We start from the raw sequence: 72089 nt of genomic DNA on the forward strand, positions 1-72089 counted from the left end.
AGGCAAGCATTTTAAACTTTGTAATTTTACTCGCTTCAAACTGAAGTTTGTATCGTCAGATTTTTGAGCTCACATAAAGAAAATGATCTCTAATTTACATATCTTGTATCATCAATTTGCTTGTACAACAGGATTTCTTTACTAGTGCGTTTACTATTTCAGAGTGGTGGCAGTGTTCTTGAGACAAGCAGTAGAAAAACTAGCTAAGCACAAGCATCACGTGGACCTACTATTACCACCCACCACCACTGCAGACAGTGGTGGTGGTGCTGGGAGCTAGTAAATGCTTTCAGTATTAATAGTCATGACTGACTGCAACAGTTCTGTGTCTGCTATTTACTGCTACTACAACAATATTTTGCTTAGATTCGATGAATGTTGTTATAGTTAGTGGATCCATACTAATTTGGTACTTGGTGTGTTGACTGTACTGTACCACTCTTATCTGTTGCCACCACAACCCTGAAGTGATCATGAATGATCTTCAAATCCAAGACCATGCTGTTACATACAACTTATAATTTTGGTATGATTAAGGCAAAGCATTTACAGTATGAGCAAGAGTGAGAGATCTTCATTTGCCTGTTGACTGTCAATGTGGAAGCAATGTGAGACATATACAGCCGACATCAAGTAAGGCTGGATTCACTATAGTCAAAAAACATCCAGTGGTTGTAGTTGTAGTTGTGGTGGTGGTGGTGGTGGTGGTGCTCCATCTTTTATGCCTATCTACTACTAGTCCATTACTAACAACTACTATTTTTTTTACTGTTGAATATAGAAATTATTGTTACTGTTGTTATTATTATTTTCTACTATCATTATTATGACTGATTCAGATTATACATTAAAAATATAAATGTTTTAATTATCCTTTGTGTGTGTGAGAAAGTATGTTAGCAAAACATACAAAAGCAAAAGGGAGAAGAAACAAATTTTAACATATAATGTTAATCAACAGACAGAAAGAGATGAAAGCCTTACAGATAGTAGTAGTAGTAGTAGTAGTAGTAGTAGTAGTAGTACATACTACCTACTATTACTACTACTACTGTTGTTGTTGTTAAAAATGAGTAATAGGTAAATAAGAAAACTGAATAATACACAGAAAGGTATGTAAAAAAAAAAAAAAAAAAAAATTATATGCATTATATCAATGCATATAATGAGGAAAGGAAGAAAATGTATCATGAAGATGAAGATTAAAATTGATTTAGCCACAGTTACACATACTGTTGAGTGGCAAGATACTAATGTCCATCTTCCCTTACAAAGACTTACATTAATACAGATATTAGTAATGTAGACACTAGGTTAAGATAAAGATGAGGATCAGTCCAATCTCAGCATAACAACAGTACTTATTATGCTGTTGTTGAGTTGACTGAGGAAGTTGTGTACCAGAGGAGAAAAATTACAATACAGAGAAAGAGCTGCCTCCTGCCTCCCCATGAGGAAAGTCATGTACCTACAGAAGATTGCCAATCCAAGTCAGAAATATTCTATGGTCAAATGCACTTCATGGCATGGTTTAGACATTACAGGACATTCAAATATGAATATGCTAGAAGTTGGTGAGGGGAAGGAAGGGCTGCAATGGTGGGCATTGCCATCTTGAGAATGTTATTCCTTATTCATTCTTTGGTATCTATTTCTCTGGGATGTTGATGCAATTACAAATCAAGATTTTCATAAATAACAATAAAATTAAATTAAAGAATGCAGTCAAACAATGTAACAATTAATAGCTACAACATAAAGAACTCCAAATGGCAATAGCTGGATGCTGTGGGACAGGAGTGTAACCACTTACCAATCATAATTAAATGTCCTGTAACTTCTAAATTATGGCATTAAATCTATTTGGCCATAGAATACTTCTGACTTAATACAACTTGATCTTTAATTCCTGTGAATGTGACTTTTCTCACAGGACACTGCATAACAATTATAACAATTATTTATCTCTCAAGGTCACATATCTTGCAAAACACAGTGTCTTGGTTCACAACAATCATGCTAACAATAAGGATTACTAGAAGTAAGAAAAATGAAATAAATCTATCTATATGCAATTCCACTTAAGGTGGCCCACACAAAGTGCCACAGCACCACACACACACACACACACACACACACTCAGCCCCATCAGCCCAAGGTGGAAAGGGACAGTTTTGTGGACCATCATACTACACCCCAGGAGTACAGATACAGCACAGCTGGCCACATGTACCACTTACATCCATAGCAAGGCCCAACAGTACACTGGTTTATCAATGCTGCTTCATAATGAGACTGTTTCCTATAGTACTGAGAATTACTGTCTTCCAAGCAATTGACCTCAGTTCAATTCCCAGTCAGAGCAACATCACAGGTCTAATGAAATTAATAAATAAAAATTGTGGTAAAAAAATCTTTGAATAGGAACACAATAATGAATAAAGCTCTCATGAGAGGCAGAAAAGACTTATGAGCCACAAATAGCCAAGATTTCAGGAAAAAACAATACATAGGGACCGGAAATGAAGCAAAAAATTGTCATTCAAAATCCCTCACACAACTCGCCACACCACAGGTGTGTTTGGATATGTCTGGCACAAAGCTTTGATTTCCACATTACCATCCTACAGTAACCTCTTCTCAAGTTTCCTTTCTGACAGTTTCATTGCTGTTGTAGTAGTTGGTCACTGTTTACCTCCTAGGTCTATTAACATTGGTGCTCTTCAGAATTCTGTCCTGTCATCAATGATCTTTTAAACTAAACTTCTTGTCCTATCCACTCCTACATTGATAATACCACACTGCACTTTTCCACGTCTTTTTATAGACATCCAACCATTTAGAAATTAAACAGCTCGTGAAGAGAAGCCAGAAAACACTTGACTTACGATCTCTCTAAAATTTTTTAATGGGGCTGAACAAACTTAATATTGCTCAATGCCTATTCCTCTATTTATCAGCTTGACACAATCTTCCAGATAACTATACCCTCTTCTTCAATGACAAAACTGTTCACCTCTTCTATGCTGAAACATTCTCAGTCTATCTTTTATTATACTGGAAATTTCAAAACTCATCTCTAGCTAAGAGCTTTGAAGTCAGGCATTCCAAGTCATCTCTGCCAGTTTTCTTCTGCTGCTAACTTTGTACAGGGGCCTTATCCATCCATGTGTTGAGTACACTTCACATGTATGGGGGCGTTCCACTCTTACTGCTCTTCTAGACAGGTTTGAATTAAAAGCACTTTGTCTTATCACCTCTGCTCTAACCAACTGTCTTCAGCCTCTTATCACCACAATGCTGCATCTCTTGCTATCTCCTACCACTATTTTCATGTTAATTGCTCTTCTGATTTTGCTAACTGCATGCCTTCCCTCCTCTAGCAGCCTTGCTGCACAACGCTTTCTACTTTCTCTCACTAGGATTTCGTCCACCTCTCTAATGCAAGAGTTAACCAGTATTCTCAGTCATTCATCCCTTTTTCTGATAATCTCTGCCTGCTTCTGTATCAATTTCCTATGACTTGAACTCTTTCTGGAAGGAGATTTCAAGACTTATCCTCCAATTTTTTATGATAATTTTTTACCTGTCTAGGGAATGGTGCCCCAGTGGGTCTTTTTTATTATTATTTTTTGTTGCCCTTGGCCACCAATACCCCTCTTACATAAAAAAAAAAAGAAAAAAGAAATAAAGAAATTCTTGGCAGTGAAACACTTCCCACTTACACCTTTCTATTTTTTTCTTCATTTTCCTGATCTTCACAAAGTGCATTGTGCTCCAATTGTGCTCCAAACCTGGGGCCTGTAGATACATCCTAAATCTTGACTGGTGCTGTTTGTACCTGATGGGCACTTGGGCAACCAGGGATTGCTTCAGGTTTTTCTTCATTAGTCCTGTCACCCCGCCACCAATGGTATTACATCTGTATCTTATGTTGACCATATTTGTAGGTCATTTTTCAGATCTTGATATTTTATGACTTTTCCCTTTCAGTTCTATTGAGGATATTGTCTTTGGGAACTGCAAATCTCTGATCTTGGCTTTCTTCTCTTGTTTGTCCCTGGTAACAATATCAGGTGTTATTACCCTGCCTTCAATATATTTCTCTGCAGAATCTCTTTATCATAAACAAAAATTACTTTTTCATTTGAGACAACTGGTGTTGGTTCATGTTCCTAGATGTTTTCTCACCAATATGGGTGAGGATGTGTCTGATAAGAACCTCTTTTCCCACACTCTAGGCACTGAAATTTTTTGTTTTCTTAATTTTCTTAATTTTGGCTGAGTGTAATGGTCCCCAAACCTGGGGTCTACAGGTACACCATATGCACTGTATTCAAGAGCTCTTTTCAGGATGGTGACCATTCCCTTGATTGCAGCTATTTGTACCTCATAAGCACTTGAATGACCAGAGATTGGTTCTAAGTAGCTCCTCAGGTTTTCTTTATTAGCCTGTTGTCTCCACCACCAGTGGTATTATATCTGTCTTTCCATGACCATGTTTTGTGTCATTTTTTAGGTCTTGAAGTTTAATAATATTCTCCCTTTCAGTTCTATTGAGGTTAATGTCATTAGGGACTGCAGCTCTATGATTTTGGCTGTTTTCTCTTGTTTGTTCCAGATAACAAGCTGGAATCTCTATATTGTTGAAGTTGATTACTTTACTGTTTGAGACAGCTGGTGCTGCTTCATGTTCAGATAATAATAATAATAATAATAATAATAATAATAATATTTATTGGTCACGTAACATACATGAAATTTGTCTTGTGTGTTTTCATAAAAGATTGAATCATTCATACAAGGTCTAAAACTAACAGGTCTTATTAATCTAAAGATTAATCTAAAGATTAATCTAAAAGAATAAAATAATAAAAAATGGAGTACATAAAAAGATAACTGGTAACTGGTTCCCAAGCCTTAGTATAGTTAGCTATGATATGTTTAGAGGGCCACTATTTAAAAATCTGATACTTGCCGGCACAAAGGATTTACACAATCTGGCTGTTCTACATTTTGATGATCTCAGCCTTTTCCCTGAGGGTAACTTTTGGTAATGGCCGTTCAGTGGATGTGTTACGTCATTGATAATTACTTCGAATCTTTGTAGAGAGAACTTTCTGTATATATCCATCAATGAATTGATATTTTTTACACCTAATTTTGCACAGTTTTTGATTAATCGGGTTAGTTTATTTTTAGAATCAGAGCTACAATTACCATACCAACATGTGATGGAAAATGAAATGACTGACTGCACTACTGCTGTATAGAATAACTCCATAATTTTAGTGTCAATCTTAATTTTCTTAAGTTTCCTCATGAAATACATTCTAGAATTAACTTTTTTATATATTGCCTCGACATTACTATTAAAACTGAACCCATTATCTATTACTGTGCCGAGGTATTTGTATTCCTTAACTGTGTCAACGAGTTCTCCGTTTATGTACAGCGGCTGTTGGGCAACTGGCAAAGTGCTGAAATCTATTACCATTTCCTTTGTTTTCTTAACATTAAGTTCAAGGTAGTTTTCCTTACACCACTTGTGAAAACATTCCACTTCCCTCCGATACACATTGTCATCGTTGATACAAAGGCTGACAAGAGCAGTGTCGTCTGCATATTTAAAAAGCTGGCAATCATTGGTCTGACATCGACAGATGTTATCCTTTACATCTATTTCTAGTTCTCTGCATGTTTTCCAGTGCAAGTACTTGCAGGCTTTGTTGTGGCAGTATGTGTAGTATCTATCTGCTAAGAGTCCAGCAGCCTGAGACTAGATTTGCATTTGTTATCTTGTGAAATTCTGGCTATTTTTTTTTTTTTTTTTTTACTGTTAGTTAAAAGGCTGCAGTCTTGTACCTCTACTATAGTTCTCTCCCCATCAAATCCCAGCTCTTCATTCTTTCCCTGTATGAGGCCAGCACATCTTACATCCCATATCCTGGTCACCAAAAAATGAAATTTTCATTTTTGTTCCAATATAATTCACTGTTCCCAAATACGGAAAAAAAAAAAAAAAATTTATTTGAAATTCAAAATCACCATTTCTAAATGTCCCACTAAGGTTCTGAACTTGCCTTGCTCAGTGATCCTGCCAGATATACGATTTCAAGTCATGCAACTTTATTTATTTATTTTTATTTTATTTTTTTTATTTATTTATTTTTTTTTTTTGCATCATTTTCTGCTCATTCATCTAGATAATAGTCTACAGTATAAATGTTCATACTAACTGCCTATTCATAAAGATTGAGGCTTGTTTTCATGAATAAATAATTCTTTTTTCAACAGTTGACCAATTTTCTTTTTCAGACCTTCCTGTACAAATTTGACTGCTGGCATTTGTTGTTAATTTCTATTTTTCTTTTTGATGGTTTCTGTCCATGGGGTCCCCTCATGTTCTCTGGGCTCTTCACACAGCATCCCTCAGCTGCTTTTTTCTCAGCTGGGTGGGTCTTGTGTTTCAATGAGGTCTTAACTATTTCTATACACTACCCCTGGGTTTTCTGCAAACTACCTGTTGATCTTTCTGGCATATATTTTCTTCTCTTTATTCCTTATTTGTGCTGCCAAGGCTTTAACTAGGGCTTGATGTCCTGCTAGTTTTCCACCCAAATTGTTGTTGCTTATGCTGTATCTTCTTGTTATTTGCTTTATTTTCTTGAGGAGGTTTCCTGTGTGGTTTTGGTCTTGCATGAAGGTTGTTATTTATGAGATCTCTTAGATGACTGATCTTATACTGCAGTTTCTTTTTCCAATGTGGTACAGTGCATATCCTCCTATTTCTGTTTCCTTCTCTTTTCTTGTACTCTGGGATGATATCAGTGTGTGCCAACCAAGCAGCCCCGTTGTTTGCACAGTTTATTTAGTGTGGCACTTTCTGGGACGAGTCTAGTTAAGCCAATGTTGATCTTTTCTAACAGTGCTTTGAACTTTTTTTTTCCTTAAATCTGATTAATTTAGGGTGTTCTTCCATGTTCATTCTACTTGTTCCCTCAGTCTTGTTAGCCAGTTCTTCTTCCAGGTCCTGCTATTCTGGGTTTATTTCCATCTGCCTTCCATTTGCTGATTGTGGTGGTGTGTGGCTCATGTTCCTGCATAGTCTCTCAGGGCTTTTTGATTGTTCTGAATTAGAATTGGAATGTGATGGTTGGATATTTGGGGGTTCAGCTGAAGCTCTTCCAAATGGTTGTCTCAGGTTTGTATTTGGTGGTGGAGGTCTTGGCAGCTCTGGCACTTCAGCTTTCATTGCTTCTATTTCTTCATTTGTGAAATGCTTTTGAGTGAGAATGTTCTGGTTCAGGATGATAAATTTGCTTCCTGCTATGCCTATTTTGTCTGGACAGTGGAGGTTGAATATCTTCTGCCATTCTCTACATATATTTCTGGTTAGTATATATGGTCTTAGCATATTCAGTTGTCATAATAATATTTTTTTCCTGCATTTTCCATAGACCTCTTCCATATTCTTGTTGTTTTCCATCTTTTATCTCCTTAAAGTCACTTACTGCCTCTCTTTGGGCTTCTTCCTTAATACTTTGTATTTCTTCTGCTAATAGATGCTGTGAGATTTGAGAGGCAATTGATGTTAATTGAACAGTTGTGGTGGCTTCTTTCTTCTCCACTAATAAATCTGCATATCTTATTTTTTCCTCAAATAGTGCTTTCTTTTTTTCTGTCCCCCACTTCTCAAACATTGAGTTGGCAAAGCAGTAAAAGATCTTTTCTCTTCAATGGATTTTACTGTGATGTGTTTTTTGCCAATTTCTCTTGGTTTACTGGTGGTCTAGTTGCAGGGGTCCAAGGCCAAAGCTGTGGTAGCCTGATGGGGTTGTCAACTGAATGCTGGGTGGGAAGGGACTTCTCCCTGTAGCACTGGTGGAGGGTACGCCATCACTCTCCTCACATGTCCTGGTACTGAAATGTGATTTGAGAATCCTTTTATCCTGGGCATCATTCAGCCAGCATATGTTAGCCTTCTGTAACTTTTCCATGTTGAGATTTGTGGACTGTTGGTTGGGATTTGTTTATTGGAAACATCCTCATAGTGTGGGTGAAAATATATCTGTTAGGATTACTTTTTGAAGCAAATGCTTTCCCAAAGAGACCACACCTATGGTTTCTGTCATTAGTGTTGGTAACAATGTTCACTGAGGTTAATGAGGCTACTCCCCCTTCTTGGCCTTGTCTTGTTGGCACAAGAGAGAAGGTATCTTTGTAACAGCTTATTTAGAGGAGCACCCTTTCTTGCAGTAATTACAAGTGCAGATCCTTGCACCTGGAACTACCTGGTGCTTTTGGCTGTTACTGGTGCTGCCTGCCCTCACATCCTCCATTGCAGCACTGCTTGTGGAAGTGGCCAGTCCTGCAGCAACTTCTGGGCCACACTGAGGATGTACAGAGGGAGTCCTGGGGCTGGACACTGACTTAGCACCTGTAACAGTGAAGGCCATCATCATACAAGCGGTGAGGGGTTTCTGCTACAGTTTCAACCTAAGCAGGTCCAGCACAAAATAAAAGATTCTGTTTAGTCCATGACAACCATAAAAATTCTCACAATACAAGTGTACTGTATTATATACAAGGATACACACCTTGCACTGACAACTTTCATTCTAATGTGGAAACTAACACCTTGGCAGCCCTCCACCACTTTCCATATCTCCTGCACAGCTAGAGCTGACAGCTTGTCATCAGGCTAGTACACAAATGGAAATAAAAGTTCTTAAAACAGCAAAAAGGGATAAATAAAATTTGGTGCCATCTAGAGGAATTCGGTGGCTAGAAATGGTGAAGACTTTCAAATTTTTCTTGAAAACAAGAAACTGTATTCATTGTTCTTACTATACTGTTTGCTCTTTAACAAAGTGCTTTATTTTATACTAAAGCAATATGATCATGGATAAACAAGCCATGTGGAAGATAGAGTGCATTATGGTTCTTTCTTCACGTTTAATTCTGCTGTGATCTCTGGCTATACCACATGCGGAAAACTGACCTCACTGACTTCACACACCTAAGTATATATATATATATATATATATATATATATATATATATATATATATATATATATATATATATATATATATATATATATATATATATATATATATATATATAGTGGTACCTTGACTTACAAGTGCCCCAACTTACAAGTTTTTCAAGATACAAGCTGTCACTTGAACAATTTTTTGCTTTAAGCTGCAAGCCAAAATCTGAGATGTAAGCGAGCTTCAGCTACGCTGCTGCTAGTTGGCACACCAAGCACCACAACATCTGCCCAGCATTTCTCATCTTGCTTGTTCACTTCGTGTGTTTTTAGATGTTTGTTATTTATAAATACATTTTCTTACAGTAAACCCTTGATATAATGAACACATATGGGGCAATAAGAAAAGGAAGGAAGGAAGGAAGGAAGGAAGGAAGGAAGGAAGAAATGAAGGAAGGAAGAAATGAAGGAAGGAAGGAAGGAAGGAAGGAAGGAAGGAAGGAAGGAAGAGAGAGAGAGAGAGAGAGAGAGAGAGAGAGAGAGAGAGAGAGAGAGAGAGAGAGAGAGAGAGAGAGAGAGAGAGAGAGAGAGAGAGAGAGAGAGAGAAATTGTGGCTATGTGACAACCAATTAGTGACCCTGACAGTACCCAATGATTTGACACTCATTCCCCCCCCCCTCTCTCTCTCTCTCTCTCTCTCTCTCTCTCTCTCTCTCTCTCTCTCTCTCTCTCTCTCTCTCTCTCTCTCTCTCTCTCTCTCTCTCTCTTTCTCTTTCAGATAATTAACACACACACACACACACACACACACACACACACACACACACACACACACACACACTATGCTACGTCCCAGACTGGAATATGCAGCAGTGGTGTGGTCTCCGCATATGAAGAAAAATATAAAGAAGTTGGAAAGAATTCAGAGGGCAGCTATAAGGATGGTACCAGAGCTGAAAGACCTAACATACGAAGAGAGATTGAAGGAAATGGGATTGCCAGCTTTGCAAGTTAAAAGAGGAAGAGGAGATCTAATGACAATGTATAATATAGTTAACCACATCGAGAAGATAGACAAGCAGGATCTGGTGTTGCTGGAAGGAGATGAAGCTGGACAGATGAGAGGGCACTCAAAGAAAATCAGGAAGAGTCAGTGTTTGTGGGACATCAAGAAGTACTGTTTTCCACATAAAACTGTGGGTATCTGGAATGGTCTAAATGAGGAGGTTGTTACAGCACCAAATGTGCATAAATTTAAGGAAGTTCTGGATAAATACAGATATGGAGACAGGACACTAGGTAAATACACACACACACACACAGCTTGCTGAGAGGAAGAAAAGTACCAAGGGAATGGAAAAGAGCTAACATAGTCCCAATATACAAAGGGGGAAATAAAATGGAACCATTAAATTACAGACCAGTGTCACTAACAAGTATTGTAAGCAAGCTTTGTGAAGTAGTAATTAAAGATAGATGGGTGCAATATTTAAAAGATGAAAAGATAATTACAGAAAAGCAATTTGAATTCAGAAAGAGGGAGATCCTGTGTCACAAATCTACTGAGCTTCTATACAAGAGTAATAGATGGAGTGCAAGAGAGGGTCAGATGGGTTGATGTGATATGCCTGGATCTCAAAAAAGCATCTGATAAAGATCCCCACAAAAGCCTGATGTGGAAGTTAGAGAATGGAAGAGGACTAAAGGGAGCAACACTGAGATGGATGGAGGATTATTTACAAGAGAGGGAAATGAGAACAGTAATCAGAAATGCTAATTCAAGATGGTGTAAAGTAACAAGTAGGATACCACATGGATCTGTGTTGGCACCTATTATGTTCCAAATATATGAGTGGCCATGAATCCAAACCAGGTTAAGCTCCAAATTTAGCAATTTTTATTTTATGCTAAATATCACTATTATAACCTTCTAGTTGTCTCTGGTAGATCTATATGCTTTTCGGCACTAGAAATATAATTAAACTCTCTTAAAGAGAGGTACTATTCTTAACCAAGTGCTCAAACGCGGGAGCACCGTCAGTAAAAACTCCTCATCTTCATTTGCAGATCTGCATACATTGGTTTGCAGGAACCTAACATGAGGGGTTGTTGCACACTAATTAATTAAGCAAATTATCATCTTTGAGCTTTTCTATTTGTAAATTCCACGAAGTTATTGATTTTACGTTATTTTAACTAACAAACCAAACTAACATAGCCATTCTTGAGATAGCTGTTTGCTATACCACTTCCTTTTTGAGTGATATTTAAAATATGCTGGAGAAGTTTTAAGTATCTATCATAATTACAAAGTCAAATGTGGAATCCTTAAAGAGATGGGGACATCATCCAGACAATATATTCTGGTAGCCCCAACATGTTCCCATTCAACAGCATGCCTCTGGAATCGAAGAACCACACACTGGTGCACAGACTCTTGAATACATGAGGTATTTACCTAGTTGTATTTACCTAGTTGTGCTTTATGGAAAAAAGAGCTATGCTTGTGTTGTCCCATCTCCATATCTTTTAATATCCAACTTAGGCTTGAATCCATGTATACTTTCTGCATTTACTATCTCCTCATCCAGACTGTTCCATACATCAATACTTCTATATGGGAAACTATACTTTTTCATGTCTCTTCTACAAGCACTCCTCTTCAGCTTCTTTCCATGTCCTCTAGTGTCCCGTGTATCCCAGACCATTAAGTTGCTCTGGTCCACCTCCTCTACTCCCTCATATGCTTTATATATCACAATCAAGTCTCCCCTTTCTCTCCTCTTTTCCAACATTGGTAGATGTATCCTTGCCAGTCTCTCTTCACATGACAAGTCCCTGATACTTGGTACCATCTTCGTAGCTGCTCTCTGAACTCTCTCCAACTTCCTTATATCCTTTTTCTTATATGGCGACGACACTACTGCTGCATATTCTAGTCTAGGTCTTATCAGCGACACAATCATCTTCCTGACCATCTCTTCATCCATATATGCAAAGGCCTACCTTATTCTTCTCAACAAGTTATAGGTTTCTCCTGTAATTTTGCTAATGTGTCTCTCTGGGGTCAGGTTCCTAGTCACTCTAACACCGAGATCCTTTTCCTCTTCTGCTCCACTCAACCTTACACCATTCAACACATAATTTCCTTTTACTCTTCTTGTACTTTTTCTAAATTCTATTACTTTACACTTCTTTAAATTAAATTCCATTTCCCATCTATAACTCCACTCTGATATCTTGTTCAGGTCTTCTTGTAACATTCCAGTCCTCTGCACTCTCAACTTTCTTCAGCAATTTTGTATCATCCACAAAAAGGCTCATGTAGCTGTTCACACTCTCCATCATATCATTTATATAAACTGCAAACATGATTGGTGCAAGTACTGAGCCTTGGGGTACTCCACTTATGACTTCCCTCCATGATGATTTTTGGTCTTTCACCACCATTCTCATTTCTCTGTTTCCCAAGAAATTTTCCATCTATCTCAGCAGGCCCCCCCTTAGCCAACCATTATGCTTCAACTTCCACAATAATTTCCTGTGTGGCACTTTATCAAAGGCCTTCTTCAGGTCTAAATAAACACAATCTGTCCATCCATCTCTTTCTTGCATTATATCCACCACTCTAGAATAAAAACTCAATAAGTTTGTAACACATGATCTCCCTCTCCTAAATCCAAATTGTTGCTTTATTATCACTTCATTTCCTTCTAGGTACTGCATCCATTTATCCTTCACCAATCTTTCACACATTTTGCACACCACACTTGTTGGAGATGCAGGTCTATTGTTTAAGGGCTCCTCTTTACTACCACCTTTGTAGATTGGCACTATGTTGGCTCTCTTCCATTCAATTGGGACTCTACTTTCAATTTGGGAGCTCTCAGTAATATTATGTATTACCCATGTCAACTGCTTATTGTACTCTTTTAGTATCCATCCTGACACTCCATCACGTCCAGGGGCCTTCCTAACGTCTAGTCCCTCCATCTGTTTCTGGACATCCTCTTCAGTCACTTGGATTTCCCCCAGTCCCATTTCCTCACTCATCTCACTCTGCCACACAAATGTTCTCTCTTTTGTGAATACTGATTGAAAGCTCCTGTTCATTATCTCTGCCAATTCAGCCGGATCCTCACACATTTGACCATTCACCTTCAATCTGCTTATTCCTTCTCTATTTTTCATTTTGCTGTTCACATATCTGAAGAATAGTTTTGGTTCCTCTTTGCATTTGTCCATAACATCTTTTTCATAATTATTCCTTTCTTCTCTAATAACCCCTACATATTAATTTCTTGTAGTTGCGTAGTTTTGCCATAGCTCCTGCGTATTTTTACTCCACCATCTATTCCATGCCGTTTCCCTCTCCTCCCTAGCTATTTCACATCTTCTATTATACCAATTTTATATCTTCTCTTTGTCTCTACTTTCAGTACATATCTTTTCACTCCCTCTTCATAAATATTGATGAAAGCTTCCCACTTCTTTTGCACATTACTTGCTGTGATAAGTGTACTCCAGTCCACTTCACCAAAGTATCTCCTCATTTATTCAAAATTTGACTTACCTTAATTAAATCTTTCACTATTATAATCTTCACATCTACTTTCCTCTCTTTTTTCCTTAATACAGAACCTTATCATGACATGGTCGCTTTTTCCTAGTAGACAATTATAGTTCATGTCTTCTATAATATCTGCTTCTTTTGATAATACCAAATCAAGTCTTGATGGCTCCTCCCCTGTATCTAGTGTTTTCCTCAACCCACTGTGTCATAATATTGTTCATTGCCAGTTTCAGAACCTTATCTCCCCATGAGTCTTCTCCTCCTCTTGTGTTTCACTCCTCCCAATTTATCTCTTTACAATTAAAATCTCCCATTATAACAATTTTGTTGTTTTCTTTAATTTTTTTTACAAGCCATTCTTTTGTCTCACTCAGCAACTGTTCATGCTCTTGTCTATTCCAGGTCTTTGTTTTTGGTGGGACATACACCACTGTGACATATCGTATTCCTCTTCTTCCATTTATTAGTTGTAAGTTTAGGCCTTCCACCAAGCCTTCTGCCTTTTCCACACTCTCCACCCTGATACCCTTTTTAACAAGCATCATCACTCCTTCTCCTCCTTTTCCACATCTGTTTCTTATCCACATATTGTACTTTCACCCTCCTAAATTTGGTGTCTCTGAATCTCTTAGTTTAGTTTCTACCATTGCCATGATGTCTGGTTCATTTGCTTTTATAAATTCATTCACTTCATCCATAACTGAAACTAAACCATCCACATTAATGTATGCCACTGTCCATGTCCCTCCCTCTCTTACAGCTGTACCTCTGCACACTTCACTCTTCGCAGGTACCACTTCGTCAACCTTAGGTCCAGGTGTGATGATGTGTGTGATGTTGTGCACTTTTCCGCCAATAACTAATTACTTCTTTATTTTTGGTCAATGCCAAGACAACATGTTACTCTGTAGACAGAACAGAATCACTTCAGATAGGTGGTGGACTTTAGTTTCAACATAGCAAGTGGAGTAACTGTGAATACAATTTTTGGAATTTAATTTTAAAATTCCATTCACAACACCAGTAGCAGTTAATGATTATGATACGTCATTCTTACTTTGCCGTTTAACACTAACATGATGATATAGTATACTTATTGTAGTGTATGTCTGTAAAAGTTTCAGACAGCAACTTTCTATAGTTAACTCACAAATCCATGCAGAAAACAGAGATGCCTCCCAGAGCCTAAGTCCACAAATTGTGTGCACAGTACAGTTCCTTTTATACACTGAACCCTGGAACACTTCCTATGTGCCTCAGGAAATAGTTCATATTTGATAGAAATATATACTGTATTTTGATGGCTCATAAGATGCACGGGCTCATAAGACGCACCCAGTTTTTGGCAGACATTGAAATGAAAAAGATAAATCAGTGGATTTAAGCTCTGAATATGAAGTGAAGGATTTCACCTGGACATTTGAAGACTCTCACATGCATTTAGATCATTATTAGATCCCAATATTTTGCATTTAAAAACTTTGATATTTTCTAATAGCCTACATATCAATCCTGTTGTGAGATGTAAACATGTACCTGGCACATGGTGTCAGCAATGACTGTGAGAGACTACAGGGAAAATAAAGTTTGTTCATAAGAATGTTAAAAGATAGGTGCAATTTTAATTGTATGAAAGTGTGTCTTACCTCAAGGAGTAACGGCATCATACTGTAAAGAACGCAGTGAAGCTTGCCCATGTCACCAGGTTCAGCGCATAACCAACCATGTGTTTGTTTTGGTACGTGCAATGCGTGGTGCATGGTCACTTAGGCAAATTCTTCCTGACTGGTGTCATTCTATGTGACCTATTACATATATATATATATATATATATATATATATATATATATATATATATATATATATATATATATATATATATATATATATAGTATGACCTATTATATATTGTTACCTTGAAAGAGAGAGTTGTTTTGTGGTGTAGTACCAATCGTCACTTTGTTTACATGTGCGAAGGTGTCTGGGGTTTGATTTTAAAGTCTCTGTTGCCATAGACTTATCACCAACCACTGCCTCAGTGCTGAACCTTGGCCTCATAGGGCACATGCTCATTTCCTAAGACTTCTTTTTGGAGAAAAGGTGCGTCTTATAAGACATCAAATACAGTAAGTTTTTTTTTTGTCCATACACAAGCTCAGTTTGTTCATTGTATCAAAACTATTGAACAAAAAGCATTCTATTAAGAAAATTTTATTATGTGGCACATCTTATTTGCGAGACATATAAAGAACACTATGAGAGTATTATTCCACACTGTCCGGTGACGGAGGGCATCACGACACCATCATGCCAGTGTGACTTCAGCTGTCATCGTGGAAAGTTTTCAAGATTGTGATCTACATTTGTTGTTAAACCTTTCAAAATGGCAGCTTTTATCTTAACAACCTTGAAGTTTGACACTATTTCCTCTCTTGGTGAGTGTTAATGTGTCTTATTTATTATTGTATGACAATTTCAGATGCTGGCCAAGAGGGACAGTGCATGAATGCCATGGTACAGATTGGTTAGGTTAGGTAATGGTAGATCTGGTTGGATATTCTTAGGTTAGTTTAGGTTGGGTAATGCTAGGTTAGGTTAGTGTTCTTGAGGGGGGATCCAAGGGAACAAAGTCCCCCGGTGAGGTTTAGGTAATTGTTACTGTACGTAAAGCGTATGTACCTCACGTCATTATTCCTCGGTAATCATAGGTGAAATGTTCAATAGTTTTCTATTTGCATGAAGACGTGTAATATGTGTAAGTATCAGTATTCAATGCTATATTAAGCACCAAACCGATGCTCACTTGTTAGTAAAGTGTGGTTAACCCACTGGTCGCCTGTGGGCATCACTAACAGCCAAATCGCACTCAGACAATGATGGGCAGGAAGGTGACTGAGGTAAGTACTTTAATTTTGTAGTAAAAACTAATTGTCATAATGCCAAGTTGGTTGCATGTATTGTTAATGAATACAGTAATATGTTGAATGTTTCTTTTAAGAAATTGAGACTGAGAACTTGTTCGCAGTTCTTATGGTCATGCCTACCTCATTAATAAATGTCACAGAGAGAGAGAACTGCCTTTCCTCGACCCTACGATGATGGGTGTGATCAGTAAAACAGATCACCTGGGAGCTAATGAAGACCTGCCAGTGCGGCTACAGTGAAAACTCGATCCCACAAGTAAGAACTCGCCCCACAAGCAAGAAACTGGCTCCACATGAGACTGTAGCAAGAGTGAGTGAGTGAGGGGATGCTGACATAAGCCTATAGGTTGACCTCTGAAGCCCCAGGGTTAGCTCTACCCTTGACGACAACCACTCCCTTCTACCCACAGTGCCTTGCCACCATTTTTGTAGCACCCATGGTCACAGGCAAGAAGGTATAATAGTATGTATGTGCACTGAACTGAGTAGCCTAAGTGAACGAAAATTACCCACAGTTAGCTAGTATTAGAGTGGTAATTTAATTGCTCTTTCAGTGTTTCAGTATTGACACAATCAAGTTGTTAGATATGTCTGATACTGAGGAAATTAATGCCGTAGATGGTCTTAGAGAAGGTGAGGATGAGCAAGTGGACAAGGGTCACACTTATAATGAAGAAGTTAGTGTCAGGGGACGAGTACTGACCGACAAAGGAAGGGAACATCAAGTCAGTGTAACCAAGGGAAGAGCAGAGTCCTGTAGGTGTAAATGGAGCAGTGTTACCAGCAAAATTAAGAAAGGACTAAACATTGTAATTAGCCCCTTTGAATTAGAGCCCAAGTCAAATGAAGCAATAGAGGCATTTCATCAGTATTATGTGGAATACACAAAACTGGTGGAACTAGAGCCAGAAAGCTCAGAGCAGCCACATGAAGAGCTGGAATACAACCAACAAGTTCACCATGAAATATTAGAAAGTATAGAATGTAAAACAAAAGAGTTAGAGTGACAAAAGATCAATTTGTCCTACCAAATGATCTAGACATTCTAGAGTCTCATCTACTTCATCATGCTCATCAGCACAAAGAAAGCAAGAAGCAACAGCAAAGGTAGCCAGACTTAGAAAGGAAATGGAATATCATGATAGTTTAGCAGAGGCATAAGTTATGTTAGCTAAGACAAAAGCAGAGGCAGAAGCAATGTTCTCAAAGAAAAAGAGAGAGACAGATTAAGCAGTCACTAGTGCAGAACTTAATGCTCTTAGCTTAGTTGAAGAAGAAGTAAAAATGCTTCCAGGTGATGATGAAAGTGTAGGGAAGCAAAGTTATCTTTAACAATACATAGTCACAAAATTAAATGAAAGCACAAGCAGTTGCAAATCAACAAAGTGACAATGCCATGCCTCACAAATATGTTACATTCATGACCTACAGGAACCTACCTCTTGCAATAGAGATAATGAATTGATGACAAATGAAGTAGATGGACAAATAGTTAGTGAACCTCAAGCAATGAATCTCAACCATACAGCTCAAAGTTTTGTACCAAGTTCTTGTAAACATACTCATAATGTCAACATGCCTAATAATGTGAGACAGAATTGTAAAGCTTTTCCCCATCCTGGGGGGAACTTTTGCAATTAACATACCTGATCCCAAGTGGAGCCTCCCTCCAATAGAACCTAACATTTTTGGTGGAGAACCCATGGAGTTTCCAAGTTGAATGAAAAACTTTGAAAATTTACATAGAATCTAGAACTTCTATTAGTAGAGAGAGACTTGCCTACTTAAACAAGTATACAACTGGTGAGGCAAAGGATGCTATTAAAATCTTAATGCACTTTAACTCTGATGCTGCCTATGGGCAAGCAAAGAAAATTCTTAGGGAGAGATTTGGAAATAAAAGCATCATAGCTGATGCTTACACAAAAGTTAATGAATTGGCTACCAATCTCTCCGCATAATGGTCCAGCACTAACAGCATTCTCAGATTTTTTGAAGTGCTGTCTAGCTGCAATGAAACACACTTCTCGTTTGTCATTGCTGAATGACCCTAGAGAGCAGAGAAAGGTGCTAGCAAAACTCCCTGATCATATTGTTCATGACTAGAGAAAGCAAGTAATGACATATCTTGATATTAACAGTAATAGCAGCACTCCTAGTAGTGATGAAGAGCACCACCCACCCTTTGAAATGTTATGTAAATTTATCCAGAAGGAAGCAAAAGGAGAAAGCAATCTCTGTTTCCTGGGATTCAGTAAATAGGGAAGTAAATGATTGGATCAAAAGCACAAACAAAAGCAGCCAAATGGAAACTAAAGGAATCAAACACCATGACAAAGAATAGAGGGAGTACACTTTCATGGCTAAATCAATTGAGGAAAAACCAATGTGCTCATTCCAAAGTAAAGTTAGTGTACAAGCCAACAAACAGTATCCCAAGGACCAGGAAAGGAAAGGACGGTTCTGTTACTACAATGCAAAGGATCATGTTTTAGATGATTGAAATTTGACTGTAATACTAGGTACACATTTGCTAAAAAAAGATGGTTATGTACAGGGTGTTTAAAAATGGGTCACAAGGGAAAGGATTGTAGAAGGAAAGTTTGTAAAGTATGTCAGAGATACCATCCCACAGCTCTTCACAATGATGACATGACAAGAACTGAGAGCCAAAGAGTGCCAGAACAAGCAACTTAGCCTAAAAGTGATAAACCCACAACAGTAGAACATAAGAACATAAGAAATAAGAGAAGCTACAAGAAGCCACCAGGCTTACACGTGGCAGTCCCTGTACAAAACATATCCACCTATTTCAACCTATCATCCCCATCCATAAACGTGTTTAATCTTCTCTTAAAGCTCCCTAATGTCCTAGCACTAACAACATGATTACTGAGTCCATTCCACTCATCTACCACTATTTGAGAACCATTTTCTTAATATCTCTTTCCTGAACCTAAATTTTTCAAGCTTGAACCCATTATTTCTTGTTCTATCCTGGTTGCTGATCCTAAGAATTTTGCTTACAACCCCCTTGTTATACCTCTTAATCCACTTAAAGACTTCTATCAGGTCCCCTCTTAACCTATGTGTCTCTAAAGAATATAAGTTTAACAGCTTCAATCTCGCCTCATAAGGAATACTCCTCATCCCCTGTATCCTTTTAGTCATTCTCCTCTGTACTGATTCTGATAGACCTATATCTTTTCTGTAATGTGGGGACCAAAACTGCACAGCGTAGTCTAGATGAGCTCTGACCAGCACCAAATATAACTTTAATATTACTTTGGGCCTTCTACTTTTAACACTCTTAAAAATTAATCCTAATATCCTATTTGCCCTGTTTCTGGCCTCTATGCATTGTTTTCCTAGATGGAGTTCAGAGCTAACTATAACTCTAAATCTTTCCTGTACCCTGTATCTACCAGAGTTTTGTTGTTTAATGTGTACCTACTGTGTAGGTTTCCTCCACCTACGCTAAGTACTTTGTATTTGTTGATATTAAACTGCATTTGCCATCTGTCCATCCATTCATTCATCCTATCTAAATCTGCCTGCAAGGCGATGGCATCCAATTCTGACTTAATTAATCTACTTATCTTTGTGTTATCTGCAAATTTACTAACATCACTACTAATTCCACCATCCAAATCATTGACATATATGAAAAACAACAATGGCCCTAATACTGATCCCTATGGCACCTCACTAATTACATGACCCCACTTGGATTTAGAGCCATTTATTACAACTCTTTGTCACCTGTCACTTAGCCATGACCTTATCCAGCCTAACACCGTCCCATCTATCCCATGTGCCCTAACCTTTCTCAGGAGCCTCTGATGTCAAAAGCTTTACTAAAGTTCAGATATAAGATGTCATAACTATCACCATTATCTACTGCTTCATACACTTTACTGTAAAAACTTAACAAGTTCGTCAGGCAAGACTTCCCTTTCGTGAAGCCATGCTGTGACTGATTTATCAAGTTATGTTTGTCTAAATGCTCCCTAATGTTCCTCACTATTATTGACTCCAATATTTTACCCACAACTGAAGTTAAGCTGACAGGTCTATAATTAGACCGTAAAGTTTTATCTCCTTTCTTAAAGATGGGTACTACATTAGCATGCCTCCACATTACTGGTACCTCACCTGACTCAAGTGATTTCCTAAAGATAGAAACTAACAGCTCATTAATAACCTCTTTACATTCCTTAAGTACTCAGGGATATATTTCATCTGGTCCTGTTGTCTTGAATTTTTTTAGCCTATCTATCTCCTGTTCCACTATCTCCTTAGTTATGGAAATATCTCAGTTTCTCATTCTCATCTACTCTAAACATCTGTTCACTATTTGGCATATCCTGCATGTTTTCCTGAGTGAAGACAGTTAAAAAAACTCATTCAGAATTTAGTTAGTAGCAAATAAACTCAAAGTGACAGAATCAGTGACACATGACATGGACACCATGATAGTTCCTGTATGATTACATCATGTTAGTAATGATGAGAATAAAGTTTTAGTGTATGCCCTGCTGGATGAGCAGTCCCATGCTTCATTCATCAAGGAAAGCACTCTGAATAAATTGAGAGTTAGTGGCCCACCATTATCCCTTAATATTCACACAATAAATGAAAAACAAATCACTGATTTTACCAAAATTCATGGGCTTAAAGTGAGAGGTTATAATGAAGTGGAAATACCAATCCCTTCAGCATATTCAACAGAAAACATTTCAGCTGGATGGAGTCAGATACCAAGGCCCAAGACTGCTTGTAACTGGCCCCACTTAAAGGCAATCTCTGACAAACTAATGAAATATGACCCAAATGTTGACAAAGGACTCCTCATTGGTCTTGATTGTGCAGAAGCCATTATGGCAGAAGAGCAAATAGCAAGTGATAGCAAGAAGCATCCCTATGCTCGTAGGACAGAGCTAGGTCGGGGGATCATTGGTAGAATCTCACCCCATTCAAGTCCATTGGAACATTGGAAGATACAGTGGTAGTCTACAAAACAGTGACACAAGAAGTAGAAATCAATGAAGAAAAGAGAGTTAATTTCTTAGTGGTTTCTACTAAAACCAAAGAGATGATTAATCCTTCTCAAGTGAGAGATATGTTTGAACATGACTTCAGTGATAGAAAGTCAGTTGACACTCCATTCTCATATGAAGATAAAAGGTTTATGAGTAAGATGAAAGGAGGAGTACATCAGCTGAAGGATGGACATTATGAGTTACCCTTTCCTCTTAAAGATGATAATGTCAAGCTTCCAAACAACAAACTATTAGCAGAGCAGAAGGATAATCAACACAAAGGTGATTATAAGATGTTTATGGATGATATAATTACAGAATGTTATGCATGTTATGCAGAAGTTGTACCAACAAAGGATTTAGTTAGGAATGATGGTAAGGTCTGGTGCATTCCACATCATGGAGTCTATCATCCAAGGAAGCCAAAGAAGTTGAGAGTTGTATTTGACTGTAGTGCAAACTACAGGAACCAGTCACTAAACAGTCACCTGTTACAAGGCCCAGACCTTACCAACAAACTTGTCGGAGTGTTGTGTAGGTTTAGGCAAGAACACATTGCAATTCTATGTGATACAGAAGCAATGTACCATCAAGTGAAGGTCATCCCAGAACATAAAGACATGCTAAGATTCCTTTGGTGGAAAAATGGTGACCTTAATAATGAGATAGCTGAATACAGGATGACAGCTCACCTGTTTGGGCTACATCATCTCCAAGTGTAGCTAACTTTGCACTTAAGAAAGCTGCAGATGACTATGGATGTGGATCTCATGCAGCTAAGTTTGTAAGAAGTAACTTTTATGTTGATGATGGTTTGAAGTCAGTAGCTACAATGGATGAAGCTGTCACTCTTATTCAGCAGAGCAAAGAATTATGTTACAAGGGAGGTTTTAACCTTCATAAATTCTTGTCAAACAACAAAGATGTACTAGCTGCAATTTCTCCTCAAGAGACATCAGATGGGAGTTAAAAGTTTGGATTTTAGTAAGAATGAAGACACACTGCCTATAGAAAGAATTTTGGGAGTTGAGTGGTGCATAGAATCTGACACATTTCAATTTTTCAATCAATAAATAAATCAATTCAATAAATAAATCAATTTCAATTCTTCAATAAAGCTGAAAGACAAGCCACTCACCAGGAGAGGCATTCTGTCAACAGTGAGCTCTATATATGATCCATTAGGTCTAGTGTCACCTCTCATACTGACTGGAAAGCAAATTTTACAAGAATTATGTAAGAATGCAGTTGAATGGGATGATGAGGTGCCAGATTATGTCAAACCTAAATGAATAAAATGGAAGGATGAACTGCACAAACTAGATCAGTTAAAGGTACCTAGATGTTACAAACCTGATGACTTTGGGGAAGTAGAAAAGGTTGAACTCCATCACTTTTCAGATGTCTGTCAGGAGGGATATGGCCAGTGCTCATATATTAAATTAATTAGCAAGACTGGCCGAATTCATTGTGCATTAGTAATGGCAAAGTCACGTGTCACACCTCTAAAAACCATGACAATTCCCAGACTAGAACTAGCAGCAGCACTGGTATCAGTTAGAATCCATAAACTCTTGAAGGGAGAACTTGAGTATAATAATGTGGAAGAAGTATTTTGGACAGACAGCAAAGTAGTCCTTGGTTACATTGCAAATGAAGCAAAGAGATTCCATGTATATGTTGCTAATAGAGTAGAAACAATTAGAGATCACACTTCACCAGATCAGTGGAAATTTGTAGAGACACAGTATAACCCAGCAGATCATGCATCTAGAAACATGACAGCAGATGAATTGTGTAATAGCAAGATCTGGTGGAACGGCCAAGAATTCCTTTGGCAACATAGTGAAATGGATAGCCATCCCCAGTACAAGGTCATAAATGAAAATGACCCTGAAGTGAAGAAAGTCGTATGCCATGCTGTAGGTACACAACAGCCCACAGATATACTAGAAAGACTTGAGAGTATTTTTCTGATTGGTTTAAAGCAAAGAGGGCAGTTGCTGTATGCCTCAAGCTTCTGAACAGCTTCAAAGGAAAAGGTGATGGCACTACTAAAGTAAATGGAGACACATATGAGCCAGTATATGTAGCAGAAGTGTCAGAAGCTGAAAATGAAATTATAAAACAACTGCAAGCAAAGGTATTCCAAAAGAAGATAAATACTGAAATCAGCTGCTTACCATAATTCTTTAATTAAAGAGGAAAATGGCAAAGGAACAATAGTGATAGACAAGACCAGTTCCCTCTATAAGTTAGATCCCCTCATTGATAAAAATGGTATCATGAGGGTAGGAGGAAGATTAAAGCTTTCTAATCTGACAGATGAATCCAAACATACAGTCATCCTTCCCAAAACACTACACATAACCCAGCTGATAATATGCCACCACCACAAAAGAACAAATCATTAAGGCAGGGGCATAACTTTAAATGAAATCAGGTCATGTGGATACAGGATAGTAGGAAGATCATCCCTAGTATCAAGGTATATTTCAAAGTGCACTATCTGTCGTAAAGTTAGAAGTACAACACAGGGACAGAAGATGGCAGACCTGCCTATCGACAGACTAGAACCATCACCTCCTTTTACATACTCAGCAGTAGATTTCTTTGGCCCTATCTATGTCAAAGAGGGGTGTAAAGAGCTTAAAAAATATGGAGTGCTCTTTACTTGCATGGCAAGTAGAGCTGTGCACATAGAGACAGCCAACAGCATGGATACAAGTTCCTTCCTAAGTGCATAACGTGGCTTTGTAGGACGAAGAGGGCCTGTAAGACAGTTGAGATGTGACCAAGGAACTAACTTTGTACGAGCCAAATCAGAGTATGAGAAATGCTTGAAAGAGCTAAGTAACAATAAAGTCAGACAAGAACTCATGAAAGACCAGTGTGACTGGATTGTACTTAACAAGAATGTACCCAATGCAAGTCACATGGGAGGTGTTTGGGAGAGGCAGATATGCACAAAGAGAAATGTACTGTCTGTATTACTTGATCAGCATGGTACTCAGTTAGATGACCAAGATCTGAGAAACTTCTTAGTTGAAGATGAAAATATAGTTAATGGTCATCCCCTAACTGTGGACCATCTTAAATCCCCAGAAAGTCCTACACCACTGACACACAGTAATTTGTTAACTATGAAAACAAAGGTAGTACTGCCTCCTCCCAGCATTTTTATTAAGAAAGACCTGTACTGCATAAAGAGATGGCACAGAGCACAATACCTGGCCAACCAATTCTGGTCCAGGTGGAGAAAGAAGTATATGCAATTTCTAAAACTTAGAAATAAGTGAACAACACCAAAGAGGAATCTCAGTGTAAATGACTTAGTTATCATCAAGGATCAGAATGTAGCAAGGAACCAGTGGAAACCGGGAAGAGTAACAGAAGTATCTCCTGATCATGATGGCCTAGTAAGAAAGGTTAAGGTCCTGGTGTCAGACTGTAATCTCGACAACCAGGGATGATGCACAAAGGCTGACAGGACCATCATAGAGAGGCCGATACATAGTCTAGTATTGCTGTTAGAAGGAAATGCATAATAATAGACCGGAGCGACCCTGCCAAGGAGCCAGTGTAACAAAACATATGTGCTAATCCTAGTTTTTAAGGTACTTACTAATATTAATTTAAGGTAAATTGTTACACAATTTAGGGGAGCCATGTTACTGTATGTAAAGCATATGTACCTCACATCATTATTCCTCAGTAATCATAAGTGAAATGTTCAACAGTTTTCTATTTGCATGAAGACGTGTAATATCTGTAAGTATCAGTATTCAATGCTATATTAAGCACCAAAGCCAATGCTCACTTGTTGGTAGAGTGTGGTTAACCCACTGGTTGCCTGCAGGCATCACTCACAGCCAAGGCAAGTCACGCTCAGACAAAGACGGGCAGGAAGGTGACCGAAGTAAATACTTTAATTTTGTAGTAAAAACTAATTGTCATAGTGCCAAGTTGGTTGCATGTATTGTTAATGAATACTGTAATATGTTGAAAGTGTCTAATATCAGTGTATAATGTTATTTTATAAGAAAATAAGACCAAGAACTTGTTCACAGTTCTTACGGTCATACCTACCTCATCAATAAATGTCAGAGAGAGAGAACTGCCTTTCCTCAACCCTACAATGATGGGCGTGATCACTAAACAGATCACCTGAGAGCTAATGAAGGCCTGCTGGTGCAGCTACAGTAATGCCAGATTAGCTTGGTGTCCTTTAGGGGGATCCGCTGGGTGGTGTGGGGGGTTCCCCTCTCCCAGTTAGGTTAGAATTTTTTTTTGACTTCTCAAAACATGGTATCTCATTATTGTACTTTTTTCCATGAATATCCAAATTTCCCCTAATTTGGCTCTCAGCATCTACCTCCAAAACTCATAATTCCCCACAGCTCCCCCAAGCTTCTTGGGGGAAAGGGAGGCAGTTATATAAGGAGTTATTGAAAATTTTTATCCCAGCACCATTCACACTAAGTTTTTTGCAACCTGTGCATTGTCCTGAGTGTAATTTGCCACTTAAGTATATAGCCAATTTTTTTTAACATTGGTGTTAGTAAATCCCAACATCAAGTCATATCTCCTCTTACGAACTTTGCAAATGTGTTTTTAAACTCAGGGAAGGAGACACAAGGAGGTGTTAGGAGAACCAAACACCAACAGCACTCTTGGCAGCTCTGAAGTGTCTTTATTTTATTTTTTTTTTTATGTAGGAGGGATCCCAGCCAAGGGCAACAAAAATCTAACTAAAAAAAAAGCCCACTGAGATGCCGGTCCTGAATAGGGTCCAAAGTGGTGTCAAAAATTGAAGGATAAGTGTTTTGAAACCTCCCTCTTGAAGGAGTTCAAGTCATAGGAAGGTGGAAATACAAAAGCAGGCAGGGAGTTCCAGAGTTTACAAGAGAAGGGATGATTGATTGGGAATACTGGTTAATTCTTGCATTAGAGAGGTGGACAGAATAGGGATGAGAGAAAGAAGAGAGACTTGTGCAGCAAGGCTGCAGGAAGAGGGGAGGCATGCAGTTAGCAAGATCAGAAAAGCAGTTAGCATGAAAATAGCAGTAGAAGACAGCAAGAGATGCAACATTCCGGCAATGAGAAAGAGGCTGAAGACAATCAGTTAGGGAAGAGGAGTTGAGATGAAAAGCTTTTGGTTCCACCCTGTCTAGAAGAGTGGTATGAGTGGAACCCCCCCCAGACATGTGAAGTATACTCCATACATGGACAGATAAGGCCCTTGTATAGAGTTAGCAGCTGGCAGGGGGAGGGGGTGAGAAAAACTGACAGAGACGTCTCAGAATGCCTAACTTCATGGAAGCTGTTTTAGCTAGAGATGAGATGTGAAATTTCCAGTTTAGATTATAAGAAAAGGACAGACTGAGGATGTTCAGTTGTCTGGAAGGTTGTGTCGAGTTGATAGATGGAAGAATTGAGTTTTTGAGGCATTGAACAATACTAAGTTTACTCTGCCCAAATCAGAAATTTTAGAGAGATCAGAAGTCAGGCATTCTGTGGCTTCCCTGCATGAACTGTTTACTTCCTGAAGGGTTGGACGTCTCTGAAAAGATGTGGAAAAGTGTAGGGTGGTATCATCAATGTAGGAGTGGATAGGGCAAGAAGTTTGGTTTAAAAGATCATTGATGAATAACAGGAAGAGAGTGGGTGGCAGGACATATCTCTGTGGATCACCACTGTTAATAGATTTAGGAGTACAGTGACCGTCTACCACAGCAGCAATAGAACAATCAGAAAGGAAACTTGAGATGAAGTTACAGAGAGAAGGATAGGAGGGTAGTTTGGAAATCAAAGTTTTGTGGCAGACTCTATCAAAAGCTTTTGATATGTCTAAGGCAACAGCAAAAGTTTCACCAAAATCTCTAAAAGAGGATGACCAAGACTCAGTAAGGAAAGCCAGAAGATCACCAGATGAGCAGCCTTGACGGAACCCATACTGGCAATCAGATAGAAGGTTGTGAAGTGATAGATGTTTAAGAATCTTCCTGTTGAGGATAGATTTAAAAACTTTAGATAGGCAGGAAATTAAAGCAATAGGACAGTAGTTTGAGGGATTAGAACAGTCACCCTTTTTAGGAACAGGCTGAATGTAGGCAAACTTCCAGTAAGAAGGAAAGGTAGATGTTAACAGACAAAGTTGAGGGAGTTTGACTAGGCAAGGTGCAAGCACAGAGATGCAATTTCAGAGAACAATAAGAGGAACCCCATCAGGTCCATAAGCCTTCCGAGGGTTAAGGCCAGCGAGGGCATGGAAAACATCAATGCAAAGAATTTCAATAGGTAGCATGAAGTAGTGAGAGGGTGGAGGAGAGGGAAGAACAAGCCTTGAATCATCCAAGGTAGAGTTTTTAGCAAAGCTCTGAGTGAAGAGTTCAGCTTTAGAGACAGATGTGATAGCAGTGGTACCATCTGTTAGAAATAAAGGAGGGAAAGAAGAAGCAAAGTTATTGGAGATGGTTTTGGCTAGATGCCAGAAGTCACAAGGGGAGTTAAATCTTGAAAGATTTTGACAGTTTCTATTAATGAAGAAGTTTTTGGCTAGTTGGAGAACAGACTTGGCATGGTTCTGGGCAAAAATATAAGTGCATGAGATTCTGGTGATGGAAGACTCAAGTACCTTTTGTGGGCCATCTCTCTATCATGTATAGCATGAGAACAGGCTGTGTTAAATCAAGGTTTGGAAGGTTTAGGTAAAGAGAAGGAGTGAGGGATGTACGCCTCCATGCCAGACACTATTAATTCTGTTATGTGCTCAGCACACAAAGACGGGTCTCTGTCAAGGAAGCAGTAGTCATTCCAAGGAAAATCAGCAAAATACCTCCTCAGGTACCCCCAACTAGCTGAGACAAAATGCCAGAGGCACCTCCACTTAGGGGGATCCTGAGGAGGGATTGGAACAATAGGACAAGATACAGATATGAGATTGCAATCAGAGGAGCCCAACGGAGAAGAGAGGGTAACAGCATAAGCAGGATTAGAGGTTAGGAAAAGGTCAAGAATGTTGGGCATATCTCCAAGATGGTCAGGAATATGAGTAGGGAGTTGCACCAATTCCTCTAGGTCATGGAGGATAGCAAAGTTGAAGGCTAGTTCACCAGTATGGTCAGTGAAGGGATAGGAAACCCAAAAGCTGGTGATGAACATTGAAGTCTCCAAGAATGGAGATCTCTGCAAAAGGGAAGAGAGTCAGAATGTGCTCCACTTTGGAAGTTAAGTAGTCAAAGAATTTCTTACAGTCAGAGGAGTTAGGTGAGAGGTATCCAGCACAAATAAATTTAGTTAGAGTGCCTCTGTAGTAGTAGCCAGATGGTGGAAAACTCAGAGGATTCAAGAGCATGGGTACGAGAGCATGTTAAGTCACTGCACACATAAATGCAACATCCAGCTTTGGATTGAAAATGAAGATAGAGAAAGTAGGAGGGAACAGAAAAGGGGCTACTGTCAGTTGCCTCAGACACCTGTGTTTCAGTGAGGAAAAGATGAGGTTTATTAGAGGAGAGGTGATGTTCTACAGATTGAAAATTAGATCTAAGACCGTGAATGTTGCAGAAATTAATGAAGAAAAAGTTGAGGTGGGGGGTGTCAAGACACTTAGGGTCAATACCAGAAGAGCAGTCCGACCTGGGGACATTTGTGGTCCCCTCCCCAGATGGGGATTCTGAGGCTGGTGTAGGAGTCACCATGATTTTGAATTTTGAGTGAAGGGTGTGTGTAATCAGGTGCTTGTAATTTTGTGTGAAGGAAGAGAGTTGTCTTTTAGAGGGCAAACTGTGACTGCCCCCTTGTATTGTGAGACACAGAAAGCTGTGAGGTCACAGCTGAGTTTAATGATGATTTCACAGCACCCCTGATCCAGTGCTTTAGACCTCACTGAGAGTAATTTTATGTCAGCAAATCACTTCTTTACAAGCGCTCACCTCCTATGAGATACGCTTTGCTGCTTCATGCCACCAGTTACTATGTTGTTTTCACCAAGACCAGACGTCATCACTCCGGCCCGCCCCCGGAGTCAAGTTGGCTGCCTTCTTCCTGTTATCCATCTGGAGCAGGAAGGCCTGGCCACAGCCTATTATCTGTTTAGGAGCTCTCTGCACCATCACCCCGTTATCCATGCAGGAGCAAGGAAGTGCCCTTTGGAGCACTGGGGAGTTTATGATTCACACAGACCCCTGACCCACCACCCTGCTCACCCGTCAGCCCGCCGCCATGTCGGAAGTTACAGAAGGTTGGCCTGCCAGGCTGTCACCAGGCAGGCAGGCTGCATCCACCCATGGAATGCATAAAGGCAAGGGATCACATAGGAAGCATTCCTCTAGGTCTGGGAGTGGCTCTTCCCAACAGGAAAGTTCTGGACAAGTACATCCCCATGCCTGAGGGCATGGATCAGATAGGGGAGGCAACTATGTGCCTTCACCTATGCATCCTCAACCCTCTACATTTATGGGGCAAAGGCTGTTCTCCACCCTAGGCTATAGTCATGGAAGCCTTGGCTGAATTACAGGGTGATTTGGAGGCATTGAAGGAGGAGAGACACGTGGCCCCAGCAGGTGGCGCTGCCAGCACCAGGGTGGATGTAAACAGACCCCACACAGAAGTGATTGGGGATGACTCCACCCTGGGGTTTTCTGGGTTTCAGTCAGTGCAGCAGCTTGATTCTAGTAGTGATACCCAGGATGAACTGACCACTGGTAATGTCCTCCTGCAGAGTGACAAGTCTTATGGGCCCCTTGATGATGTCTCTGATGAGGTGGACAAGCATGTCGCCGAGATGGTGAATTATGTCTTTGACCATGGCATGCATGAGGAGGAGTACAAGAAGATTTTTAGAGGACGACATTGTGAAAGGACCGAGCAACCGTCAGGCTTTAGCCCCAGCTGAATGCAACACTCAAGTGTTAGATGCTCTGAAACCAGACGCCAAAAAGGTTGACTTTCGTATGAAAGAAGTCAGTAAGGACATAGTAAAAGCTGCCACGATTGTCACCAAATCACTCACAGTGCTGGATAAGATTGCCCAAGAGGGACAACTAGAGGTGGCCCACGAGATACACATGCTAAATGGTGCTCTAGCATTACACTTATCCCCAAGCTATAGCGGGTTTTGCTAACGCGGTTTAAAGCTATCACGGGAACAATAAAAAACACATTAAATGGGCTAACGCGAATCCTAGTGGAGCTATCGCGGCCCATGAGTCGTTATATGTCCAGGATGTTCACGTGACAGCTACGTCATATTTCTTGGCCAGATTCGCTTGCTAATTGGCTGAATTTGACTGACATATTAGGCCGTGATTGGTTTGCACACTCCCGCTTCCTTATCCAGCCACTCTCCCACTCCCCCATCCCTCTAGTCCCTCCCGCCACAGTTGACTAAGTGGCACGTGCCGTGGTGAATCTCAAGGTCACGCGTGTGTATCTCGGGACAATGGCCTCTACTACCCCTCCTGGCCACCCAGGGAGATCGCTACCACCCAACCCGACCCAGCGAAAGGCAACAGCGGCGCCTGGGAAAGAAATCAAGAAGAGGAAGAACCTTACATATGCTGTGAAATATGAGATAGTGAAATTGATCGAGAGTGGACAAAGTAAAAGTTCAGTGGGCGCTAAGTTCGGCATCAACGAGTCTACAGTGAGAGGTATTTACCTTAAGAAGGACCACATTAAGGCACATATGAACCTCACTAGTGATAGTGCTGGACATAATGCTGTGCGAAGCTCAAATCATGTCCTCCTCAAGACTGATCTATAAATCATGGTGAGATGAGGGAAAAAAAAAGGTGCCAATATGTTGAATTGTGTTGCTACTCTGGCGGGCCACGAACAATTTTTTTTTTTCCTATGTATTCTTAACAATGGCTATCGCGTTTTTAGCTATCACGGCGATGTTAAGGGACCAATTTCTCGCGATAGCTGGGGGTTGAGTGTACTGGGAAATGTTAACCACAGGAACAATTTTCACGTAGATTCATCATTAAACGGGAGATTGATCAGAAGTATGCTCACTTGTGCTCTGATAAGGTACCCATGACCAGACTCTTGTTCGGCGATGATGTTTCTCAAGCTGCCAAGAACATTGAGAAGTCTGAGAAATTGAAAAACAAGATCACGACAAAGAAACCAGTTCAAATTTGGAAATTCACTTCGGAAAGAGGCAGAAGTTCCTTTGGGAAGCTCCGAGGTTTCTCATCCAGGTTCCATCCCTATGGCCAGTGGACATATAGACACAGGAATGAGCAGTGACATTCCTACCCACGGCAGGCTTCAGAATTAAAAAAAAACTCCCAAGACCAGGGACACAACAATCCCCAGCAATAACAGAGGTAAGACATGATTTTGAATCAGGCAGACTTCACCATTTTGTGCATGAGTGGCATAAGTTAACTAATGATACTCACATTTTGGATATTGTAGCACATTGCCATCTAGATATTAATGTTGATGATATCACTCACTATTTTCTTAATATATTGAGTATGTTTTTAGTGAGAAGGAAAGGAGCATTATTACTTAGGAAGTTGGGAAGCTTTTAGACCTTAAAGTTATAAAGCAAACACACAAGCAAGAGGAGCAGATTTTATCCCCTGTTTTTCTGCATAGGAAAAAGGATGGAGGTTTTAGAATGATCCTTAACCTAGAAAAAATTAAACTCTGTATTAATGAAGAGAAGTCTGTCTTAACCCTTTCCTTCCGGCAATCGTATATATACGATTGCAAAAATGCGTCCGTAGCGACGGCGATCATACCAGTAATCAAGAATTTTCGCGCCTCAATTTTGAGGTCCAAGCGCGGTTTCTCGAGTCAGATGGTGTGAGTGGAAGTGTCTGGCATGTTTCCACATGTAGTGTTGTCACTAGCTCTGGAAATTTAGCGGTAACTAAGCTATTTTCCCTTTCTCCGGGCGACACTTGGCAACCCCAGCGACCCGCCGGGTGGAAAGGACTCGCCGGGTGGAAAGCACCATGATGAGTGTGAAGAGACATCCTGATAAGAGCCAAGGATCTCAGATCATAACTCACCATGGAGCAGGACACAACATATGTATTTAGCAGTGCTTCTGAGTTTGAAGACAGTGACAGTGAATATTTAGAAGAAGAAGCTGAAGAAAGCGAAGACATTAGTGAGGACTCGGAAAATGATTTACAGGATCCACCTGTTTTATCAGAACAGAGAGATGATACCTATCATTCTTTCATGTTATTTTTTTTTCATTATCTTCGATTTTATAATAAAATGGTAGAAGGTAACTTGTCAGAGAGAGAGAGAGAAAGAGAGAGAATGTTATTTGCCTGAAACTTGATGTGATAAGGGGTGAAAAAAAAAAAAAATAAATAAATTCTCTCTCTCTCTCTCTCTCTCTCTCTCTCTCTCTCTCTCTCTCTCTCTCTCTCTCTCTCTCTCTCTCTCTCATTGGAAGTGTACAATTTTCCCTCCAAGATGAGAGAGAGAGAGAGAGAGAGAGAGAGAGAGAGAGAGAGAGAGAGAGAGAGAGAGAGAGAGAGAGAGAGAGAGAGAGAGAGAGAGAGAGAGAGAGAGAGAGTGTGTGCACGCGGCGTCATCGCTCTCCGGGCTGTTTCTGGATGACGGATCACACAGCGGGAGGAGGAGGAATCTTTTATAAGGCATAAACTCAACTTTCAGAGGTCACATCGAGCTACAAAGTATATCATTGTATTCAGAATAACAAAGAGAAAATAATTATTAGTATTCAAACAATTTTCTGACAATTTCTAGGTTTACCATTTTTAGCCATCATACAAAACAGAAAAATAATTTAAGCACCGGAAGGAAAGGGTTAATACCCACACAACATTTGGAATACTTGGGGAACATTATTGACTCTGAGACAATGACAGTTACCTTACCTGAATGGAGGAAAGAGAAAATAATTCAAAGTTGCAAACAACTTTTTCACAGTGAACGAGACAATCAGGAATGTGGCCAAAGTGATTGGGTACTTGGTCGCTGCAATTCCAGCAGTGGAAATGGGGAAACTGTATTACAGGAAACTGGAAACTGCTAAAATTTCAGCATTACAAAAAGAAAAAGGCAACTTTGATAAATGGATGGACATCACATATGACATGAAAACAGATCTGATTTGGTGGATAAATCATATTGCAGGGCAAGACAGGAAAATTTTTAGACCAGGCACGGAATTAAACCTGTACACGGATACCTCAAACTTAGATTGGGGTGGTTAGCTTAATCATCTACAAGTTAATGGTAGATGGGCAATTAGTGAAAAAGAATTGCACATCAATGCGAAAGAACTCAAAGCCATCTTATTTGCAGTAAAGTCATTTGCACATCAGATCAGAGGTAAAACACATCAAAGTGCTTTATGACAACTTAATGGCAGTGAACTATGTAAACCAAATTGGGGGCGCAAAATCCACATCCTGTAATGACATCAGTAGAGAAATCTGGGAATGGTGTACGAAAAACAATGCCTGGATTACATGTTCTCACATTCCAGGCAAAGGTAACTCCATGGCAAATGCTGCATCTCAAAAGTTTAATGACAGGCATGAATGGAAGTTAAATGAGGGCATTTTTATGGAGCTTTGCGGTATCTTTGGAGTTCCTAGCATCGACCTGTTTGCCTCTAGATTGAATAAACAGGTACCTCGGTTCATGGCAACCTGACCCTGAAGCGGAACACTCTGATGCTTTCTCAATAAACTGGTCACAGTTTGAGCTGGTATACATTTTTCCCTCATTTGCTCTAATTGCCAGACGCCTTAAAAAAATGTGTGCAGAGATGGCAAGGGGGTGGTTGATTGTGCCACTGTGGCCATCTCAACCATGGATGGGGCCCCTCCTCACAATGCTTGTCAAGGAACCGCGGCTACTAATGAGGAAGGACATTCTACGCCACCCATCAACAGCAGAGGAACACCCCATCATGGAGTACACCAGGTTGATAACATGTCTATTGTCAGGCAATAGCTACGAGCAAGAGGCATTTCGGCAGCAGGTACAGACATTATCATGGCCTCCTGGAGACCAGCAACTGAGAGACAGTATCGAACACATGTCACCAGATAGTTACTGTTTTGTGACGGGGCAAATCAATCCCCTTAATCCCGCTATAACGGATATTATACATTTCTTGTCCGACACTTTCCACAGGGGTGTCAGCTACAATTCTGTCAACACGGCGAGGGGAGAACTATCTTCACTTGGGATAGTAGTAGAAGGCTGCAGAGCAGGTAATCACCCTCTTGTCAACAGACTCCTGAGAGGTGTCTTCAATTTGAGACTGCCAAAACCCAGGTATTCAGAGACCTGGGATATCCAGCTAGTGCTAGAAAAACTAAGAACTATGGAACCATTATGCAGCCTTCAACTAAAAGAACTAACCTTAAAATTAATCATGCTAATGGCACTCATGCATGCAGCCAGAGTGCAAACATTGCATTTGTTAATGTTGAAAAATATTAGCATTGGAAAGGACTCTATTTGTGTTTGGTTAGGGCAAAACATTAAACAGTGTAGACCAAAATTCAATGTACAATTTGTGGAATTTAAAGCATACCCAAAGGATAGAAGACTCTGTATTTATGAAACATTGAAAATGTACATTGAAAAAACTGAACACTTAAGGAATGGTGTCGCTCATGTGAACGGGAACTTACTCATCAGCTTTATAAAGCCACACAAACCTATAACCAAGGACACTTTTGCAAGATGGATTAGGATCATGCTGCACATGTCAGGAGTTGATACAATAAAGTATTCAGCTGGCAGTGTCCAGCCAGCTGCAGCGTCAAAGGCAAAAGCTATGGCACTGCCAATTACACATATCATGGCAAAGGCAGGTTGGTCGAGGGAGACTACCTTTGCCAAGCATTAAGACAAGAAGATTGTTCAGGACCTTGACTCATTCCAAGAAGCAGTACTGGAATAGTAAGTACCTATCACTATTAGGAAATTATCTTTCTACTGGTAAATATACTAACTTGTACTTAATACACCACAAGGGATTATGGGGCATGGTTGTTTTATTTCACCAATGCACTAACTTTCCTTTTATGTTCATGTACTACACCCACATGGCTTCAAAACCTCATGGGAAGCGAGTGCTGGCAGAAAAGTGATTTGCTGGCATAAAATTGATGAAGTACATGAGACTTTCTTAGTCAGTTGAAATGTGCTTCGGATTTTATGAAGCAAATCACCTTTGCCAGAAGAGAGCTTTCACATGCCCTCCACTCTCCCCCTACGCTTTACAGCGTCACATGATTATTACAAATAAGTTAGCATGATTTGATAAATTTATTGTTATGTGGGTGGTAGTATAGTTTAAAGTCCGGCAGCGTGAAGCAGCAAAGCGTATCTCATGTGAAAGCTCTCTTCTGGCAGAAGTGATTTGCTTCATAAAATCCGAAGCACATTTCAACTGAGTAGATAAGTCTCATGTACTTCATCAATTATTGTTTTGGCAGGTACCTACTGCCTCCTCCCTGCCAAAGTGATTAGCTGATCAATACTTCACAGTTTTCCTGCCTAAACAGTCTACACTTAACACTGCATTTGCATATATATATATATATATATATATATATATATATATATATATATATATATATATATATATATATATATATATATATATATATATATATATATATATATCTTTTTTTTTTTTTTTTTTTTTTTTTCTTTCTAACTGTAGTTAAGGCTGCACATTCTCTAATCTCTAGTAGTTGGAATGTTCAGGCAGATGAGAGCCTCTCTTCAGAGAGACATGTGAATAGAGCTTGCTGGTGTCTGGGAACTCTGGGAAGCCTGACCTCACAAGATCAAAGAGTTCTAGATATGCTGTAAATGTATGCAATGATATAATTGTTTTCAAGAGTTTTCAAAACTATACCAGAAATGTTTCTTGGTTGCTAACTACTATAGTTAATTTGGAATCAGGTTACTGAGTCTTGTGCTTGTGATTACGAGCTTAATTGACAAGAGTATCAAAATCAGTCTGGAAAAAGTGGTGGTAATATTCTAGAGCCCTTTCCAACCATTATTACTGGTTGTTTTAGCTCCATTCTTTTGCAGACACATTTGAATACACGCAAAACGTAACAGAGTGGGGGGAGGGGGAAGCCACCTCCCCTGTAACTATTCAAATGTATCTTCAAAAGAATGGAACTAAAACAACCAGTAATAACAGCAGGAAAGGTCTCTAGAATATTACCATAGTGGCTTCATACTGAAACTGATGAGATGTACACATGTACCAGCTAATAATAACTAACTCGCCAGCCACTGAGTAGCCAACAATCTTCTACACGTGTAGCACATATAGTCCATCTTGTTTTTATTTGCTGGTCCAGTTCAACATTTCACACTCTCAATATGATGTGCCATATACAGTTAAAAAAATATGATTTTTTTTCCATCTACTAGCTAATGCTGTTTGCTAGCCCAAGCTTGATAAAGCCCAGTTAGAGTATATAACATGTTTCTGACCAAGAATAACTAAAATTTAATGTTTTATGCATTAGAAAATACTTCACTGTTGCAATTATCATGTGAAGATGCTGTAAACCTTGGAGAGGTGATGGAAATTGACAGCTCTTTCAATCTGGCATATGATCTGCACAATGTAACAAACCATAATTCACATGGGTAAAGGTGCCCAAACGTGTGCATTTATAAACACCTTAGTCTCTTCCTTATGATGATGGATACCATTTTCCTTTAGCACAGAAGTATATTGATATATTATCATATTTTTCAACATTCAATTGCATATGAATCATGAATATCATTGGTGTTTCTTGTTGGGGAGGGATAAGACACACTAACAATTATTATAGGAACCTGTGGTGTCTCCAAAGAGTTGACACTAACACCACAGTTTAAAAAGAGACATACTAAGAATCAGCTACATTGGTATTAGTAAATAATAACATCACATTTAAAAAAAAACAGGCCTATATCTGATAAACTTAGGTTAATATCCTTCTTGTGGGATCTCAGGGTATGCAGCTCCTCCTGTCAGGTTAGGTTAGATTACTGCTCCTACGGAAAGGGTCCACAGCAGATACAACCCTCCCAGCTGATAGGTACCAAGGCCTAAGACAGGTTAGTGTCCCTCAGGTGTCCAGCTCAGCAAGGTTATATTAATTTATTTAGAATATTTTCCCAGAAACTGGCTGCTTTCCTCAGATTTTTTTTTTTTTATCTACTTGTTTATCTTCTTTTTTTCTATGCACTGCAAACTTGGGAAGCTTGGGAAATTAAAAATAAGTTAAATATAGCCATTATAAAAACAAAAAAAATCACTAAATATAGGGAAATCTCATAAAATTTAAGTAAATCCCCTTACATTTTGGGACTCCTGTATTGCACTTATTTATTTCCCAACCCCCCAAAAAACAAATAAAATAAATCAATTAATTAATTAATTTCACCAGGTTGCCATGCTTCCTGTGCATTGGGAAAGAGAAAACAAGATAAGGAATATTGTCTGAAACTGCAATTTTACCCATTAATGACCTAGGGATCAAGGAGATACAGGCCCACTATTAAGGTAGATCAGATGATCTTTCTGATGGGGCCCAAGGCACCATTAACATCAGTAAGATTGGGATAAGGAAAAATAATTATTTTAATGTCTTAATGCACCTGAAAAGGATTTCTCCATCAATTTCCCACATGTCTGTTTCTGGTTACAATAAGTAAGAGTAAAGAAAAAAAAATAAGGCAAGCTGCAAGAAGCCAGTGTGCCTACACGTGGCAGTCCTTGTACGAAACATACAGAAATACCAATTATCCCTATCCTTTCATGCCATTAGCATTTTTGTGATGCTAAGCTCCTTTCATTCCATCCTACATCACGTGAGCTACCTGCTCTGGAGGCAGAAGCGCTTAAAGTTAAATTCAAGGCGTGGCAAAAAAAAATAATAATAATAATAATAAATAAATAAATAAATAAAATAAAATAAAATAAAATAAATAAATAAATAAAATTATATATATATATATAGAGAGAGAGAGAGAGAGAGAGAGAGAGAGAGAGACTGCCTTTCCGACATCCCCGGACCAGCAGCGTTGAGGCTCCGCACTGCAGACTTTACCACACTTTAATCTCAGCTTGCCACCAAGCACTTCTCACCCACCCAAACACCGCCGCCTCTAAGCAAATAAACACTGCACAAGTCAACCCTAGACAGGGGAACAGGCGCCACTGGTGAGCAGGTTTTCAGCCCCGCACTATCCTTAGCTACGACAACAAGACAATCAAAGGCACAGCTGCACGGCTGACAGCATGACAATGCCCCAACTCCTTCGCTGCTGCAAGACATCGACACCGGCCGCGACCAAACCTCATACCTACCCCGCATAATTACCTGCACGCCCCCAGGTCAGGTCAGGGAGGCACCAAAGGGTAGGTCAACTCAACACATACGGTACTTCTACATTCTGCCTGGTGTTGTTGGGTCAAACTGTCAACCCTCTGGCTGCAACAGCGCGCTGGACGGTGTCATGCGCTCAAGGTTACCGAGTGCTCATTTTCAGGTTATGTCGACTGGTAAGCCAGAGTATATACGGAGTATGCTAAAACCATTTCAACTAGACAGACCATTATTAGGCATGCGTCAGAGAAGCACAAGGAGCCTATATATAACACTGACATTGGTTATTAGTGCCCCCAGGAACTGTGCTCCACAGTATATAATAGGCTGTTTACCTTAACCTTCCTCCTCTCTATGGGCCGGCTCAAGTCATCAAGCTCCACGTCACCTCGACTTCTCAAGGTGGCAATCAACAAAAAATAAATAAATAAGTAGATAGATAAAATAACCTTCCTCTTTACAGACTGTTACGATCTAGTACCATCATGGAATTTTATGCATTGTAATCTATTGGTACATGCCATTTACACCTTGTGCAATATTATAGTTATGAAGCATTTCTGTGATAATGCAAGCTGTGATGAGTGTTATATACTTCATTTCCTTGTATTATCATATTGTCTACTTTATTCGCATATTGTACCATGAAATATTGTCCCTTTATATTTATTCTGAAGTACTACTGCTTTTTAGGTAAACTATTTTTTTTATTATTACTTATCATTTATTATTATTATTATTATTGTTATTATTATTATTGTTATTATTATTTTTATTATTATTATTATTATTATTATTATTATTATTATAAATACTTTTATTACTATAATTAATATTAGGGTAAAACTGCAGGGTTGGACCTCCTCTCTATTCATTAAAAACACATTGCAGCGTGATAGAGTACTTACTATAGAACATGTCTGTGATGTTTTCAATGTGGGGAAGGCTTTTGTAAGGCCGTAGTAATTAAATTAATAGCGCGCCACCTCCAGAAACTAAGTCCGCAATCATCCCAAGGATATAAGTTAGGTTAGTAACCTTAGGGGGGGTCCAGGGGGGGCACAGGTTAGGTTAAGGTTAGGTTAGGTTACTAACCTAACCTAACCTTAACCTAACCTAACCCAGGGGGCTGCGCCCCCCCTGGACACCCCCTAAGGTTACTAATCTAACCTAACTTATATCCTTGGGATGATTGTGGACTTAGTTTCTGGAGGCGGCGCGCTATTAATTTAATTACTACGGCCTTACAAAAGTCTTCCCCACATTGAAAACATCACAGACATGTTCTATAGTAAGTACTCTATCACTCTGCAATGTGTTTTTAATGAATAGAGAGGAGGTCCTACCCTGCAGTTTTACCAATATTAGTATTATTAGTATTAATATTATATTAGTATCTGCAATTTTTACCTCTCAACTTTATGTATAAGAAATTACTGTTTTTTTTATTTTAATGTATGTTTTATGGAGGCTTTGTAGAACATGTACCACCTTGTGGTGGAATAGAGCCGAATAAACCAAATAAAGATAAAGATATAAGGATTTCACAAAACACAGCTTTTTTTTTTCTCTTTTTTTTTTTAGCTGTTGCCTTTGACATACCAGAAGCATCTGACAGAGTCTGACACAAACTTTTGATTTCCAAATTACCCTCCTATGGTCTATATCCTTTTCTCTGTAACTTCATCTCAAGTTTCCTTTTAACTCAACACAACCTTCCAGACAACTATCCCCCTCTTCTTCAATGACACTCAGCTGTCCCCTGTCTTCTACACTGAACATCCTCTGTCTGTCCTTTACTTATAATCTAAACCGGAAACTTTATATATCACCTCTGGCTAAAGCAACTTCTATGAAGTTCAGTGTTTTGAATCACTTGCATTTCAGTGAGGAAAAGAAGATGAGGTTTAGTAGAGCAGAGGTAGTGCTCTACAGGCTGAAAGTTAGATCTAAGGCTGCAAATGTTGCAGAAGTTAATGAAGAAAAAGTTGGGAGGAGTGTCAAGACAGCTTGGGTCAATATCAGAAGAGCAATCCAACCCGGGGACATTTGTGGCCCCTCCTCCACACACACACACACTAATTAAGGATGCCATTACCTTCTGCTTGTGATGCAGAGTAGAGAAGGTGTGAAGCTTATGCACCCTTCCCAGGCTGATATGTGTCCCTAGGTAGATTGATCTGGCAGGGTGGCTGATGGCTGAAATGCCATCATGTTCTATGCCAGCAATCTTGATGGGAGGAAAGGGTGGCAAGATCTCTTTTGAGAGACACTGATCATTGCAGACATACTGCTCCTTACTTCCTATTTTCTGTTGTTGCTTCTTTGGATCTTGCAGGGTGCCCACCACACCACACCACCAGGATTTACCAGTACTGCTGGACAAGAACCCAGAGGCATGGACTGCTCCTCTGCTGCTCTCAAAAGGACCTGTTCTCCATTGCCATCTACCATTGAGGTCTTGCCTCTTGGCTAAAACCAGCAAGCATTGCATGCCACCTTATGCTTCAGTAGCTGCTTGCCCTCCTTCATCTCATGCTAGAGTTGCCTTTCCTCCCCATCATCAGCCCAACCAGCCCACTGGCAGACAACTAGTACTAATACAATCCCAAGAGGGCCACTGGTGCTTCATTCACCCAGATAAGGTGGCTAAAGCCTTGTATGCCTCCATCTTCAAGAGGAAATAAAAGAGAGTATCTTGAAATTAACTAGAAGAGGATAGGATATTAAATTTGAAGTGGCCAACCTTAATAACCTGGCCCAGCCCCCCTGAATTGGTGAATTGGTGATCTGTGAAGTGCTGGACAGCCACAGACAATGGCCCAACTTATACTTTTGGGAGAATCTTTCCAATCTCCCCTGACTTGATTAATTGACAAAAGTAGTGGAGGTCTTCTGCCTCCCTAACTCTGTTAGGCATGGAGAAACAGTGGCCAACATGGCCATATATATCAAATTCAAGGGCCCCCTTCCAGACACTTGGCCTCGTACTGGGTGAGACCACACCCTCCCTGTTCCTTGGTACACTTGCTGTTTTCTATTTGGCCATGACAACATTTGCTGCAACAGGAAAACCTGCTGTGGCAATTATAGTGCTGATGGCTGCACACAACCCACCTTATGGCTTTTCTGTGGGGGTGCTCACAGCCCCACTTCCAGGTATTGCCTGGCCTACCTCCATGCAGCTCAGGTTCAGCAGCTGCAGCATGGAGACAATTGTTCTCTTATTTTAAGACAAAATTAAGGGGAATCAAACTTGGGGCTTTCCACCCTATGGTGTCTAAAACACAATGCCCTACCACTGCTCAGGAATCTCTCTCCACACAAGCTCGTCCAACAGTCCTATCAAAACCTCAAAGTTTTTAAGTCACAATCATCCAGATGGGTGCTGAAGCCCCCACCCCAATCCCTCCTCTTTCTTGATCTTAAAGGAGATTTTGATTCCACTTCACATAAAACCATTGCTGTGAAACTTGCCTACCTGGGACTCAGAGGACCCCCCCTTAATTGGGTTAAGTCCTTCCTGTCTTCCAGGTCCTTCTCTCTGTTGATAGGTAACACTTATTCCAAGCATTACCCATTCACCAGAGATGTCCCACAGGATTCTCCTCTCAGTCCTCTCCCCATCTGTGTCTTACTTTCTGATTTCCCCTCCTCAACATGCACACATCATCAGCTGGTTTGATTGCTGGTCACCTACACTTCCCTATTTTGTAGCCTGCTGTGTTGATTTTTGTAGCTATCCTTGTCATGCTTGCTTTTCCAGCAGGATTATCTTCTCGTCTATCATCTTATTGTGGAGTACATCTTGTGTTGTAAGCTCCATCAGTAGCTCCTTGTCACCACACCAATGAGGCCTGAATGTTTACCCAATTGTTTAATTTTAAGGACAAAAAAATCTGGTCAAGGAAGTAGTGGTGTGATGGTGGGTGGAAGCTTTACTGGGCAGAGCAGTGTGGTGAGACTCATGAGATAAAACAAAGTTCAAATCTGGCGCAAGGCAGCCGCGTTATATACATTGTGTTCATGATTATACTAATGTATTTCTTATTCAGTCTATCACTACATGTATTATTATACATTACACAATACAGTGGTATCTCAGTATATGTCCTTAATCCATTCCAGATCCTTGGACATACCAAACAGGACATATACTAAACAAATTTTTCCCATAGGAAGTAAAGGGAAAATAATTAATCCATTCCCATGAAAAAAAATACTATTGTTATTGGCATATTATACAGTACATTGATGGGGTTGTATAAAATAATTTAAACACTGCTTAATACTAAGATACATACCGGATTTGATTTGATTTTTTTTTTTTTTTTTTTTTTTTATGTAGGAGGGACACTGGCCAAGGGCAACAAAAATCCAATAAATAAAAAAAAGCCCACTTGGATGCCAGTCCCATAAAAGGGATCAAAGGAGCAGTCAAAAATTAAAGGATAAGTGTCTTGGAACCTCCCTCTTGAAAGAATTCAAGTCATAGGAAGGTGGAAATACAGAAGCAGGCAGGGAGTTCCAGAGTTTACCAGGGAAAGGGATGAATGATTGAGAATACTGGTTAACTCTTGCATTAGAGAGGTGGACAGAATAGGGGTGGGAGAAAGAAGAAAGTCTTGTGCAGTAAAGCTGCAGGAGGATTGGAGGCATGCAGTTAGCAAGATCAGAAGATCAGAAGAGCAGTTAGCATGAAAATAGCAGTAGAAAACAGCAAGTGATGCAACATTGCAGCAATGAGAGAGAGGCTGAAGACAGTCAGTTAGAGGAGAGGAACTGATGAGATGAAAAGCTTTTGATTCTACCCTGTCTAGAAGAGTGGTATGAGTGGAACCCCCAAGACATGTGAAGCATACACCATACATGGACAGATAAGGCCCTTGTATACAGTTAGCAGCTGGGGGGGAGATGAGAAAAACTGCCAGAGACATCTTAGAACGCCTAACTTCATAGAAGCTGTTTTAGCTAGAGATGAGATGTGAAGTTTCCAGTTCAGATTATAAGTAAAGGACAGACCGAGGATGTTCAGTGTAGAAGAGGGGGACAGTTGAGTGTCATTGAAGAAGAGGGGACAGTTGTCTGGAAGGTTGTGTCGAGTTGATAGATGGAGGAATTGAGGTTTTGAGGCATTTAACAATAACAAGTTTGCTCTGCCCCAATCAGAAATTTTAGAAAGATCAGAAGTCAGGCATTCTGTGGCTACCCTGTGTGAAATGTTTACTTCCTGAAGGGAAAGACATCTATGAAAAGACGTGGAAAAGTGCAGGGTGGTATCATCAGTGTAGGAGTGGATAGGACAAGAAGTTTGGTTTAGAAGGTCATTGATGAATAATAAGAAGAGAGTGGGTGACAGGACAGAACCCTGAGGTACGCCACTGTTAATAGATTTAGGAGAAGAACAGTGACCATCTACCACAGCAGCAATAGAACGGTCAGAAAGAAAACTTGAGATGGAGTTACAGAGAGAAGGATAGATATTGTAGGAGGGTAGATTGGAAATCAAAGCTTTGTGCCAGACTCTATCAGAAGCTTTTTATGTGTCCAAGGCAACAGCAAAGATTTCACCAAAATCTCTAAAAGAGGATGACCAAGACTCAGTAAGGAAAGCCAGATCACCAGTAGAACGGCCTTGACGGAACCCATATTGGCGATCAGGTAGAAGGTTGTGAAGTGATAGATAATTAAGAATCTTCCTGTTGAGGATAGATTAAAAAAGTTTAGATAAGCAGGAAATTAAAGCAAAAGGGCAGTAGTTTGAGGGATTAGAACAGTGACCCTTTTTAGGAACAGGCTGAATATAGGCAAACTTCCAGCAAGAAGGAAAGGTGGATGTTGCCAGACAGAGCTTAAAGAGCTTGACTAGGCAAGGTGCAAGCACGGAGGCACAGTTTCGGAGAACATTAGGAGGGAGCCCATCAGGTCCATAAGCCTTCCAAGGCTTTAGGCCAGCGAGGGCATGGAAAACATCATTATGAAGAATTTTAATAGGTAGCATGAAGTAGTCAGTGGGTGGAGGAGAGGGAGGAACAAGCCCTGAATCATCCAAGGTAGGGTTTTTAGCAAAGGTTTGAGCAAAGAGTTCAGCTTTAGAAATAGATGTGATAGCAGTGGTGCCATCTGGTTGAAATAAAGGAGAGAAAGAAGAAGAAGCAAAGTTATTGGAGATATTTTTGGCTAGATTCCAGAAGTTACAAGGGAAGTTAGATCTTAAAAGATTTTGACACTTTCTGTTAATGAAGGAGTTTTTGGCTAGATGGAGAACAGACTTGGCATGGTTCCAGGCAGAAATATAAAGTGCATGAGATTCTGCTGATGGAAGGCTTAAGTACTTTTTGTGGGCCACCTCTCTATCATGTATAGCATGAGAACAGGCTGTATTGAACCAAGGTTTGGAAGGTTTGGGTCAAGAAAAGAGTGAAGAATGTACGCCTCCATGCCAGACACTATTAATTCTGTTATGCGCTCAGCACACAAAGACGGGTCTCTGACACGGAAGCAGTAATCATTCCAAGGAAAATCAGCAAAATACCTCCTCAGGTCCCCCCAGCTAGCAGAGACAAAACACCAGAGGCACCTTCGCTTAGGGGCATCTTGAGGAGGGATTGGAGCAATAGGACAAGGTACAGATATGAGATTGTGGTCAGAGGAGCCCAATGGAGAAGAGAGGGTGACAGCATAAGCAGGATTAGAGGTTAGGAAAAGGTCAAGAATGTTGGGCATATCTCCAAGACGGTCAGGAATACGAGTAGGGTGCTGTACCAATTGCTCTAGGTCATGGAGGATAGCAAAGTTGAAGGCTAGTTCACCAGGATGGTCAGTGAAGGGAGAGGAAAGCCAAAGCTGGTGGTGAACATTGAAGTCTCCAAGATTGGAGATCTCTGCAATTGGGAAGAGAGTCAGAATGTGCTCCACTTTGGAAGTTAAGTAGTCAAAGAATTTATAGTCCGAGGAGTTAGGTGAGAGATATTCACCACAGATAAATTTAGTTTGAGAGTGATTGTAATCATATCCAGATGGTGTAAAACTCAGAAGATTCAAGAGCATGGGCACGAGAGCAGGTTAAATCGTTGTGCACATAAACACAACATCCAGCTTTGGATCGAAAATGAGGATAGAGAATGTAGGAGAGAACAGAAAAGGGGCTACTGTCAGTTGCCTCAGACACCTGAGTTTCAGTGAGGAAAAGAAGATGAGGTTTATTAGAGGAGAGATGGTGTTCTACAGATTGAAAATTAGATCTTAGACCACGAATATTGCAGAAGTTATTGAAGAAAAAGTTGAGGGGGGGGTGTCAAGACACTTAGGGTGATCATCAGAAGGGCAGTCCAACCCGGGGACATTTGTGGTCCCCTCCCCAGAGTGTGTGTGTGTGTGTTATTAGGTAACAATAATAATAATAATAATAATAATAATAATATCAGGTTTATTTATCAAGAGGCAGCAGACAATACAGTGATAGTCGCTGAAGGGGTCTTGATTTACATGGTATACATATTTACATATATATATGGTATATATATTTACATGGCAGCAGCTTCACCTCTTTTACAGTGTGGACATGATTGAACTGCATACGATATACTTCTTTTGGCAGAAGCTGCACCATTTACATAGCTTCACCACTTTCATAGTGTTTACATGATTGAACTGCATACGATATACATCTTTGGCACGAGCTTCGCCACAGAATAACAAACACCTACTGGGGGATCGAACATGGGACCTCCCGCCTCCCAGTCAGGAGCGCTACCCGTTACGCCGCGTTACGGTGCTTGTAGTCTTGTGTGGAGGAAGAGAGTTGTCTTTAGAGGGCAGGCTGTGACTGCCCCCTTGTGTTATGAGACACAAAGGGAAATGTTCAGTGAGGTCACAGTTGGGTTTAATGATAGGTTCACAGCACCCCCTGATCCAGTGCTTTAGACCTCACTGGGAGTAATTATTGTTTCAGCAGGTGCGCAAGATGCATGTGCATATAAGATGCACCCCCATTTCAGCAGGGCATATTCAGGAAAAAGTTTTTATGTAATTAAGCATGTACCATATTTTACGGCTTATAAGACACTGCACCATAGAAGACACACCCTAATATTTGAAAGAGATTTCTAAGAAAAAAAGTTATTCTCATACAAGAACACATTCACCATAAACCCGGCCACCGAACACTAAAACATAAGAAACAAGGAGTCTGCAAGACTGCCTCTTACCAGAAATTTACAAGCAGTCCATCTCTTGTTATTGTTGCAGTGTAATGGGTCTTTTCATGACCTGTGGTTTTAATAGTCACAGTTTTGGTACCTTTTACATCAATGCTTTTATTTGAAGGTACATCAAATGTTAACGGAACTTCATCCATATTCCCAATCTGGCTGAGTTCGAATGAGTTCTGCTTTCTAGCATTAATGATAAATTGATGGAAGGTCATTATTTTCTGTTCATATTCCTCGGGCATCTTTTGTGATATTTAAGTCCTTGTTCGCAAGCTTAACCCGTTTCGCTTCATGAAGCAAAAACACCAAGACACAGTGCCCTTGAAGTCTTCTACTCCCATGTCTGTTGCAAGTTTTCTTGCTTCTATGGTTATCATTTTTGTTGTAACTGCAATCCCCAAGTTTCTGGGTTCCATTATCCACGTGCACAAGTCTTTTTCTAACTGTGGCCATTTTGCTAGTACTTGACGTAAATTGTGCTTCGCCATGTTTCCAGTTTCTCTCAATTCTTCTTCTTGTTTCCTCCACTGCCTAATCATTTTTTCAGTAGGTGGTGGTCCAAAGTGTCTTTCTGCAGCTCTGTTTCCATGTTCTTTGGCATATTGTACAACATGTAGCTTGTATGCAATAGTATAACTAAACCGTTTCGATGAAGTAGCCATGGGTGATAATTTCAGGAGAAAAGTTTGTGATACGTGTGACAGCCAGGTGGTAACTGATATATTTAATGGCAAAAGAGTGTGAGTAAATGTTTTGTTTATGCTTCGAACATAGTGTGAGCAAACATTTTATATATTTCGAGCATAGTAAAAGCAAATGTTTTATATGATTCGAATCAAGATCAAGAGTGGGAAGGCTGCCGCCTGCCGCTGCCAGTACCATAATAAACAGAGCGTGCTACAGGGCAGAGGTTATGCTTAAGGCTAAGCTTGTGGTTCAGCTCCAGGAAGGATTATGGTATTGGAAATACTTGTAACAACTAAGTACTGAGTTTACATCATATAAAAGGTTGAATTAGATACAGTAAAATCCCTCTTATCCGGCATCAACGGGACCACCAACATGCCGGATACTTGAATATTGCCGGATACTTGAATAGAAGTGAAATTATGTCCACAGTCACCACCCTACACTCATGCATCTTACCATAACAAAGATCAGCTGATCTTAATCAGCAGCTGATCTGATCAGCTGCTTAAGTGTAAGCACAACACGCTTCCTCTTTTCTACAACTTTAGGCATGATGAAGGCGTCAGGCAATAAACAGTGCACACGCAGGACTGAGTCACTGAGTAAACACAGTGCAGTGGGCCACAGGTGGCGTGAAGCAGTGCGCTCTGGTGGCGAGGGGACGAAGTATGCCTCGCGCGGGAATTTTAATCGATTTTATGAGTACACATTGATTTTTTATTGATTTTAAGGCTCGGGGAAAAATGTGCCGGATACTTGAAGCTGCCGGATACTTGAATGCCGAATGAGAGGGATTTTACTGTAGTACTTAATCTAACATCATAGCGTAATGACTCATCATAGAAATCCACGTCGGTATCAGTCAAGTGTACAAGCTCTCTTGAGCCTGGGTGTTGCCTCACAATTCAACATTAGTCTTGGAAGACGCACTAGTATTTTTCAGGGTATTTTTTTGGAAAAAAGTGCGTCTTATAAGCTGTAAAATACGGTAATGTTTAAAATAAGCTAGCGGAACAGCTGAACAAAAAGCAAGTAATCTCAACAGTAAAAATATCCTACATGATTGCAGTAATAAAACAGAGGTAGTGGCCTAGTCATGGAGGCAAGGTGAAGAACACAGCCCAGCTGTCAAGATGTCAATAACACACTTGACATGTCACTGAACATGGCTACAGTTTCATTTTCAACATTTCCTTACATCATATTATGGTTGAAAAATATGATATAGCACCCTTGCCTATAATACAGTGGTGTAAATCTTCAGGTGTATGGGTGAAGGAAATTTCAAAATTAAATCTACAGGAGGCCTCACATTTGCATGTAAGATGCAGGGTGATTTTTTAACATATTTCATGAAAAAAGGTGCATCTTATATGCTGTCAAATATGGTAGATATAAAAGCAATTAGATGAAATAAATTGAAATTTAACCTCACTTTACCTTGCTGAGAAAAGTCAAGTGCATACTAGAGTAGTGGTGAGAAGGGAGGAGGAGGTGTTATTGTTAGGAAGGAGAGTCATTAACTTTCTCAGAATTCATGATCAATGAATTTACTAAAAATTTATGTGAAAACAAAAAAAATCACATGAAAATTCAGTTATAGTTAATTCAGAGTTATAATGCAGGTTGTTCACTGAATGGTAGCAACGGGTGTACTGATGCTCGTGGGCAGTTGTAATTTTGTCTCAAGAGAGGTAAACAAGGGCAGTGCATGGTGTCATGGCTCATTTTGACCCACATTAGTTCCAGCATGTGAGTTGTACTTCAAATAAAGGTCATATACCAAGCAAATTTTTCATGTCCAAACAGGACATATACCAGGTTGGACTTATTCCATAGCAGATGTATACCGAGGTACCACTGTATTTATTGTGACCCTAATGTGTATAAAATGCTTTAATTATGAAGTTTTCTATATTTATATGTCTACCAAAGGCACCAGCCTAGTTCCCAAGCATCCCCAAGGAAGGGAAAAGGAGTAGGTTCATCTGTGGTATCCAGTGGATGGGGATCCTCATCAAAGGGAAGGGGAAGGTGGTAGGGTTGATTTATAGTATGGCTGTTAATCTCATGAAGTCCCTCACAGGTGTCAAGTGGGGTATGGATAGGTGTACTCTACTTCACTTTTATTGTTCTCATATCTAGAGTCACCTGAACTACAAATATAAGGTTTATGGAGCGGCTTCATCTTTTCAATTCCAGAAATTGAAGGTGATTCAAAACTTACTACAATCCACATTGGTTTGGAAGCTTTTAGGTCCTCCCCAGTCACAAACCCTTCATGCAGAGCCCTCCCTATCCTTACTGTCACACCAATGCTCCACCCTCCTCATCCGTGCCTACACCAAATTTGCATCCATCCCTAGCTGCCATGCCCTCCACTCCCTCCTCCTCCAACAGTGTAGGGAACCACTTCATGGTCCCCTACCTTATCAAGCCCACTCCCCCTTTGCAGACAGAACCCTCTCCTTCTTTGTTGCCCTCCAGGTCACCCCACCCTCTTTTCTCACTCTAGAGGAAACTTCCCCATTAAGACCTTGGTTCCCTCTCTCTTCAGTAGTCTTTTGGACACTGCACACACAGACACCATGGTACGAGGCTGGATGTCCCACGCTAGGCAGGACCTCTTTCTTGCCATTGCTACACACACACTACAATAATACCTTACACATATACACTGATGGCTGATGCCTCCCACCTCCACATCAGTTGGATTAGCAATCTACATCCCAACACTATCCATTGCTACTATCTGGAGGTTGTCAGCCACTGCCTCTATACTCACAGCAGAACTGTTCACCATTAAGGAACGCCTCAAGTTTGCTAGCTACCATAGCCCCCTTGCTCAGTCACACTTTTCACCTATTTTCTCATGGCCCTCCAGATACACCGCCAACTATCCCAAATGTTGCTCTCCCATGTTGACATCCACCTTCAGTGGGTCCCCTCCCACATTGGCATTGTGGGAAACACTGTGGCCAACAGAGTGGCAAACAAGGCTCACTCCCACCCCTCTCCCACAGACTTTCCCACAGACCAGACTGACCTACTGACCAACCTACAGAAAGACTGTAACTTACTCTGGGAAAGACACCTGACAGACGCCCTACAATACACAACACTTGGACGCATCAGACAGGACACACAACACCACTGGTGGACCCACTCCCAGAGCCATGTTCTAGACACTGCATTCACCAGACTCAGGATAAGATACAGCTGCCTCAATGCCCACATGCACAGGCTAGGCCTGATGGACACCCCTCACTGCCCCTGGTGTTCCACACAGCTAGACACTCCAGAATACCTGGTGCTACACTGCCCCAGCCACCACTCCCACTGCAATGTTCTCCTCCACTCACTGGCCATCACTAGCACACTTCCTGGGTGGTTCCCAAGACCGCAGCCTGGCCTTCAAGACACTCAAGCACACCAGAGTCCATCTCCAGAAAACTGAACAACTCACACAAAATCTAAACAGATAACCTGCCTGCTATGAGCACCCATGGGGCACTAGAGGCTGTGGTACCACAGCTAGCAAGGCCCCCAAACCCCCAACAAGAACAGAACAAGAGAGGGCAGTGATCTTGTTGCTGATTACACGCACCCTGGTCAATGTCTGTGAGTGTTCACAGTCTCCTCAAGAAGAAACATATAAGGCATACAACTGTGGGTTGCCAGGATGGAGGGATGTCAGTGGCAGCCAGTAGGGTGGGCAGGTCAAAGATGGTGACATCTGTGGCAAACAGCTGAGTGCAAAGAAACTGTCAGTGAGAGTGGAAGCATGGACAGTGGAACAGTTTAAGAGTTTATTTAGAAAAATACACTAACAGAGTGGAGCAAGAAGTATTCCATGATCTTAATATTCTGACACTAGGGGCAGTATGAGAAGGGGAGAGATGGAGGTGATGCAGGTGGGCTGTGAGTGTGGTGTGACAGAGTCACAAGCAGGTGAGGGCAGTGTGCAGGATGACTGTTGGACCTATAGTTTGGGGAGTCCATGCAGTACAGGGCCATGGAGGTGGTACAGAGGGAGTTGAAGATGAAGACATCCCAGGAGGAGCAGCAGGTTTGGGAGTGCAGGCAGATAACAGTAGAGCAAGGCAAGGAGAGGAGTGTGATTTCTCACCTTGATTCCTCATCAGTCCCTGTTGCATCATCTATCCATGAGGCACTAGGAGAACCACAGGAAAACAGCAAAGTGGCTGGCTAATTTAGGTAAATGTAACTCAGAATTTTCACAAAAGAACCACCAACAAAACTTAAAAAAGAAATGAGCAAGAAAAGCTCGAGGTGATGTCTTCCAGTAAGGGACATCTCTGCTGCTGCATCCACCACTTCATTGTCACTGATGCCAGAATGTGCAGGAACCTACTGCAGGATGATGCTCCAACCTGTGGAGGTGAGTGAGAGGAAGTGACTCTGTAGGGAATGGACCAGGCTGTTGACATGGCCAGGTCCTCTTACTTGGTTGGCTCTCTTTGATCAAAACTAGACCAGCTAGCATTACCTGGTTGGCTCCCCTTTGTCAAAACTAGTTCAACTACCAAACACACAAAACTCAAATACAGAACCTCAGGTATACCAGTTCCACAAACAAAACAAAACATCTAGATGGACAATAGGATGAATAGAACTGGAAGTCATGTAGGGTGGTGTTTGTAACATAAACATACATACATCCTACTCAGCATATTCATATAAAACATTTCTCATGGCATTGTGCAACAGCCTTTTAAAGGAACGTAGACTGGCAGCTTCAACTGTGTCAGGTGGCAAGGAATTCCAAACTGAAATACATCTCACACTGAAGATTCTCTTTTTTGCAATCCAAACAGCTATAAGGCAGGAAAATCTTTAAGGAGTGACCTCTTGTACCAACTACTGGAGCCTGATGAAAAATATCTGGCACATTAATAGCTGAGGGACTATGAAATATTTTCCAGCATTTGATTAGGTCAGCTCTTAATAGTCATCCTTGAACAGTGTACACATCAAGGCATCTTAGTCGGTCTGAATAGAAAAGATATTCCAAGCTAGAAATGTTCTTGGTCCATCTCCTATGAACAGACTCCAGAAATTTAAGGTCCTCAACATAGCCCAAGGACCACACACAGAAGGCATATTCAGGTAAGGGTCTAATGTGATCTATTTATGGTTGACTTCAACAGATTAGTTATTGAGCCACCTGCTTTATTAGTATGTTATGTATGTGTTTGTGAAATTTCAAGGAGAAATCAGCCATAATACCAAGATCAACATAAGACTGCACAACTTGATTGAAACATTGTTAATGTACTAAGATGAGTATGACCCAAGAAGAGTCCACTCCACATAGGTGTGATGGGAGCAGAGAACAGTACATTTGTCAATGTTAAATTTGAGTCCCCAAGATTTGAATCTACTACAAATCAGGTCAGTGTCATGTTGAAGTTAAGCAATATCACAAAATGCTGAAGATATATGATGATGGTTAACATGTAAGTAGAGCTTCAAATCATCTGCAAATATATTATATCCACTAGATAAATCATGTACAACCTGATTAATATAAATTAGAAAAGGAATAGGACCCAACACTGAGCCCTGGGGTATCCCAGTTAGTACAGGACAAACATACCTCTGTGCCAGACACTATAACTCTCATTAACCTGTTATGGAGGAATGTTTGCAACCAACCAAGTGAAAATCCAGAGATCCCAAGAGCATAAAGTTTGTGAATCAAGGTGTCATGACGACATCAAAGGCCTTGCTGTAATCAAAGAATACCACATTAACTTTATAACTACTATCTACGCAAGTAGTGCTGTCATGGTATGTCAGTATCAATTGGTCTACCATAGAGTGATGAGCCCTAAAACGAAACTGAAAGTAAGAAATAATTCCATTATCTTCACAGTATTGATAAAGCTGGTGTGTCACAATTAGCTGGACTGGTCCATAGTTGAGAGGATTTGCTCTGGAGCCCTTTTTGAAAATGGAAACAACATTAGAAACTTTCTATAAATCCAGCAAATGCCCTGATGTTAAAGAGAATTTAAGTATGACATATAAGGGATATGCAAGTTGACTGACACAAGACTGGAGTAAGTGGGGACGAATGTCATCAGGACCTGTGCTAGAAAAGACATCAAGAAATTTGAGATAATCTTCAACTGTGGACTGATCAAACTCAGTGTTAAACAGAGCTGTCACAGGACTGATATTCAGCTGGCTTTGGCAGATATTGATTTTGAAACACTGAGGCAAAAGCCTTAACAAACACGTCAGTCATGACTTTGCACTCATTGGTCACTTTCCCTTCCCTAGTCAATAGAGGTCCTACTGAGGGCTGACCAACCCTCTTATGTCTGAAATAGGAATGGAGTAACTTAGGGTTGGTATTGAAGGAGTCAATCAAGGACAATTCATATTGAGACTGAGCTGTGGTGCTATAATTTCTATACTGGTAATTTAAATTGTTAAAGTGAGCAAAAGCATTTGTGGGCTGAGGAGTGTCTGCCATGCACTGTGGTAGAGGATGAGAAACAGGGACAAAAGGGCAAATAGACTGCTGCCATCAGGATGTATGTGCCGTTCAGGTAAGCCAGGATCTGGTAAAAGGCGAAGAGCTCCACCAACAAGATATCAGCAGCATGGGGGGGTGTACAGATCAAGGAAGCTAATTTTTTTAAGCTTCCTTGGTCCTACAGATAATGGACATCAGGTCATAGATGGCAGCAGCTGTGGATGGAAGGGTGGGAGAGTGAGAGCCATCTTTATAGATGTGATGTGGTTTTCTTGATGTGGTGGTGGTGTGTATTTACTTAGTTGTATTGTACAGGGCATGAACCAAAGCTCATTTTGTCCTATCTCCATAACCACATTCATCCAATTTTTCTTTTAAACATATGTACACTGTTTGCCGCAACCACCTTTTCCTTTAAATCATTCCAGATTTCAATAGTTCAATATGGGAAGCTGTATTTCTTGATGTCACTCAAACATCCATTCTTCTTTATTTTCTTCCCCATGCCCCCTCGTACATCTCTCTCCCTCTTCCATCTCTTCCTTGTTTTCTTCCCATGCCCTCTTATGCATCTCTCTCCCTCTTTCATCTGAAGTATCAAGTCATTTCTGACTATTCCTTCTATATTGTTCACTAATTTATACATTGTTATCAGGTCTCCTTTTTCTCTTCTCTCATAGTGTTGGTAATCCCATCTCTTCAAGTCTTTCTTCATATGTTAAGTCTTTCAGTTCTGGGAGCATCTTTGTCACTATCTTCTGTATTTCTAGTTTCCTCATATCTTTTCTTTGTATGTGGAGCCCAAACTACTGCTGTGCATTCCAGTTTATGACGTATCATGCATTATAATTTTCTTCATCATTTCTTTATCCAAATAGTTAAATGCTGCCCTGATGTTTGTTAACAAGCTGTATATAGAGCCAAATATCCCATTTATGTGCCTTTCAGGTGATAGTGTGTTGTGAATCATTACTTCCAAATCTTTTGTTCATTAGTTTTCATTATTATTTCTCCTCCCATTTTGTAATTCCATGAAGGTCTCTTTTTACTATTTCCTATTTCTAACATGTGGCATTTTCTGACATTAAATTATAGTTTCCATTTTGGCTCAATGCATGTATCATGTCAATATCCTTTTGCAACTCCTTGCAGTCATTTTCACCCTTAATTATTTTTATTATTTTTGCATCATCAGCAAACAGATTTATATAACTATTTAAATCCTCTGTCATATTTACATATATTTGAAACAATAGGTGCCAACACAGATCTTTGCAGTACCCCATTTGTCACTTCGCTCCAACTTGAATTAGCATTTCTGATTACTGTTCTCGTTTCCCTCTCTTGTAAATAATCCTCCATCCATCTCAGTGTTGCTCCCTTTAGTCCTCTTCCATTCTCTAACTTCCACATCAGGCTTTTGTGGGGATCTTTATCAGATGCTTTTTTGAGATCCAGGTATATTACATCAACCCATCTGACCCTCTCTTGCACTCCATCTATTACTCTTGTATAGAAGCTCAGTAGATTTGTGACACAGGATCTCCTTTTTCTGAATCCAAATTGCTTTTCTGTAATTATCTTTTCATCTTCTAGATATTGCACCCATCTATCCTTAATTACTATTTCACAAAGCTTGCTTACAATACTTGTCAGTGATACTGGTCTATGATTTAATGGTTCCATTTTATTTCCCCCTTTGTATATTGGGACTATGTTAGCTCTTTTTCATTCCCTTCGTAATTTTCCTTTCAACAAGCTGTTGATTATATCTCATATGGGTTCCTCCATTTGTTCTCTGTATTCTTTTTAATATCCATTTATTTACTTGATCTGATCCCACAGCTTTTCTGACATCCAGCTCTTCCAGCAGTTTCTTGATTTCTTGTCTCTTTGCTTGTATTTCCTGTATTCCCTCATTTTGTGATACCACTTTCAGTGCCACAAAATCAGTTTCCTTTGTAAACACAGATTGAAAACTCTCATTCATTAGTTCACTCATCTCTTTGTTAGTTTCATAAATTCTTCCTTCCCTTTTTAACTTGTTTATGACATCCTTATGTTTTATTTTCCCATTTACGTATATGTAGAAGAGTTTGGGTTCTTCCTTGCATTTTCTTACTGTGTCATTTTCAAAATTTATTTATTCTTTTCTTATTCTACCATACTCATTTCCTATTCATTCCTTGCCTTTCTGTATTCTTCTCTAGTATTTTTGTTCAGTTGTCTCATCATTTTCTTCCATGCCTTGTCCTTTTCTTTTTTTTTACTTCTACACACTTGGCATTATACCATTCATGTTTCCCAATTTTCGCTTTATAACTTGGCACAAACTGTTTCACCTCCTCTCTATACTTGCTCAAAAATATCTCATATTTTTCTTGCACTGCTTTACCTTCAAATAGCTCTTTCCAGTTCATTTTCCATAAAATTTATTAAGCTCTGCAAAGTTTGCCTTGGCATAGTTCTGTCTCCCATTTCTGTATTTGTTCTTTTCTGTGCAATACCTTTTCCTCCTGTAGTATTATTTCTATTGTCACATGATCACTTCTTCCCACTGGATTCAGACAATGTATATTCAGTCTGGTTTCTGGGTTTTTGTAAACTGTGATGGTTCTTTTCCTCTGCATCTTGTAGGCTCATTCACCCACTGTCTCATAAGTTCTTTGTTCCATAACCTAACATTTTCTTTCACTTCCATCTCTCCCCAGTTAATTTCTTTATTGTTGAAGTAGCCTACTAAGTGCACTCTGTTACTTTTCCTTATCATTTCCTCTATACTATTTTTTATTTCTAGATGCATACTTTTAAATTTGTTGGTCTCTCATGTATTAGTTCTTGGTGGTATGTATGTCACAATAATTTTCCTTTTTTCACTTCCTTTGATCTTAATCACAACACCCAAGGTTTCTACCATTCCATCATCATATTCCACTTCCAACAAAAATATCCTCTTTTACTAATATCATCATTCTTCCTCCCCCCTTTCCTTTTCTGTCTGTCCTCCATGTGCTATATCTTTCCTTTGCAAATCTCAACTTTATTTCCTCTTAGTTTGGTTACTGTTAAACATACCACATGTGCAGGAATATGTGTGGGGCTAAGATGCCTGCTGACTGCTTGAGTGGGAGGTCTGGCATGCTGGGGGCAGTCATGTCAAAGATGTCTGGCCTGCAGCACCCAGACTATCAATAGCCTTTTTTTTTTTTTTTTTTTTTTTTTTTTTTTTTTTTTTTTATGAATGAATGTTGCCAAGGGCAACAAAAATCTAATAAAAAAAAATGCCCATTGAAATGCCAGTCCCATAAAAGGGTCAAAGCAGTGGTCAAAAATTGATGGATAAGTGTCTTGAAACCTCCCTCTTGAAGGAATTCAAGTCATAGGAAGGTGGAAATACAGAAGCAGGCAGGGAGTTCCAGAGTTTACTAGAGAAAGGGATGAATGATTGAGAATACTGGTTAACTCTTGCATTAGAGAGGTGGACAGAATAGGGGTGAGAGAAAGAAGAAAGTCTTGTGCAGCGAGGCCGCAGAAGGAGGGGAGGCATGCAGTTAGCAAGATCAGAGTGATCTGACTACCAGCCTATGCGCTGGTAGTCAGGGTGGAGCATGTGGGTCGATGCCAGAGGTGGAGTACAGTGTGGAGAGGGTGGGATGGTGGCATTGTTTGTATGGAGATTACCAGCGGCCACTTGGTGACTTGTGTCCTGTTCATAAGTCACCAACATAAATTTTGGCACCAAGCAACCACCAGGATAAACTTTTTTACACATTTTTATACTTCACTCCTCAAACATGTCATTAATAAGCTAACTTCATGTTATAAATCCTTCTCTTTGATTTGGATGCCTGAACATCCCAGTGCATGCAAGAGTGAACAGGTCGCCATGTTGGCTTGGTCTGCTGCAGAGCCCATGGGAACATGGAACCCTAATTGGAAACTTCAGTCTCTTGGTTGCACAATCATTAGTAAATCTCCAGTGGCAGAGTCACTGTGGCAGCCTCCATTTACACACAATCACACCTATCCTTGGCTTTTAACCTCCAACTGTCACACAAGTCAGGAGGGGGATGGTCCTTGTGCACTTCAGGATGGCTCCCTTCCCACACACTTCCACACATTGCCAACATCGTCCCACAAAATGAACCACATGCAATGTTACCCTGCATATTGAACACATCCTGCTTAAGTGTGTGTTACTGAGAGGAGAGGTGCCCCCACTAACTTGCTGACAGAACATTGCCTTCCACTAGTGAGGCCTGGCAGTGAGCTCCAGGATGTCAACAAGGGATATGATTTTCCTGGCTAAAACCAGTTTAACATAATCTGTTGTCATAAATCTCATATACCATATATATAACATATTAATGAATAACAAAGTGTAAATAAGAAGTATTAGAGTACGTATATATTGAGTCCTATGTGATTTTACATTTGAAAATGTTCCCACTGATGTGAGTTGAAATTTTGTGCAACCTCACTGTTTGTATGTGTGTGTGTCACCCCCCCAACTCTTGCTTGCCATGACAAATTACTTTAGTTTTGAAGATAGCACAGGCACCCCATATGACTGAAGCATGCATGATATATATATATATATATATATATATATATATATATATATATATATATATATATATATATATATATATATATATATATATATATATATATATATACTGTATAAAAAAAAAATATGAATAAAGAAAATAAAATCAGTGAAAAAAAAAGTACAGCAGGGCTTCATGCTTAGCAACCCAAGAAGTATGGGAAAAAACTCACAAAGCTTGAAATTCACTAAGCAGAGAATACTATCTTTATAGAGAAAAATCAAAATTGATTATATTCCAAGGAAGTTTACTGTTTTCTCCTTTTAAGTAGATTAAACTTTTGGAAATTGTTATAGTTATCAAAAGCAATCAGTATACATGTATGTAAAATAAACAAGTATAAATAGAAAAAGACAATATAAACTCACCATTAGAGTCTGGGGTGCTGCTTACTGTAACAGGCTTGAAATGGTAGGTGGGCAGCATTACTACCTGGTTGCCAAGCACAAGGATTGGTAGATTTCACTGTCACTGAGCTTGAAATTCCTATGCCAGAACACACATGAAGTCCTGCTGGGTGGCCTATACTCATACCAGGGTGATGATATATATATATATATATATATATATATATATATATATATATATATATATATATATATATATATATATATATATATATATATATATATATATACACACACACACACACACACACACACACACACACACACACACATGAGGGTCATTCCAAAAGTAATGCCTCCTATTTTTTTTACTCTGCCCCAAGGGATCCAAGGAGATTGCTTATGACATGACTGAACTTTTGTGCTCATAACCTGAAATTTTTCTCTGTGTTGCAGATATTGATGGTATGACAGTCTAAGAAAGCAACCCCTGTCATGGATGTGCATCAGAAGCAGAAATGCATCACTGAAGAAGTTAGACCAGCCAACATTCACTGGCACCTGGTGAACGTTTACAGTGATGCGAGTGACAAATCATGCTCCAAACGCCCATGCACAGCCACCACTCCAGAAAGTGAAGCACGTCTCAATCAACTCATCCACGCTAATTGGAGGATAACACATTATTTCCAGAGCAATGACACCCATATCCAACTCTGCTCACATTTCATTCACCATTATCCTCTGATTAGCTTGGATGAGTTGATCAAGGCGCACTTCATTTCCTGGAGTGGTGGCTGTGCATGGGCGTCTGGGGCATGATTTGTCACTCATCTTTCTGTTGCTACTCTGGAATCGATGAACCCATTTCCTAACTGTGCTGACATCAACTGCCTCAGCTCTTTAAATGTTCACCAGGCGCTGGTGAATGTCAGCTGGTCCAACTTCTTCAATGACACATTTCTGCTTCTGACGCATGCCCATGATAGGGGTTGCTTTCTTAGACTGTCGTACCATCAATATCTGCAACACGGAGGGAAAAATTTCAGGTTATGAGCACAAAAGTTCAGTCATCATAACAGTGTCATAAGCAATCTCCTCAGATCCCTTGGGACAGAGTAAAAGAATAAGAGGCATTACTTTTGGAACGACCCTTGTGTGTGTGTGTGTGTGTGTGTGTGTGTGTGTGTGTGTATATATATATATATATATATATATATATATATATATATATATATATATATATATATATATATATATATATATATAAACACTGTAGCATTTTGTACCATCAACATCAATCCTTGGGTGAACACTGCCACACTGCCAACATCAATGGTGCCAAATCAACTACACCATATATGGCAATCACTGCAGCAACACCACCATTTTCCAATGGCAAGTCCTTCCATAATTTTGTGCTTTCATTTCTTCACCAGCACAACTTAGTCACTATCACATCTGTGAAGTCATATGATAACCCTCAGAACAATTTACTTCAATCAGATTCTTATCCTCCTACCACAATGAATCATCTGCAATGTTACCCTGCCTAATGAATACATCCTTCTTAAGTGTGTATTACTGAGAGAAAAAGGGTCAAAGCAGTGGTCAAAAATTGGTGGATAAGTGTCTTGAAACCTCCCTCTTGAAGGAATTCAAGTCATAGGAAGGTGGAAATACAGAAGCAGGCAGGGAGTTCCAGAGTTTACCAGAGAAAGGGATGAATGATTGAGAATACTGGTTAACTCTTCCGTTAGAGAGGTGGACAGAATAGGGGTGAGAGAAAGAAGAAAGTCTTGTGCAGCGAGGCCGTGGAAGGAGGGGAGGCATGCAGTTAGCAAGATCAGAAGAGCAGTTAGCATGAAAATAGCGGTAGAAGACAGCTAGATATGCAACATTGCGGCGGTGAGAGAGAGGCTGAAGACAGTCAGTTAGAGGAGAGGAGTTGATGAGACGAAAAGCTTTTGATTCCACCCTGTCTAGAAGAGCAGTATGAGTGGAACCCCCCCAGACATGTGAAGCATACTCCATACATGGAAGGATAAGGCCCTTGTACAGAATTAGCAGCTGGGGGGGTGAGAAAAACTGGCGGAGACGTCTCAGAACACCTAACTTCATAGAAGCTGTTTTAGCTAGAGATGAGATGTGAAGTTTCCAGTTCAGATTATAAGTAAAGGACAGACCGAGGATGTTCAGTGTAGAAGAGGGGGACAGTTGAGTGTCATTGAAGAAGAGGGGATAGTTGTCTGGAAGGTTGTGTCGAATTGATAGATGGAGGAATTGAGTTTTTGAGGCATTGAACAATACCAAGTTTGCTCTGCCCCAATCAGAAATTTTAGAAAGATCAGAAGTCAGGCGTTCTGTGGCTTCCCTGCATGATATGTTTACCTCCTGAAGGGTTGGACGTCTATGAAAAGACGTGGAAAAGTGCAGGGTGGTATCATCAGCGTAGGAGTGGATAGGACAAGAAGTTTGGTTTAGAAGATCATTAATGAATAATAAGAAGAGAGTGGGTGACAGGACAGAACCCTGAGGAACACCGCTGTTAATAGATTTAGGAGAAGAACAGTGACCGTTTACCACAGCAGCAATAGAACGCTCAGAAAGGAAACTTGAGATGAAGTTACAGAGAGAAGGATAGAAACCGTAGGAGGGCAGTTTGGAAATCAAAGCTTTGTGCCAGATTCTATCAAAAGCTTTTGATATGTCCAAGGCAACAGCAAAAGTTTCACCAAAATCTCTAAAAGAGGATGACCAAGACTCAGTAAGGAAAGCCAGAAGATCACCAGTAGAGCGGCCTTGACGGAACCCATATTGGCGATCAGATAGAAGGTTCTGAAGTGATAGATGTTTAAGAATCTTCCTGTTGAGGATAGATACAAAAACTTTAGATAGGCAGGAAATTAAAGCAATAGGACGGTAGTTTGAGGGATTAGAACGGTCACCCTTTTTAGGAACAGGTTGAATGTAGGCAAACTTCCAGCAAGAAGGAAAGGTAGATGTTGACAGACAGAGCTGAAAGAGTATGACTAGGCAAGGTGCAAGCATGGAGGCACAGTTTCGGAGAACAATAGGAGGGACCCTATCAGGTCCATAAGCCTTCCGAGGGTTTAGGCCAGCGAGGGCATGGAAAACATCATTGCAAAGAATTTTAATAGGTGGCATGAAGTAGTCAGAGGGTGGAGGAGAGGGAGGAACAAGCCCAAGGTAGAGTTTTTAGTAAAGGTTTGAGCAAAGAGTTCAGCTTTAGATATAGATGTGATAGCAGTGGTGCCATCTGGTTGAAGCAGAGGAGGGAAAGAAGAAGAAGCAAAGTTATTGGAGATATTTTTGGCTAGATGCCAGAAGTCATGAGGGGAGTTAGATCTTGAAAGATTTTGACATTTTCTGTTAATGAAGGAGTTTTTGGCTAGTTGGAGGACAGACTTGGCATGGTTCCGGGCAGAAATATAAAGTGCATGAGATTCTGGTGATGAAAGGCTTAAGAACCTTTTGTGGGCCACCTCTCTATCATGTATAGCACGAGAACAAGCTGTGTTAAACCAAGGTTCAGAAGGTTTAGGACGAGAAAAAGAGTGAGGAATGTACGCCTCCATGCCAGACACTATCACCTCTGTTATGCGCTCAGCACACAAAGACGGGTCTCTGACACGGAAGCAGTAGTCATTCCAAGGAAAATCAGCAAAATACCTCCTCAGGTCCCCCCAACTAGCAGAGGCAAAACGCCAGAGGCACCTTCGCTTAGGGGGATCCTGAGGAGGGATTGGAATGATAGGACGAGATAAGGATATGAGATTGTGATCGGAGGAGCACAACGGAGAAGAAAGGGTGACAGCATAAGCAGAAGGATTAGAGGTCAGAAAAAGGTCAAGAATGTTGGGTGTATCTCCAAGACGGTCAGGAAGACGAGTAGGGTGTTGCACCAATTGCTCTAGGTCATGGGGGATAGCAAAGTTGTAGGCTAGTTCACCAGGATGGTCAGTGAAGGGAGAGGAAAGCCAAAGCTGGTGGTGAACATTGAAGTCTCCAAGAATGGAGATCTCTGCAAAAGGGAAGAGGGTCTGAATGTACTCCACTTTGGAAATTAAGTAGTCAAAGAATTTCTTATAGTCAGAGGAGTTAGGAGAGAGGTATACAGCACAGATAAATTTAGTATGAGGGTGACTCTGTAGTCGTAGCCAGATGGTGGAAAACTCGGAAGATTCAAGAGCGTGGGCACGAGAGCAGGTTAAGTCATTGCGCACATAAACGCAGCATCCAGCTTTGGATCGAAAATGAGGATAGAGAAAGTAGGAGGGAACAGAAAAGGGGCTACTGTCAGTTGCCTCAGACACCTGAGTTTCAGTGAGGAAAAGAAGATGAGGTTTAGAAGAGGCAGATGGCCTTCCACTAAGTGCAAAGAAGAGCTGAGAGACAGGTGAAGTGCAGGCTGCAAAAAAGCAGGAAAAGTACTTGGTGGACCAAGAAATTTAAACATAAGACACTTGGTTTAAGTGTAAAAAGAGAGTTATATGAGCGAATAGTGGTGCCCACCATGACGTATGGTGCTGAAACATGGAACAGGGGTGTGACAGAGGAGAAGCAGTTAAATGCAATGGAAATTAAGTGTTTGAGGAGTATGTATGGCTCAACATGAAGGGACAAAATAAGAAAGGAGAAGGTAAGAAGAACTGGTGTCTTGAAAGTTGTCTGGATGGACAGACTAGTGTTTGTTAAAGTGGTTTGGGCATGTGGAGTGAATGGAAGACAGAAAACTAGTAAAGAGAATGATGTGGTCAGATGTGTGTGGTGATAGGTTAGGAGGAAGGCCATGCCTGTACATGACAGAGGTGAATGGAGTGACAGCAGTGAGTTCATGAAAATTACAAGGTCATGTCAACACCTGGGAGGGGGTGTGCATATACTTGGCTGGGCCCATTAGCACTCTGTAGGAAGTACCCTGCATCTGCTGTGGTCTCAGGATTGGAGGAGGTGCAGGTTAGGGAACAGTCTCATTATAATGGGGCAGGGGTAAATCATAGTATGCTGCCCAGCCAGTTGTACTATGGCTAGGCTCCTGGGGTGTAATGTGGTGGTCCACAAAACTAACCCTTTTCATTTAGGGATTGACTGAGCTAAGAGTGTGAGTAATTTTTAGTGTTTTGTCTGGGACACCCCATGTGGGATTGGTAGCCTGGTATATAGATGTATAGATGTTCTCATTGACACAAAAAGTATGGCATGGGCAATGATCAACAATGATGGGCAATGTGTGGTGCAGGTTGTGCAACTCCAAACTTCCTGCCCAGTGACATCATATAAATGTCCATTTGTTATTGGTGCAATACAAAATGATGCTGGAGAGCAGACAAACACATGTGCCATGAAAATGGTTTCTTTAGCCTCTCCACATTGCAAACAAGACTATGATGCACCAGAAATATTGTCATAGTATGCATGTACAGTAGAACCTTGGTTCACAAACGTAATCCATTCTGGTCTTTGGTTCACAAGCCAAGTTGTGAACAAATTTTTTTTTTTCCATTGAAATTAATGTCAATACAGTAAAATCCCTCTTATCTGGCATCAACAGGACTGCCGACATGCCGGATACTTGAATATTGCCGGATACTTGAATAGAAGTGAAATTATGTCCACAATCACCACCCTACATTCACGCATCTTACCATAACAAAGATCAGCTGATCTTAATCAGCAGCTGATCTGATCAGCTGCTTAAGTGTAAGCACAACACGCTTCCTCTTTTCTACAACTTTAGGCATGATGAAGGCGTCAGGCGATAAACAGTGCACACACGGGACTGAGTCACTGAGTAAACACAGTAGAAGACAGCTAGAGATGCAACATTGCGGCGGTGAGAGAGAGGCTGAAGACAGTCAGTTAGAGGAGAGGAGTTGATGAGACGAAAAGCTTTTGATTCCACCCTGTCTAGAAGAGCAGTATGAGTGGAACCCCTCAGACATGTGAAGCATACTCCATACATGGACAGATAAGGCCCTTGTACAGAGTTAGCAGCTGGGGGGTGAGAAAAACTGGCGGAGACATCTCAGAACGCCTAACTTCATAGAAGCTGCTTTTGCTAGAGATGAGATGTGAAGTTTCCAGTTCAGATTATAAGTAAAGGACAGACCGAGGATGTTCAGTGTAGAAGAGGGGAACAGTTGAGTGCCATTGAAGAAGAAGGGATAGTTGTCTGGAAGGTTGTGTCAAGTTGATAGATGGAGGAATTGAGTTTTTGACATGCCCACCTTTAACTTTTTTTCTTTTTCTTTTATCCACATCAGCATGTTTCCCTATCACTGTTTCCAGATACTTAAACTCATTCACCTCCTCCACTCTCTCTCCTCCCTTAACCACCTAGCACCTTCCCACAGCTGGCACACTCACCCTGTAAGATATCCTAAATTCACACACATCCACTTCTCTCCCCTCAAATACTATTGTCTTTTCCCAGTATTCATTTTCAGTTTCCATCTCAAACACACCCTATGGGAACAATTCACTACATTCTGAAGTTTCCTTTCACTCTCTGCTAGTAAGGCAAAGTCACTGGCAAACAAACATGCTTCTACAACCCATCCCACTGCCCTCTTTTTCAGCCTTGTGCCAACATTTCCTACTTTAGCATTCATCTCCCTCATTCAGCCATTCATATAAAGCAATCATGGAAACATCACACACTCCTGTTGCTGTAGCAAAGCTCTCTAAAGCTTTCCCTCCACCCATACATATGCACTTGCATCCCTGTGAAAGTCTTCATTCTTTCCTACAATAGCCCTAAAAACATTTCAGAGGGCTTCTCTATCTACCCTATCAACATGCTTTCTTTATGTCTATGAACATTACATATAACTCTTTCTCTTTCCTCTGTGTTCCTATGTCATAACAAAGAAATTAATTAAAATAATACAATATTCACTATTACATCTTAAGCTGCAGTTAAGATTTTAGCCACAATAAGAATAGTCTACAGAGGACATCAGTTTGTTCATCTGTCTCTATCCCCATGACACCCCACTCGCACCATCATCCAGGCCACACATGCTGCTGTGTGCACAAAACTACTCTCAGTGAGTGACACCAACAACTGTTGGCCAATCATGACCACATTTGGGACAAGAGAGGGAATTTTGGTATAAAATATATTTATTCAAGGAAAAATAAATGCTTATTAATAGATACATGAGTTAGCCAAGTCTGAATGTTTTAGGATGTTATGTATTTATAGCACTCAATATAGCAAACATTATTGTCAAATGCAGAGGATGAGGAGGAGAGAGAGAGAGAGAGAGAGAGAGAGAGAGAGAGCAGTGTTCACACACTTTTCAGCCAGCACAAGCCAACAGGGTCTGCAGGTGACCCCACCACAACATGCAGCCCCACTGTAAGGATGTATTACAGATACTCTCTCCTGAGCTGATTCTCCAGGACTTTCACACTCATAACATGTAAGTTGTTGTTAGTGAAGTGATTATCATCCCTATGTCACTATTATTCTGGTGTTCATTGCTTTGGGACAGTAAATGTGTGGGAGTCAAGAGAAGGGCCTCTTCCATCCCTCACTCTTTCCTGAGAGGTATGAGTATCACATTATTTGTTCTAACAAGCTAAGAAGTATGGCATGTTTTCAGGTTTTCATCAAATATATCAACTGTGTCTCATTATGCTGACCACCACTCACAACTGCCCATGGAGCAATCCCAATGGCAGACCAGCAGGAGCAGCAGCAAAACTCTGTGATCTACACCCTTAACTTTTGTTCCATGATGAGGCTACAGATATATTATAGCTTGCCAATGAAAATGTTTGCTACAAAGGTTGTCTTAGATACTTTCATCTTACTGTGTGTTTCACTCATAGTACCTGTTCACAAACCAATAACTTACAATAGTAATATATATATATATATATATATATATATATATATATATATATATATATATATATATATATATATATATATATATATATATATATATATATATATATATATATATATATATATATATATATATATATATATATATATATGAGGGACAACACAACAAGAGAGGTCACAAACATCTTTTAATGGTACCAAACATTTTGACTTTTCTTAAGTTATCTTCTGTGGTTCTAAAACAAAACACAAAAACAATAATAATTAGTCATAATATAAAATCAAAGTAAAAATATAAGAATTAAAAACTAAAAGCTAGAAGAAAAAAATACATACATATATATACAGTAGGGGATGCAACATTCAGTCTTTGTTCACCAATACTCCTCACATTGAGACCATCAAGATCTGTGCTGATCTAGCCTTTCAGCGGACAGATTTATTTTTTGATATGAAGATATATTTTTCAACACTTATTAGAAGTCTGTGTCAAAGACATACCTTTAATTTTTAATAACGAGCTATATAAACAGACAGATCGGGTAGCAATGGGTTCCCCCTTAGGACCCATTTTTTGCAAACCTGTTCCTTTGCTACTATGAAAAATTATCGTTGAAAGATGTCCTCTAGAGTTCAAACCTATTATGTATCATAAATATGTAGATGACACTTTTGTAATTAAAAAAGAGGAATATGCTCAACTCTTTTTTGAGTACTTACATGATCAGCATAGCAATATGGATAAAGAATGTAACGACAAATTACCTTTTTTGAATTTATTGATTTAGAGACAGTGTCAACCTTTTTTCCATATATTGCAAAAAAACTGCTTTAGGCACGTTTTTACAGTTTCTGTCATGATAAAGTTAAACTCAATGCAGTATGTGCCTTACTCCAGAGCATATTCCCTTTTGTCAAGAAATAAATCGTTTCATGATGAGATTACATTTTTAAGAAATTATTTTGCCTTCAACAGTTATCACACTCATTTATATGATCAACTAGTTGACAAATTTTTGTGTAATAAACACAAACCACCAGCTAATGTTCCCACTGTTAAAAAGGTGTTTCTCTCATTACCATATCTCAGACAAGTTTCACATAATCCTCAGGAAGAGTCACTTAAACTACTCTAAAAATTCTATCCTCAAATCAACTTTAATATAATTCAAGCATACTCATTCAAAATTATTATTTTTTTTTTTCAGATTCAAAGATCAAGTTCCAACACCCCTATGCTCATCGATCATATATTGTTATACCTGCCTGCACTGCCATGCTGGGTACGTGGTAAGCACCTTTCGTCCTTTCCATACATGTATTGCCAAGCATTTGGGCTGCTCCAGTCAGACTGGTCGCTCACTTGCCACCCCTCCTCACTCATCCGAAAGGGACCACAGTATTTCTTGTAAGGTTGAACTTAGTGCAGAACATTTTAAGGTAAATTCCTTTAATAACATAGATTTATGAACATAAGAATCCATACATATTAAAAAAGAAAAAAAATGCTAAATATCATGTAATCTGCCATCCCACTGAACATTTTATAACTTTCATCTAAGTTCTCATGTATTTTACATTATATATATATATATATATATATATATATATATATATATATATATATATATATATATATATATATATATATATATATAATAATAATAATATCAGGTTTATTTATCAAGAGGCAGCAGACAATACAGTGATAGTCGCTGACGGGGTCTTGATTTACATGATATACATATTTACATATATATATATATATATATATATATATATATATATATATATATATATATATATATATATATATATATATATATATATATATATATATATATATATATATATATTTTTTTCCTATCTGTTTTTTTTTTTAATTCCTATACTTTTACTTTGGTTTTATATTATGACTAATTATTATTGTTTTTGTGTCTTGTTTTAGAACCACTGAAGATGACTTAAGAAAGTCAAAATGTTTGGTACCATTAAAAGATGTTCATGACCTCCCTTTTTGTCTTGTTCCTCCTACAATTGAGATTCCCTAGGAACACTCCAGTTTGTTGTTTTATATATATATATATATATATATATATATATATATATATATATATATATATATATATATATATATATATATATATATATATATGATAAAAAAAAAATAATAATAATCTATTATTTATATGACAAGAAAACAATTCCACATGGGATGGCCAAGACAAAGCATCATGCACTCACACATACATCCATGTGCAATTCACACTCTTAGCCCTGTCAGCCTTCAGTGGAAAAGGACAGTCTCTTGCCCCACCAAACTATACCCCAGGAATACAGACACAGCACAGCTGGCCATACACATTCATCACAAGGCCCAATGGCATGCATTAGATTACCCTTCCCCCTTCATAATGACTTCCCTACCTTGCACCTACTTCAATCCTGAAACCATAGTAGATACAGGGTATTTCCTACGCATCCATATGCCAATGGGCGCTGCAAAGTATGCCCGCACCCTTCCCCTTTCATGCACTTGACACTTATCATAATGATTAATGAATTTAAATAAATGCATACTAATATATACATAAAATAATATTTTAAAACCTAAAAACATTTGATGAATTTATGATGTTTTATTGTCTTCAAGTTTAAATAGGATATATCTTACTCATTATCATGTCCACTAATTAGTGGCCCAAGACAAGCACACACAACATTTAAAATGACATATTGATGCACCAAGCAGCACTTCTATTAAAACAGATGTTCTCAACATAAATACTTTACTTTACTTTACTACTGTGTCTCAGACACTAAGCTATGGGTACATTATTGCACTTCACAACATAACTCTAAATCCCACAACATTTTTAAGAAAGCAAGCTGGATGCACTAAAAATTACAAAGAAAATGTTCCTCTAAACTACAAAAATGTTGAAAAGTAACACTTGCATTATATATATATATATTACAAAGATTCTCTGTAGTACTATATATATATATATAGTGCTACAGAGAATCTTTGTAATAAGGGATTCTGCAAAATTCCTAGTGATTTCATGGAAAATGTTTTAATAGTCACATTTCCAAAATCATTTCTCTTACTGAAAAAGTTTGGATAGGTTACTGTAGATTCAGTTTAACCAGTCAACTATGCTAGATAAATTTGTAAACAAATTTTACTGCATAAAACTTGTAGACTATTAAAATTTGAAAGCTCACTTGTAAATATACATATTATCTGTTTTCAAGGATACATGGTTGATTGGATATGATGAATCTACAGTAACTTAAGCAGATTAAACCTAACCTAACTTTTACTAGTGAAAAGAAATAATCACAAATATGTATATTTTTTTACAAAATCACTAGGGATTTTGTGAAATCCCCTTTTACATAGATTCTCTGAAATATATATATATATATATATATATATATATATATATATATATATATATATATATATATATATATATATATATATATATATATATATATATATATATATATATATATATATACACAGTGGAACCTTGCTTACTGAACGTCTTCCTTTCTAAACAACTCAGTTTTCAAACAAAAATTTTAACTCATAATTGCTTCAGTTGCCATACCATGATTTAGTTTTTTAAACGAAGTTTCTTTATTTCAGATACTACAAGATGTAGGAAAAGCTGCCATTTACTACTAATTTCTACAAATTTCTATAGAGATTTCCTTCATTTTTACATATTTGCAAGAGACACAGGTTAAGACAATAATTCAGTCTTTGAAATAAGTTAAATGTGATTCCATTGAAGAACCTCGATGTAAACAAACAAGGTTCAGTGCTCGAGTAATCCCGAGCTTCCTTCTATGACCCACAACACCATCACTACTGCACAACTGCATTTTCCCAGTAGCTTTTCCCAGCAGCAAGATGTCTAAGTGTTATGATCACCTTCATTTTGACAGTGAGTGAGTTGCTCCTCTGTGTCACTCTGTAAGGCTTCCCTCTCTTGATCAGTGACAAAGAGAAAGCCTGCATTGTCTAAAGAATATCTTCTGATGAGTTCTGTGTCACTAAGTTCATTTAATATATCCTTTCTGGATAAAAAAAATTTCTATGTAGATGCTGTAGAGCGGCCATTTTAGTAGTGGGAGCGTCAGTCATTACCCACTAAGACATGGTGGACAGGTGTCTGAGAATGGAGTAATCTGTTTTACATTGATTCCTGTGGGGAAAATGGTTTCGGTTTTCAAATGTTTCGGATTTTGAAAGACATTCATGAATGAAATTAGTTTGAAAACTGAGGTTCCACTGTGTGTGTATATATATATATATATATATATATATATATATATATATATATATATATATATATATATATATATATATATATATATATATATATATATAGTCTCAGATCTCATTAACATCTTACTTCCACAAAAATTTTTGTGTCAAAGATAAAAATTGGTTCCATGAGATATGTGTTGCATCAGGTGACCCAGTGAGTAACACATAATGCAGATATAAAGCATGGGGTCTTTAGTGTTAAAGATACTATTGTGCAGCAACATGAGAGCTGGAACCCTCTAAGGCACACAAACTGCTACACTGAATGTGGTCTACTTCACTAACAAACCTGACAACATTTGCTGAGGCATGTTGTCACCACCACTCAGTGACTCATGGCTGTCACTGCCACTTGGTGACTCATGCCTGTCACCACCACTTAGTGTCACATTTATTATCCTCACAAGCACAATGTAAACAGTCATCATTTCCACAAACAATCCCTACTTATTTATTTTTTATTTTATTTTTTTTTCATAGATTTTAAAAACTGTTTCATAGTGATTTAGTTATCAGATCAAGTACAGTAGCACCTCAGGTTATGCCCACCCTGGTATATGTCCAAAGCAAATT

General features: G+C 39.5%; 2 long non-coding RNA genes across 16 annotated transcripts in view; one reads left to right on the forward strand and one right to left on the reverse strand.

Moving 5' to 3' along the window:
• Positions 1 to 860, forward strand: part of LOC135109025 (uncharacterized) — a 63765-nt gene extending 62905 nt beyond the window's left edge. For all 15 annotated transcript variants that reach the window (XR_010272534.1, XR_010272535.1, XR_010272539.1 and 12 more), the window contains one exon: positions 163 to 860. This is a non-coding gene — a long non-coding RNA (uncharacterized LOC135109025). The remainder of the gene's footprint in view (positions 1 to 162) is intronic.
• Positions 861 to 4720: 3860 nt separating this feature from the next.
• On the reverse strand, positions 4721 to 39813 carry LOC135109026 (uncharacterized). The gene is made up of 2 exons (XR_010272548.1): positions 38916 to 39813; positions 4721 to 8440 (listed from the first exon to the last, which is right to left on the reverse strand). It is a non-coding gene; the product is annotated as an uncharacterized LOC135109026 (long non-coding RNA).
• Positions 39814 to 72089: the final 32276 nt, after the last annotated feature.

Source organism: Scylla paramamosain, chromosome 18, assembly GCF_035594125.1.
Source record: "Scylla paramamosain isolate STU-SP2022 chromosome 18, ASM3559412v1, whole genome shotgun sequence".
Taxonomy (NCBI): domain Eukaryota; kingdom Metazoa; phylum Arthropoda; class Malacostraca; order Decapoda; family Portunidae; genus Scylla; species Scylla paramamosain.